We start from the raw sequence: 72,089 nt of genomic DNA, 5'->3' as shown, positions 1-72,089 counted from the left end.
CACTCTCCCTCTGATATGAGATTTGTTTTGTTTTCAACTTTGTGCATTAGCATCATCGCAACATGTGCGGTCATCATTAGCTTCTTCCCGGCATTAGTATTATATCAAGTTCATGAATTGATGCATCCTTAGCTTCATCAGCAACATAAAACCTTATCAGCTTCATGAGTCCAAGTTTCCAAGAGTTACAAATTTGGTACGCCTGCTAAGATGTCCGTACCTCTTTATTCGTAACTTTCCAAATGCTATTGGCTTGGTTGGAGAGTTCTCCTTTCTGCAGGCTGTCTTCATTCTCTTCTTTTTTGCCTGGAGCAAAAGATTCATCATTTTCTGGAGGTGGTGCAAAATCAACTACTACAACTTTGTATGTGTTAGGAGGTTTTATTACACTTTTGAGCTTATGATATCCCATCGTGTAGGGTTTTTACCGATATCTCATGCATGATTCCTATAATATGTATAATTACACTATATCACATGTATAAAATAGCACAGCGGAAACAGAAGATCGTACCTTGGTCACAGCTTTCAATTTGAAGTTCCAAGCTTTGATCTACAGGAGAACATGATGTTCTTGGCACACTCAAGATCTTCTTCTCAACTTAGCTGGAGTCAAGTTCCAACCACGAACGGGAAGCAACCTTTGTTCACGAACCAAGAACCGACAATGGCTAGGGAGGTTACCACCTATGGAATCTCCACAAATTACTAGCTTCTTATTTAGAAAATGTTGGAGGCCACCATTAAAGGAGAGAGAGTTTTTCTTTGTTGGGATGATCAATATGTGAGGGGTGGGGGGTCTATTTATAGAGCTCTCCCACCTCCTCAATATTGGATAGGATAGAGTCCTATATTCATCTAATATCAGATATGATAGAGTCATACACTCATCCTAATACCTGGTGGTTATCCTTATCATGGTGGTTTATCCTTATCCTGGTGGGCGTTTATCCAGCCTTATTTCCAACATCTCCCACTTTCCCACAACGGCGAAGAAGGTTTCTAAGAGAAGCATTTAAGTAAAATGCTCAGCCATTTGTGTGTCTCACACGGCAAATGGTTCGTGTGACCCTAGCACACGTATCATGATATCTGTGAAGTAGTAAGTCGCAATGAAAAGCACGACACAGTGATCTACCATGAAAGTGATCTTAAAGAAGACGAATCCGGAAACCTAATATCCAGAGAGTGTGTGTATACCCCAAGATCTGTTTGTTTTATCACTTTGACAAATAGCACTCATCCCTATGAGTCCACACCATAAAATCAAAAAACGTATCATATGATTCACAATTATCATCAATTGTCGGCGGCCAGTAATCCCGTGATTGTGTGATAAACCTTCCAGTTCCTTTACCGCTTTGCAGCATGAGTCATTGTCATCGAGTTCTACCTTCCCAAGATGCATCCGGTCGACCTTTTAGTAAGAGCTTATGGGGAGCAAACCAAAGTTCTGAGTAGTCCTCTTATTTTTCTTGACAAGGTCAAAAGTTCAAGGAGGGTACCATTCGATATGCCTTAAACAAAAACATATCAATAGAGCTCACATAGCAAGAATTTTTAGGGATATTTATTTTCTTGCTCTCAGGTGGTCAACTATACACATGTTGTGTGAAAACATGTCATGGCAAGAGTATCTAATTTGTTTACTCAACAATAGATATCTGTATGTCCACTCATACCATGCAAGTGTTGTCATCCCTAATGACAATTCCAAGGATACTTTGCTCCCACTTGGCAACAACCGTTTGTAGGTTTAGGCGAATCTTCTCTATGAAGCTTGTTTCTTCTTATCCAATTATAAGAAGGGGGCATGACTTCGGACTAGGTCCACCCTTCCCATAAGGTTTAGTGACTTGTCAAGCTAAACTCCCATTTGTTTAAAATGGAAGTGATTTGTTCATGTGAGTGAACCCATCAACCCTACTGACATACATATGAGATGATAAACAGTATAATGAGAATGCAATCGATTTGGAAAGAATGCATGTTTATTCATTAAACCATCAAAGTGTTCTTAGCATAATCACATCCTCTTTAACCCAAGCATTTTTACATGTGCAAGGAAGAGTTCCTTTGGAATAGGTTTGGTTAGTGGATCTGCAACCATCTGATCAGTGGATATATGTTGTAGAACCACTTTCTTCTTCAGTATCATTTGTCGCACGTAGTGGTACTTTAACTCTATATGCTTGGTTCTTCCATGGTACTTTGGATCTTTAGCATATGCAAGAGCAACCATGCTATCAGTCCAGATGTGAACTGGTTCAGTAGCTCTTGAGAACACTGACAAGTGTTTGATGAATCGTCTGAGCCACACAATCTCCTGTGTGGCAAAGTAGCATGCAATATACTCAGCTTCCATAGTTGAAAGTGTTATGGAAGTTTGCTTCTTGCTGCTCCAAGATATAGCACTTCCATTCATTATGTAGGTATATCCTGAAGTTGACTTCCTCTCATCAAGGTCTCTCGGCCCGGTCGGCATCGGATTACCCAATCGACTTTAAGATCTTTCCCTTGGTAGACAAGTGAGTAGTCCACGTTGCCTTTAAAATACCTCATTATCTTCTTGACTGACCTTCCGATTAATGCGACCCGAGGATTTGTTTGGAACCTTGATACTAACCCAACTGCATAGCGGATGTGTCTGGCCTTGTACACAACATTGCATACATAAAAGGCTTCCGACAAGGCTTGAGTATGGTACATTTTTCATAGCCGAGTTTGATTAGGATTCTTGGGAGACATTTTAGAACTCAAAGACTCTCCTAGACTTACTGGGAGATCCACTTCCTTGCAATCAGTCATGTTGAATCTTTCCAAAATTTTCTTGATATATGTCTCCTGAGACAAAGATAACAAGCGTTTGGGCCAATCCCGAGTTATTTTAACTCCTAAGACATAACTAGCTTCACCCATGTCCTTCATTTCGAAGTTTAATGACAACCACTCCTTAGTAGAATTTATCAATGCCTTATTGTTACCTGCTAACAAAATATCATCCACATATAGAGATAGAATCACAAAACCATTTTTAGATATCTTAACATATACACAATGGTCCTCATTTACCATTTCGAATTTGTCTTGAAGCATAACTTCATGGAATCTCAGATTCCACTGTCTAGAGGCCTGTTTTAAACCATATATGGATCTGTTCAGTTTACACACTTTGTGTTCCTGACCTTTGATTGAAAAACCAGTGAGTTGATCCATATAGATTTCCTCTTGCAATTCTCCATTGAGAAAAGCAGTTTTGACATCCATCTGGTAAAGCTCTAAATCTAAGTGGGCAACCATTGACAAGAGGAGACGTATGGAGGCAAATCTCACTGCTGGTGAGAAGGTGTCCTCATAGTCTATTTTTGGGTGTAACCTTTTGCAACAAGCCTGGCTTTGAATTTGTCTATGTTCCCTTCCGCATTTTTCTTGATCTTGAGAACCCACCTGTTCCCAATAGATCTCCTGTTTGGAGGTAGATCAACTAAGTCCCATACTTTGTTTTTCTTCATCGACTCCAATTCTTCCTTCATAGCTTCCATCCACTTACTTGTATTGGACCCAGAAATAGCCTCCTTGAACGTTTTAGGTTCATCAAATATTTCTGTAAGTGCATTGGTCATATTTATCTCCCCTTCAATCTCAAACCGACGTTTGGGGATATGGCCTCTAACACTCTTACGAGGTTGGGATTGATCAATCAGTTGACCAATGCCATTATCACTGGAATCAGGGTTGATGAAAGCTTCATCTTTGCCTTGTTCATCAGCAGTTATAAGGTTGTCAACTTCGTAAAGTTGTATATCCTTATCAACTTCACCCCTCATTGGGTATTGATCCTCTAAGAATCTGACGTTACGTGCTTCTATTTCTGTGACATGCCCTTGAGTATCCTCCCCTAGGAAGACATACCCCTTAGAAGTCTCACTGTATCTTATAAAGACACACTTCTTTCCAGGAGCACTAAACTTCCCAAATTCTCGATTTTGAGAAGTGACAAAAGCTGCACACCCCCATGGTCTAAGGTAGTTCAAAACGGGTTGTCTACCAGTCTATAGTTCATAGGGTGTTTTGTCAACAGATTTTGAAGGAACTAGGTTAAGTATGTCTGGCAGATTAACAATGCATCGCCCAAAATGAGATGGGCAAGTTAGCCTGAGCCATCATAGATCTAACCATTTCCAGCAGGGTTCTATTCCTTCTCTCGGAGACACCATTCTCACGGGGTATAAGGAATAGTTAGGCATCTAGCTATACCCTTATTTTTCACGAGTTTCTTAAACTCATCGAAAAGATACTCACGTCCGCGGTCAGTTCTTAAAGCCTTTATTGTCCTATCAAGTTGATTCTCAACAAGGTTCTTGTACTTTTTAAAACAGTCCAAAGCCCTCGATTAAGTGAGACATCAAGTACACGGTCCCATAACGTGTATAGTCATCTGTGAAGGTAATGAAATACAAAGCCCCATGCCTTGCTATTACATTCATTGGTCCACAGATATCAGAGTGAATAAGTTGTAAAGGATAAGTTGTCCTTTGGGCTTTCCCAAAAGGTTTCTTGGTGGCTTTTCCAAAGAAGACAACTTTCCACAGGTTTCCATTTTAACAGAGGTTAAGTTACCTAACAACCCTCCCTTGCTAAGCGGTCTATCCTACTATGTCCAATATGTCCTAGTCTAGCATGCCACAATTGGCAACCAACCATTTTAGACATAAAAACTTCAGTTTGTGCTAAGTGTAATGTCATAAAAGAATTCATTAAATAAGCATGACCTATCAAACTGTTATTTAAAGATATCTCAAGCGAGTTCTGGGAAAAATTAAACACATAGGATTCTTGAAGTAATTTCAAAACTGATAAAAGATTTCTCCTAATTGAGGGTACAAAGAGTACTTCTTCAATAAGGATGGATCTCCCACTCGCAAAATCCAACCTACAAGTGCCTGTGCCCAAAACATCAGCTACACTTTGGTTTCCCATGTGAACTCTCCGAGTTCCTTGTGGAAGTTTCTGGAAATCTTCAAACAGGGACCTATCCCGGCTTATGTGGTCTGTCGCTGCTGAATCTACAATCCAATATTGTGATGAATCAGACAACATGACAATACTTATCACATTGACAGTACTTAAAGTAAAACTTACCTCAGGAAAAGGACATGCCCTAGCATAGTGTCCCATCTGATGACAATGGAAGCATTCAACACTAGTTATGTCTATCGACTTCCTAGGTTCCTTTTGCTGTGGGTCAGGCTTGGCCTTTTCCTTGCCTTTCCCTTTTCCACTTTTCTTGTTCCAAGGAGCCTTCCTCTTTTTGGAGTTGACAACATTTGCTTCAGTTTGAACAACATGCTTTTCATTGAGAAGCCTTTGTTCCTCAAGCTCACATTTCCTCTGCACCTGTGCAAAGTTTGTGATACTGTCGTCATGCGTTAAGATAAGATGAAATTGTTCCTAAGTTTTAGGTAAAGACCTAATGACAGCTTGAATTTGTTGTTCATTTGGCAGGACCTGTCCTGCTTGGGCTAACTCAGCAACCATGTTCCTCATCACCGTGCAATGTTGTGTCATAGAGGTATGGGGCAGCTTGATAAATTTGTCAAAGCTCATTTGTAGCCTCCTCAAATGTCGCGGTGATGATTCGCCCCCCAAGGTCCGCCTTTACTGCTTCCCATAGCTCTTTAGCGATCCAAGGCCATCATACCACATCATGAAGTCATTCCTCATGGTGCCAAGTATGGCAATTCGGCAACATTGTCTCCTTTGTATACTCATTGTACTTCCTAAGTGCAGCAGTATAAGCGGCTTGTGTTATTCCTTCGGTGTAGGTTACGCTACTATCTCGGTTATTACGTCAATGACCTTCCTATCTGCCAGAATTAGCCTAACTTTCCTAGACCAAAGTTCGTAATTCTTATCGTTTAACAAGTCCTTTTCAGGTAGCATCGTAAACGGGGATTTTCCATCGGGTGCCATTCTATCAAGTTTGAATTCCAAAAATAAGATACTACGAATAAGAATCATCTCTTAAAATAAATCTAAGCAATCCACATTTGCACATATGAGATGATCATGATAATCTACTAGCATGATTCTAGCCATTAAATAAAATCAATGCATTTGACTATCAATAGCATATAATATACAAAAAATCTACTACTTAAATTTCCATTTAATAAAATTGTTTCTACACAAAGGAGTTTTCTATCTTTCAAAAACAATGTGGAACTAAAAAGAGCCAGTCAATCATGAACATAGAAACGTCCTAGGTGCCCAGGGGAGTCATCCTCATCCTCACAGTCACTATCAGCTATTTGAAAATTAGTAGCCACTTCCTCTGTTTCCCTGTGAGGTGGGAAAATAAACCCTGATGACACATCATATGGATTTGGTTCCTCAGCATCGTCCCATAATCGATGTAGGAGAGATTTAAGTGGTCGAGCCTCATTCCTATCCTGAATAGGACTGGGGTTCTTTGGTGTATATTCTGGTGATGGTGGCTCTGTCTTTATCTTATCAGATTTCAAGACAGTACGCTGCAAAACTCTCTTATATTGCTTTGCAGTCATGCATTTCTTGGAAGCCCGTCTCCCAAGATCTGGTTCAATTTTCCTACAAGTCTCAGGTCTATGCGACTTAGGCATTGTGCCTTAGTTTTCATATGACCGTTGATAGAAAACATACAATTTTATTTACATGCAATAGTAAAAATCCAAATTTAAATAATTACTGCATGGTAAAAATAAACATCCTAATGTCAATTTTTAATCGTGGAAAAATAAAAAATTTTAAGGAAAAAAAATTTTCCTAAAAAAAAATTTCCACTAAAATAGCCAAATTATTTCCCATAAATAATTTATTTTGCAAAAAAAAAATTAAGCAATTTCTAATTAATTTTAAACAACCTAATTATTTAAAAATTAATTAAAAGATTTTGAAAAAAAAAACAGTTTTCCAAAAAAAATGTAGATCACAAGATCAAAACTACAAACAAAAGCATGCAAACCATGGAAAACCTGGCTCGATGCCAATGTAGGGTTTTTACCAATATCTCATGCATGATTCCTATGATATGTATAATTACACTATATCATATATATAAAATAGCGCAACGGAAACAGAAGATCGTACCTTGGTCACAACTTTCAATTTGAAGTTCCAAGCTTTGATCTACAGGAGAAGATGATGTTCTTGGCACACTCAAGATCTTCTTCTTCTCAACTTAGCTGGAGTCAAGTTCCAACCACGAATGGGAAGCAACCTTTGTTTACGAACCAAGAACCGACAATGGCTAAGGAGGTTACCACCTATGGAATCTCCACAAATTACTAGCTTCTTCTTTAGAAAATGTTGGAGGCCACCATTAAAGGAGAGAGAGCTTTTCTTTGTTGGGATGATCAATATGTGAGGGGTGGGGGGTCTATTTATATAGCTCTCCCACCTCCTCAATATTGGATAGGATAGAGTCCTATACTCATCTAATATCAGATAGGATAGAGTCCTATACTCATATAATATCAGATAGGATAGAGTCCTACACTCATCCTAATACATGGTGGTTATCCTTATCTTGGTGGTTTATCCTTATCCTGGTGGGCGTTTATCCAGCCTTATTTCCAACACATCGTAAGATACCCCACAATCTTGTAGTGATTGCACATCTTGAGCCGCTTTCCCACTTCTACTACCTGCCAATTTGCGCTTGCTCAGTTTTGACATTTGCAATAGATTTGGTCAGGAATAGGCTTAGATACATAAATCTCAGTAAGAGTAGTGGCAAAGTAACCAATTCTCATCACGGTGCTCAGTTTGTAACTTAGAGTAAGTATTTCCTCCAAAATAAACTACAGGAACTATTTTGTTACATTCTATTAATTAAATGAGTAGTTACATTAATGATAGGAGTACGCAGATGACTATCTGCAAATCAGCTCAGAAAACAGTCTACAGATTCGCTTTATCAATTCATTAATTCTTTTGTTGCCTAATTAATTCTAATTTGAATGCAAGCAATATGTCAACTCCATAGAAGTTCAAATAAAGAAAACAAAAAAGAAATCTTGCAAGCATATATTGACCACAAAAGTTTTCTTTGTAAGTTTCTTATTAGTTTTCTCACTTCATGTACTTTTGTCATCCGTGGAAATGTTAAATAATCACTTTTGTGAGTTACTTTTCTTTCAGTTTGCCTTTGGTGGGTCATCTTGTCGTACTATGCCTTGATTTCTTTTGCTTTACTGCTTAAAAGTATAAACATATCCGAAAGATTGATCTCCTTCGTTCTAATTAGACAGTAACTTAGCCACATTGTGATTGATCTCCTTTGTTCTAATTAGATAAGTGGCCAGTTTGGTTTGGAGAATATATGAAAATTTTATTCTTCTGTAGTACTACTCACAAATGATATCAACTGAATTTCGTGTCCTGGATGCTATCTTCAAAAAGTTAGTTAAATTAACATTGTTCTATTTGTATCTCTCTGTTCAGTAGTTTTCTTGCGCAGGATGCAAGAAACTTTGGCTGGGAGTTGAGTGAGAAAATTGACTACATTTGGAAAAAACTCTTTGGCTAGGAGTTGAGTGAGAAAATTGACTACACTGGAAAATACTCTTGCATAATAAGGTTTGTATTTATTTATTTTCTTTAGTGTATCCAATTATGATTTGAAGGGTATTTTAAATCAATTGAGGTACGATTACCGTTCAAACAGAAGTAGAAATTCATAGAGCAAGACTTCGGGAGCAATTGCACGCTCAAAATGCTGAGAATATTGGGGTATCTTTTTATACTCATAGCACACCTTCTCCAATTCTTATGTACTTTTGTTAGCATCTACAGTCTAAAAAGTAACAAACTGATTATGAGTTGTTATTTTTTATATTTTTTATCTTATTCCTTATATTGTTTGTTTAAATAAATTTTTGTCACTTTTTGGATGAATGTATTATTATTAGCATTCAGGAATGAAAAGAAATAACAACAGAAACAATTACAATGTTTCTCAGAATTCAACTTCTTCAACTCTTTCTCAACATTCCATCTCACAAGGAATAGTACATTAAACGGAAGTAGAAATTCATAGAGCAAGACTTCAGGAGCAATTCCACGTTCAAAATGTTGAGAATATTGAGGTATTTTTTTTTATTATTCATACCACTTCTCCACTTCTTCTATCCTTTTGTTAGCCTCTACAGTCGAAAAAGTAAAAAAAATGATATCTTGGTAAACTAAGCTATAAAATACATGTTTCTTTCTACTGTAGTATGAAGAATTTTTCATCTAATTCATGAAATATTAACCATCATGTAGTAATAATTGAGAGGTAATTGCTACTGGACATGTCATGCTATCAATTTTTTAAATACTACGAAGATGCATTGCGAATTCTTATTATATATATTGTGAAGCAAAGATTTGATATACTATTTTTGTTTTTGTAGTTATCTCATTTGTAAGTTGTTGGTTAAACTATTAATTATGTTTAAAGCAGTTTTTGACAATTTTCAGATGCAAGTAGTAATATTAGCATTCATGTTTTTTTTTTCTTTTTTCTAAAAGAAATATTCTTCATCTTATTCCTTATATTGTAAAGTATATGTTTCTTTAAATCAATTTTTGACACTTAATTTCTTTATTAGCATTCATGAAGGAAAAGAAATACTACTTCTTCAACTCTTTCTCAACATACTATCTCACGAGGGTTAGTACCTACTCGGCGACAATTGGCTCAATACGCTCGCCAAGAAAAGAATCGCATGCAAGATGTACCTACTCCACGGAAAGGACAACATTATCTTGGTCGAATGGATGTGCAATGTGGATTCTGTTATGCCCTACATTGGAAAGATGAACAACTATCAAAGTCAACCAAAAACAGACCTCTATTTGGGATGTGCTGTTTACAAGGAAAGATCAAATTGCCTTTGCTTTCTCTGAATCTGCTTTTTAAATCATTGTATGAAGGATCTGATGTCAATGCGAGGTCATTTCGTGAGCATATTCGGTCATACAATGTGTGTAATGCTTTTACAAGCTTTGGTGTTAATCCGGACATGTGTATTGCATGGGCGTGGTCCAATGTCATTTGTTATACATGAAGGACTCTACCATAAAGTCGGATCATCTGCGCGCGATCCGGAAGGGATCCCGGTCTATTCACGCCTTTTACTTTTATGATGGAAATGAGGCTTTGAATCACCCGCCTTAGTCGGAATCCTCATTTGTCACGGGACGTCTTAAAAATCATTCAAGATACTCTTATTCAGTACAACGACTTCTACAAGTTCTATAAGAATGCTTTTGAGATTTTAAATTCAAATGGTTCTGCAAACAACAATATTTCTGTCCGTCTTCATTACAGCTCTGGTAGTGACCGACGATGATATAACCTTCCATCTACAGAGGAAATTGTTGTGGTATTACCAAGTAATGGAAATGAGGTTGATAGCTTGCGAGATATTGTTCTTCGTTTGAGAAGGGGAGGGTTAGAGAGGATAAGTAAGTGTAATCCCACTTATTTGCCACTGCATTATGTTCTTCTATTTCCTCAAGGAGAACTCGGTTGGTCTCCTGATCTACGCCAATGGGACGTCATAAATAATCGTCCAACAGATGTGTGTTTGACCCAGACAGAGTACTATGCTTATCGTTTGTTTGATCGCCCGACAGAGTATTCAATGATCTTGTAGGCAGGGCCTCTATGCCAAGAATTTGTTGTTGACGGTTGGGCTTCAACCGAACAGAACAAGTTGCGCTATTTCAGAGATCATCAAGCTGAGATTCGTACAGAGTTGTATTCAGGATTGATAGATGTTGCAACACAGGGACTGAATCCAGATCAAGTGGGCCAGCATTTTATTCTGTCATCGTCTCATACAGAGAGTCCAAGGCATATGTATGAGATTTATCAAGATGCAATGGCAATCACACAATACAATAAACATCTGGATGTCTTTGTTACAGTCACTGCAAATCTGAATTGGCCAGAAATTCAAAATGAGCTTAAGAGTCATCAGACAGCATGTGATAAACCTGCGTTGGTCTCCCGAGTATTTGAGATGAAGTGAAAAGCGATAATGAATGAAATCATAAAAAATGACGTGTTTGGACGTGCAATGGCACATGTTTACACCATTGAATTTAAAAAATGCGGCCTCCCACACATGCACGCTCTCATATTCCTTCAACATGAGGATAAGATTTGCACCACTGAACAAGTGGATCGAATAGTTTCTACCGAGATTCCAAACCCAGACACTCAATCTGCACTCTTTAAGACCGTTATGAAGTGCATGATTCATGGCCGTGTGGTGCTGAAAACCCAGAAGCACCATGTATGCAAGATGGCAAGTGCAGGTTCCATTATCCACGAGAATTTGTTGAAAAGACAACGATGGATCGAGAAGGGTACCCTCTTTATATGCGTCGCAACACATAAAAAATGTACAAGGTCAAAAGCAAGATAAGAGGTGAGCATACCGTTGACAACCGAAATGTCGCTCCGTATAATCCGTATCTATCTGAAATGTTTGACTGCCACATTAACATTGAAGTATGTGCATCAGTTCGGGCTGTCAAATATATCACTAAATATATTTACAAGGGATTTGACAAAACAACTATGGTGCTAACTGGAGCGAATGACGAGATCCAACAGTACATCGACGGGAGGTATATCGGACCACCAGAAGCTGTGTGGCATCTATTAGAGTTTAGAATGTATGAGGAGGTACCAAATTTTGTTCGCTTGGCAGTCCACTTGCCTGGAATGCATCGGGTTATTTATAAAGCAACATAACCAATGGAAGAAATTATTGCTCGAGCTAAGCGTCAGAAATCAACTCTAAATGCATTCTTCGAATGTTGTGCTAAATATCCACATGCCAGAAAGTACACTTATCAAGAATTCCCTCAACACTTTGTTTACGACAAGTCTGAAAAAATTTGGACACCCAGGAGCAAAAGTTGTTATGCCATTGGTCGGATGTATTTTGTAAAGGGCCCGCAGTCATTTGAATCATTGAAATTTGTAGATGGTGTTCCATATAGTACATTTAGAGCTGCATGTATAGCACATGGACTGTTAGAAGATGATGAGGAGTGAAAACAGTGTTTAAAGGAGGTAGCTGTGATGCAAACTCGGTATCAACTACGAAGACTTTTCAGTGTTATACTTCTAGAGTGCACTCCAACACGTCCAGAACTATTGTGGGATAGATTTGCATTACAAATATGTGATGATCTTGCACCCAAGATGAAAACATTGTTTCTCATTTCAAATCCATCTGACGACCAACTGAAAGACTACGACTTATTTTTATTGGACCAAATCCTTTTTGAGAGTGCTAAGAAGCTTTCAGATTTCCCAGACTTGCCACTACCGAGAGAAAATTGGAATAAGGTAGTTGGCAATAGACTTATTTTGGAGCAACAACAACTTCAGCATGAGGGACTACAACAATTGGCGATAATAATGTAAGTTGTCTCAATGAAGAAACAACGCCAAGCTTTCAATGCAAAGTGGATTCCGGATACGTGCACAATGCTAAAGGAAAATTATTTTTCTTAAATGGAGTTGGGTTGGAAAAACATTTCTATACAATACAATTGCAGCATCATGTCGTAGTATCGGTAATATCGTGATTATGGTGACTTCTTCTGGAATTGCGTCTTTATTATTGTCTGGAGGCCGAACTGCCCACTCAGCATTTAGGTTACCACTAGATGTGTTAGAAGACACAATATGTGGATTTGGTAAAGAATCATTGCAAGTCGGACTTTTCAAAGAGACGAAACTTATTATTTGGGATGAAATCCCCATGCAACATAGACACTGTGTAGAAGTTGTTGATCGATCGCTCCAGGATATATGTTGCAATAAGCACCCATTTGGTGGAATCACTGTGATTCTCGGAGGGGATTTTAGGCAAACTTTGCCTGTTATACTGAAAGGTGTTCGTGAAGAATTTATCGTTGCATCATTGAGACGATCTCCGCTCTAGAGACATGTGGAAGTCTTGCATCTGGTTCAAAACATGCGGCTTGATATGACAGAGCCAGATAACATCGACTTTGCAAACTATTTGAAAGAGGTAAAATATCTACTTTAACAATTTATTTTGAATTGTATTTTTGCAAATACTCTTACATAGTAGCTCATTGTCTAAGTTTAGCTTATTTGTTTAGATTGGAACAAATCCGAAAGATATTGTAGAGCTTCCATCTGGGATACGACATTGCAGAAATCTTGAAGAACTCATTTACTCTGTGTACTCAAATTTGAATGTGGAGGGCACAACTTCAGCTGATTTTCTAAGAGAGCGTACTATTCTAGCTGCACGTAATGACGATGTCAAGGAAATCAATGACACTGCCTTAAAATTGTTTCATGGAGATGTTATTGAATATTTAGCAGCAGATAAATCAGTTGAAAAAGATGGCAACTCTCCCGCGAATGGAGGTGATTATCCAAGTGAGTTTTTGAAATTCACTTGATCCCTCAAGTTTACCTCCTTTCAACTAAAGCTAAAACATGGGAGCCCGATTATGCTGCTAAGAAATATAGCACCAAGAAATGGACTTTGCAATGGAACACGACTAATAGTTCTTCAATGTGCTCCTAAAGTGATTCAGGCTAAGATTTTAATTGGAGACAAAGCAAGTGAGCCGGTACTTCTCCCGAGAATTTCTTTGATGCCTTCATCTAATGACATGGCAGTTCCAATGACACGGCGTCAATTCCCTGTAAGACTTGCGTATGGAATGACGATAAATAAATCACAAGGACAATCAGTCAAGTACGTTGGGATAGATCTACAGACACCTGTTTTCAGTCATGGACAATTGTATGTGGCCCTCTCAAGATGCACATCATCAAAAAGAATTAGTGTCATCCTTCCACCAGATGCTTCTAATTGCACTACAAATATCGTGCATTAAGAAGTTTTGTTGGAATAAACCTATATGTCATCCTTATTTGTGGAAGTTGTTGTCTTTTGGTTATTTTACTTCGTAATTTTGCAACTTAAATAATTCATTTTCTTGGTGATTCTGCAAAATATGTTGTACAAAAGTTAAATGTACAAACAGAAAACAATTAGGAGAACAATTATTTTTAAAAGCTTCGTGACAAAGTCACGAGCAATTTCTAGTATTTATACATAACACAAATTACTTCTAAAACTATAAGACAACGTACTCATTAAACATTAAAGAAGACTCTGCATAATTTTTCACTTGGGACTAATTCTACTAATTTCGTTGCACTCATATGAAACCTGACAACAAAAGCCAGAGGTCAGAGGGTGGTCTTCATGTTGCACAAACTCCAGCTTCATTTCATGTTCTGACATACTCAATGCATTCATACACGAATTTAGGGAGCATATAGGGAATGACTTTGTTGGACTACTGAATAGATCTGCAGAGGATAACTAGAGTTCTGCATCACCAAGACTTTCACGTCCAAATATAGGTTCGTCATTTATGCAAAATCATCACTTAAAAATGATATAACAAACAATTTGCTTGATAAGCCCAGAAGATCCAATCCAATGTCCATAGGTCTTGAGAATTAGTAATTAAATCACGTGTCAAGAAACCAAGATATATGTCGTATAACCTAAACATGTTGTCAAGATCATCAAAGATTCCAATGTTTTCTCAACTATATTCAAGAAATCCACCATTCTCTTTCTCGTCACACTCATCTCCAAACGACCCAAGCATGTTATAATTGAGCAGCATCCTCTGTCGATAAAAAATGGATATTTGAAGATGAAGTAATCTTAAGGAGTAGTATCAACACAGTAATAAGGTATGAACAAACTATTACCTCTTCCCGAATCAAATTAGGGCATTTGAGTTCCAATAACTTGTATATTGGTATAATTTTTGGAATTTATTCCATCCTCCCCATGACATTAACCTGTCCAGGAGTCAATTTCCAATCCTGGAGCTGGTATTTGTATCGCATTAAGTGATGCTTTCCACTTTAAGTCCAGAGATGTAACTTTTAGGTCATTTTCGGTCTGCAAGCTTAACATGCCTATGTCCTGAAATAAATTGCTTCTTACTATAATCGCCAGATGTAACCCATGGTTTCCCTTCATTTCCCTTGGGATAAGGTACAATGTGGTAATCAACTTCTCTGGCCTCACTCCCTCACCCCATGATGTCCCCAAGCTAAAATCAAGAAAAAAAAACACGTAACAAAAAACAAAAAACAAAAAACAAAAAACAAAGGTAACTTATATTTTACACAATATAATACGTTAAAAATCATAACATCTTGCAAATAAAACATGAGAACTAAAGAATCGTATATGTTGTCTATGGTTCTTTGCTTGTGTTTACTCAATTTATAATGTGGGCTTCCACATAAATGTTTGAATACGAAGTGTAGGATAGTTCACTATATTCTCCACCAATTTTTTCCTCCTTAATTTAGTTTTCAATATGAAATCGGTAGACTGGTTTCCAACCTCATCAATCCAAGAGCATTCTTGCAAACAACTGATTGGCAATTTCTATAATCTCACTCTAACTATTTCATCACACCATCCACCAATCTCACATAAGAAAAAATCCCACATAACGAATAAAGGCAACAAAGCAGTCAGTATATACGTTCAATAAAGGGATTCCTTTTCAATTCCAATCCTCTACCCCCACACAGCTCACTCGACCAACCAAGCCAGTATATGCCATTGCTAGCCAACCAAACACGCTCAAGAAAATCGGTGGTTTCTAGTCTTAACTAAATAATTTTGTTACTAAGTTTCATAAAAAAAACTTGCTAATGGCATTAATAACAGGAAGTAGATTATCAAGATGAACACTTTGATGTAAATAGAATGTAAAAAGATTAAAAAAAAAAAAAAGAAACCAACCAGCAATGCCCGTAGACTTTAGCAACAAAAGTAAGACCACCAGTGGACCGAAGTAAGAAATTGCCTTCACTTACTTCTGAACGGTCTATTTAAATAAAATCACTTCCAATTAAATAAAATCTCTGCACACACGATAAATTCATATTAGATATTGAAATTATAACAAATTGGCAAGAGTTTGAGTTGTTGAGTTTTTTCTTACCGCTCTAAATTTGTAGATGTTGAATTTGTTGAGAGATGATGAGATTTCACTATTAAAAATGGGTTTTTGCCTAACTGCTACTTTCACTCCTCTTTAGCTCTCTAGCGTGTATGCTATGTGAGGATTTACTTCGCTCAACAGCTTAGCCTTCACAACTTTATTTGTTTGGTATTTTCCAACTTAAAGCGAAAACTTTGACTGTTTGTGCTTTTGGCTTTACTTTCGTTTGTGTTGCTTCTTGAGCGAATTTTAATAAGACTTAACCAAAAAAAACCCAAACTCATTTTTCTCTGGGCTCGAACCCGCAACTTGGTGTGAGAAAAGCCATTAAAAACCAAGTGGGATCCGTTCCGTTAGTGTCCCATTCAAAATTTTAATCGGAACTCTTATCTAGATCGTTAGATCATGCTCAAACTGATCCGGACCGTCCTTTGTGTGTTATTTTGTCATGTAGTGGAAAAAGAAACCTTATCTTATTAGATAGACTAGAATTTAACCCGTGGCTACGCCATTCAAGTCATTAGGGGTGAATGTAACGCCCGTATTTAAAATATGTAATTAATTATTAATTAATTAATTTAAATTATTTATATAAAATTCGTTGGATTGGATTTGGGATATGTGGGCCTGGTTTCTGGGCCCGAGTCTGTGTTGGGCTCGGGTTTCAAACCCAAGTATATAATCACATTGTTCTAGAGAATAGGGTTTTTTTAGAGAATAAAATATAATAAAAATGGAGGCGGCTTGTTTGCTCGAGCGTTGGAGTGCGACGATTCAGACAATGAGGGATTCGTCGAGTTGAGTTTTAATACAGGTGAGTAGTTAGTTTTTCTACTTCACCGGTATACAGAAATCGTTTTATTGTTCATTCTTCTTCGTCATGTTTCGTTATTATTAAACTAGTTAAATATTGGTATATTGTTTTTGGGTTATTATTGAAACTGTTTGAATTGTTGAAGCTCGAAAGAATGTCAATGGAGGCGCGAACCTCTTCCTCTTTCCTGTAAATATTTGTATTGAAATACTGTGATACTTGTGGGGGTGTCGATACATTTTATAGAACTGTTGGAGCTTTGTAGAGGTCGTTAATGGCAGATAAATCCCAGGAGACAGAAATCGTCCTGCATAGTTTTTAACTCTTGGTTTTGTTGTGGTTTTAAACTCCTATTGTTATGAAGTGTTGGGTATAGAGTATTGAATGTAAATTGTTGATTTGATGAGTGAGTGGGCTGTTGGAGCCTGTAAGGGTGTTAATGGCGGCGACCAGAAATCGCCCAGCCATGAACGAAATCCTATTGAATTGTTTAAGGTATTGTTGTGATGTTGGTTATGGGGTGGTTATGGGTTGTTGAGGGTTGAGTGGGGGCTTGACAGTAGGGCTGTTGAAGCTTGGGTGTTTTGTTAATGGCGGACGACCAGATCCCATTCAAAGGGGGGAGGGTTAGCAATATAGGAAATCGAGTTGGGCTTTTGTTAAAGTTGGTTGGTTTTTGATTTGGGTCAAAACCACTTGGTTAAAAAGGGGTGGTGTGTGGAGATTGTGGTGGCCAAAAATTTGGGCTGGTGGTGGTGGTAGCTGGTGAGGAAGAAGAACTGTTAGTCGGCTTGGGCTTGGGCTTTGGGCCAAAGCCTTTTGGTTTTTGTTACTTGGGCCGAAATGGTTAAGTTTTGGTTGGGCCAAAACTTTATTAGTTGTGCTGGGGCCGGACCTTAGTTTAGTTTTGTTTGGGGCCCAATAATCTATTTTAGTTTTGGGCCGGTTTTGGTATTAGTTGTTGGGCGGATCAGTTTAATTAAGTTTTGAACCAGTTTTAGTTTTAAGTTCTATGGGCCAGTTTCATTTGTTTTGTTTGGGCCTGGTTTTGTTTTAGTTTTCGGGCCAATTTCTAATATTGCTTGGGGCCAGTCCATAGGACTTAATAGAGATCCAAATGGGTCTTTCAACATTTTAGACTTTTGGGTTATAAGGTTTGGGTTTGGGCTCGGCTAGTGGGTCCGAACGATGACCTTAACCATGACCTTAGCCATGATCCCATGAGCCATGCACCTTTGACCTTAGCCATGAACCATGACCATGACTATGAACCTGTTGAACATGGAAACGACAGTTTGACTTTGACAATGACGTGTTGACTTTGACTTTTTCCAAAATATTATAGATTGAATTTTATGGACCAATCCGACGATAGGATGTTGGTGACACTTATATAACCTTGTTTGTCAGTATCTAATATAGATTTGGCGTTGAGGTTGTGTATTTTTGACACGTGACAAGATAGAAACTTTAGGAGATATAATATTCCTAAAACGCTATAAAAATGTTATGCGATATGTTTGAAGCAATTGTGACATTATATAATATCTTGGGATATATATATATATATATATATATATATATATTCTTTCACGTGCCAATATATTATTGCACTACGCCACAATCCCGTGGGAAATATCCACAAATACTCTAGTAGCATCTCACAGATAAAATAATGGAGTGTCTATACATTTATTTCTCCAAAACTATTGCATTTAATATATATATATATATATATATATATATATATATATATATATTGGCACGTGAAAGAATAAAAGTTTTTATGAGATGTATTGAGATAATTCTAAATATATTTGGCTTAGTGCAATAATGTATTTGACATGCACGTGATATAGTGAAATGATTATGAGATATTTATGTATGACACCTGAATAAATTACGTAACGAAAATCCTAGAACCTAACTACCACAACTCAGAGGATTTGGCCCTTGTGATGGGCGTATGTGATATGATTGGCCCTTGTATAGGGTGTATATATAAGATGTTGATTGACCCATTGATAGGAAATTAACCAGCCTAAATAAACAGGCTAATTAATTCTTATTTTACTTATACTAATACTCGTAAGCGCACGAGGTCTATCGTAATAGGTGCGCAAGAACGAGGTCGATCCCACAGGGATTGCTGTTTAGGGACAATTGAATACTAAAATATTACTTATCCTAATTCGACAATGTTGTTTTATAGAAATTTGGAATTAATTACTACTAAATCTATTTTATTTAACTACGATCTAAGAAATGAATAAACTAAATGTTAGGGGTCTGCTAAGTGGAGAGAATTCTAGGACTATCGAATCCACCTTAAAACTTTATAGACACTATCAACTTAACCTTTGGTATTCCAGTTATATATTTCTGAGAAGCAATCGATGATAATCAATTGCTTTCTCGATGATATTATCGTTACAATTCTTGTTGTACTTTCTTCGCAAAATTATCTTCTTACTCAATTTAAAGATCAAACCCAAAGCATTATTTGTCTTCTTACAAAGACAAAACAATCAAACGATTTAATACTAACAATTATTCCAAGCTTGATTAATAATCTCCTATTCAAACTACCAAAATGCATCACGAAACGGTGAAAGAAATAATAGTAATATTAATCACGAAGTTCAAAGAAGAATTAAATCATTAAAAACAATTCAGAATACCAAATATCAAACATCCATATCGATCTAAGGTTTCATCTACGCCTAGAAATAATTTAGTTACACATGAGAAATAATGCAGCGAGAAAAACAAATATATCAAAAGAAAATAAAGGCATTAACAAAACCGACATTTATTGCGATGTCCGGGTTCGGTGTTCGTTTTTCCTCGATTTTTCCTTTATGCGTTCGATTCTCCACCCCTTCACCTTTGTCTCTCCCCACTTTCAGCCAAGAGACGACGCGCTATTCTCTGCTTCCGCGTTTTTTAGACTGAGCCAAGAGCCTCTTCACCATCTGTGTTTCTGCGCTTTTCCAAAATAACCGACGACCTCCACTTGTTTCCCTGTTCGCCACGCTTCCAAGAAGAGACGCCCTCCACTTGTTTCATGTTCTGCCACGCTTCCAGCCAAGAGACGCCCTCCACTTGTTTCCTGTTCTGCCACGCTTCCACTTTATACGCGAGAATCCCCTTTGAAAGGAAACTCCTTTTTTTCTTTCGGTATGGGATCGGCAGTTCCCTTTTTGTCTTTGGGAAGGTTCTCTTTTGGTCGGGATAAAAAGGTGGGGTTTTCGGGATGTTCAGTTTGTTCGTATGGAATGAATTTTGAAGAAGGAACTAAGGGCTGTTACGGTACATCAAGCCGGATGGGAAATGGTGTGGCCCTTAGTTAGTGGGTATGGGCTGGTCTCTTGAGTTGCACATGGTCCGGTCTTCAGCACCTCCTTTAGTCATGGGATTTTAGATTTTAGATATTGGCCCATAGCTCACAAGCTTGTACTATTACTAAGGCCCAACTAAGGGTGGCCCATCCTTCTATCACAGCAACACATGTATTCAATTGAACAATTTACGCTTTTACCACACTTTCATACATTATTTCGATTTCCTGCAAAATCACCGAAAATGCACTAATTTAATCAAACAAATAAAATAAATGGACTAAATAATATAAAATTGGGCGTAAATATGTAACATTTACGTACTTATCAAATACCCCCAAACTTATATTTTGCTAGTCCTCGAGCAAAACTAAAACTAAACTAATAACAAAAATTAAAAAATCCTAACTCATTTTCGTAGGAATCACGATTACACTTAGCATGTGCAACAAGCCTTTTAAACCCCTAGGTTTACCCTAGTGGACGAGTCTAGTCTCGTGAGAGTTTTCAAAGAAGTTACTCACAAACTTCATCTACACTATAACGACTAAGAAATAACAGTAATGTTTCTTTAATTTAATCTCAGGTATTCATGCATCTCACTAGTAAGGAATAAAGAATACTCATTTTAAAACCTAAGTTAATACATGCATAATAATCAAATCATCTAAAAATAAATATATATGCAATGAACAAAACTATGAAATGCAAAGTGACAGTCCGTTTAAAAACTTCGAATAAGCGCCCCTAAGTAGGTCCTCACAAATATGTCAAGACAAAAATACTCGATTTTTCCGCCGTGTTTTCACTCACACTCCGGTGTCGCGGTGAGCACACTTTTTTTCCTCTCAATCTCAATGACATCCAAAGGAGCCGAGGTCGATCAAACACATCTGTCACTTACTATCACACCAACCTATTCCTAATTGAGCTAAAGGTCTTTATTAGGTGTTATGTATGGCTTAGGTGATAGTTTAAAAATAACTGGAATGGATAAACAAAATAGACAAGTCTGAGAAAATATGGTCTTCAAATTCCGTAACTAGAGAAAGTCTTGTTCTTACTTTGCTTCTACACTTTGTTTCCATCCTTAGCCCTTTTGTTTTGGCTTTTTGACTCCTTTGATTCTATTTTTGGAGTTTTAAATTTTTTTATTTTATTTTATTTTATTTCTATTCATTTTTCTTTTCTTTGGATGGAAACTTTCTTTTCTTTATTCTTCTTTTGAAGCAACTAACAAATTCTTGATTTTCCACAGGTCTTTCTCATTTCTTTTCTTCATTTCATCCTATTTCTCAAACTTATCAAATGGGTAGACTATTTTTATTTATTTGTTTATTTTTTTTTTATAGGGTAAGGAATTTGTGGTTTATGAAAAAAGCTAATGAAAGGCTCGATTAAGAATTAATGAAAAAATATTCTTTAGGTTTGAATTTCTGGCTATATCGATCCAAAGATGGCCTAAATTCTCTTTTAGGATATGGTATGGTGATCAAGCAAGTGGACGTGTGTTTTCTCTACTCGGAATTAACTTCTCCCTTGTGTCATCACTCAGATATCAACTCATATGAGGCTTTTAGGCTAGATTCTCACCGGATATGTAAAATTAAGCACTCTAACCTAGGTCTCAGAAAAGTACTGCCAAGTACAAATATAACGTTCATGCAAGACATTTATGAAAAGATGCAGAGACTATTACCTATATCTTAACCTAAGTTTCTTAATAACTACTCTTAATTCTAATGCTAACTGAGATTTCTAGACTATAATCATCATAGAAAAGGAAACAATACCACTACCCCTAAGTGCATAGTATACATAAGTTTTATTTTTCGCTAAACAAAACATTTTGTTCCCACCCCCAAACTTAGTATAGACATTGTCCTCAATGTCGACAGATATGCTTAATTCCAAAAATTAATAACATGGACAAGTAAAAGAATAAGGAAAGAAATTACCAATAGCTCCATGAACGAAAAAATAAAACTCGAGTCACCTGTAGAAATTAGTACCTCACTAAAGATATAATATCGATAAAATAGAAAAGGAACCAATTTACTATGACGACTAACCTGTGGCACATATCTCATTCCATAGAGTTACACGTCTCCAAAAACACGGAGAAAAGGTGCTAAAGTGGAATGCATGAGATATGCGAAAGGTACACATGACTCAAAAATAAAAACATGGGTTGCCTCCCACAAGCGCTACAGTTAACGTCTCTAGCAGACGAATGCTTCACACAACTGTTGGGCTTAGTGTCGCAACCATCAACAAATAAAACATGCATATAGAATGAGCAAATGTGAACAATAAAATGGAAAATAAATTCCCAACTGTTATGGCCATATTCATTGCTCCATCCCGCTTCACCGAACTTTTTTGGTTGTCTTCGCTTAGTTCAATAAGTTCGACCACCAAAAGGGTCTGAAAAAACGAAAATTTCGCGGTCCACGGAGGTCGGGCGGGTGCGCTTCCACCTCTGAAAAGCGCCGAGTTTTTTGGATTTACAAGAGTTTTACGCGAAGTCGCTTCAACTTGGATTCTCGACAAATAAAGGGCGCGAAGTCACGCTTCCACATGGGCGCGCTGCGCCAAAAGTAAAAAATTCGCACAATGGCTAGGGCCGAAGTCGCCTTCCACATGAAGCTGGGTGCTCGCCGAGTTGATGATTTGTGAAAATGGTTAAGACAAACGGGAAACGTGGGAGTGAAAGGTGAGCGATGGAAGTTAGGTGTAGTGTAGGTTGTGAGTGTAGAATGAATGAAGTTTTTAGAGGTTTTAAGTTGCTAAAACGAATCGAAGTTGCCAAAAATCTTTTACGGCAATTTCCGAAATCTAAAAACATGGGTTGCCTCCCACAAGCGCTTACGCTTAACGCCTCTAGCGCATCGATGCTTCATACAACCGACAAGGCTATGTGGGCTTATCAACAAGCCGGATACTCAATCAACCATGATAAATAGGATCAAGGCACTTACCTCTTCCACATCCTGCCTGCCAAACCGGCCAAGGTATGGTTTCAAACGCTGACCATTTACCTTAAACACACGCACCATCCGTAGGATCTTCTATCTCAACAAAGACCATAAGGAAAAATAGTTTTAACAATGAAAGGACCAAATCCACCTAGAGCGTAAATCTTACCGGAAAAAAAGACGCGAACGAAATTATATAGCAAGACTTTTTATTAGGTTCAAAAAGACTTTCAAGAATAGATTTATCATGAAAAATCTTAGTCCGCTTTTTGTAAATCTTGGCATTCTCGTATGCCTCATTCCTTAACTCAAATAACTCATTCAACTCAAGTTTACGCCAGTGACCCAGCCTTTACGATATCGGGTTAAACGCTTTTAATGGCCCAAAAAGCACGATGTTCCAATTCTACAGGCAAATGACATGCCTTTCCAAACACAAGCCTATAAGGGGACATACCAATAGGAGTCTTATAAGCAGTTCTATAAGCCCAAAGAGAATCATTAAAACGTTGAGACCAATCCTTACGATCGGGTCGTACAGTCTTTTCTAAAATCCGCTTAATCTCCCTATTAGATACTTCAACTTGGCCACTAGTTTGAGGATGATATGGGGTAGCAAGTTTATGAGTAATAGAGTACTTTTTCATTAAAGATTCAAATGCTCGGTGTGTAAAATGAGTACCATTATCACTTATAATTGCACGAGGAGTACCAAAACGAGAAAATATATTATATTTTAAAAAGTTAACTACGACTTTATGATCATTCGCTTTTTACATGGCAATCGCCTCAACCCACTTAGAAACATAGTCTACGGCAACAAGGATGTAAAGATAACCAAAGGAAGGAGGAAAGGACCCATGAAGTCTATACCCCATACATCAAAAAGCTCCACAACTAAAATAGGGAAAAGAGGTATCATGTTCCTATGGGAAATATTACCAGACACCGGCATCTATCACAATTCAAACAAAACTCATGTGCATCCCTAAATAGATTAGGCCAATAAAACCACAATCGCAAAAACCTTCGCGACCGCCTTTTTTAGGACCAAAGTGACCACCACATGCATGGTCATGGCAAAAAGAGAGAATACTATGAGACTCCACTCTCGAGACACATCTCCTAACAATCTAGTCGAGAGCATGACTTAAACAAGTATGGATCATCCTAGAAAAAATCCTAACCTCAAAGAAGAAACTTAGATTTATCCCGTTTTCTCCAATGAGAGGGAAACTGCTTTCGTTACAAGATAATTAACAATATCCGCATACCAAGGCGATTGTGATATAACAAAAAGTTGCTCATCGTGAAAAGATTCATTTACAGGCAAAATATCGGTAGAGAAGATTCTACTATAAGTCTAGACAAGTGGTCACGACCACGCTCTCTTCGCACCCTTCTTATCCCTAATCTCTATATCAAACTCTTGCAACAAGAGTACCCAAATTAATCACACGCTTTTAGCCCCCTTCTTAGTAAGGAGATATTTCAAAGCCGAATGATCAAGAAACACGCGACAACTTTAGATCCCATGAGGTAAGACCTAAATTTGTCTAAAGCAAACACAAATGCCTAACAACTCTTTCTCAGTTGTAGTGTAGTTCATTTGTGCATCATTAAGGGTTCGACTAGCATAATAAATAACATGGGGCAACTTGTCAAACCGTTGACCTAAAACAGCCCCAACTACATAGTCAGACGCATCACACATTAACTCAAAAGGCTCACTCCAATCAGGTGGTTGTATGATAGGAGCGGTAGTCAATAAATGCTTAAGCTTCTCAAAAGCTTTCAAACAATCGTCATCAAAGACAAAAGCGACGTCCTTACCAAGTAAATTGCGTAAGGGATGAGAAATCTTGCTAAAGTCTTTAATGAAACGCCTATAAAAACCAGCATGACCTAAGAAGGACCTAATATCTTTTACAGTCTTAGGTGGTGGAAGACCAGAAATGACATCAACCTTGGCCTTATCGACCTCAATTTCTTTACTAGAAACAATATGACCAAGAACAATACCCTGTTGAACCATAAAATGACACTTCTCCCAATTCAACACAAGATTCTTCTCCTCGCACCTAATTAACACTAATTCTAAACGGTGCAAACCCTCATCAAAAGAATCCCCAAACACGGAGAAGTCATCCATAAACACCTCAAGAAACCTTTCTACCATATCAGAAAAAATACTAAGCATGCATCGCTGGAAGGTACCAGGTGCATTACATAATCCAAAAGGCATACGACGATAGGCAAAAGTTCCAAAAGGACAAGTAAAAGTAGTCTTTTCTTGATCCTCAGGGATAATACATATTTGGTAATAACCGGAATAACCATCAAGAAAACAATAGTATTTATGACCGGCTAACCTCTCGAGCATCTGGTCAATAAACGGAAGAGGAAAGTGATCTTTCCTAGTGGCCAAATTCAACTTACGATAGTCAATGCAAAAACGCCATCCGGTAGTCATACGGGTGGAAACTAACTCGCCCTTCGCATTCTTAACTACTGTGAGCCCAGACTTTTTGGGGACAACCTCGCAGACTCACCCATTTACTATCGAAATGGGATAGATGATACCAAGATCTAACAACTTGAGAACCTCGGCTCTCACTACCTCTTTTTCATGTTAGGATTAAGCCGCCTCTCAAACTCACGGGTTGGTTTAGCATCCTTCTCAAGATGAATATGATGCATACAATCACTTGGGCTTATACCATTAATATCGCCAATATTCCACCCTAAAGTCGCTCTATGCTCTTTAAGAACCCTAATCAATTTACCTTCTTGTTCATTATCTAGATTAGAAGCAATAATAACGGGCAAAGAATCATCAGTCCCAGAAAAACATACTTAAGAGTATCGTAATGGTTTCAACTCTAGCTTAGGAGGACTTTCTATAGAAGAGGTCAGGGTAGACTTCGGATGGAGTCGCTGCTCTATTGTGGCTCTCCACGTATCGGTTTCTAAAATTGGGGTTGCATCCAAAGATCGCATTAACTTCACAAATTACATCATCCACATCACAACCACTACCAATTAGTTAAACAAGACTCAAGAGGGTCATTAGAATAACTCTCCAAGAAAGTCTCGTGAACTATACTATCAATAAGATTAACGTCCCAAAAATCATCAGGTTCAGGAGGTTCTTGACCCACATTAAACACATTAAGTTATGTAGTCATATTACCAAAAGAAAGTTTTAACACTCCATTCACGGCGCTTAATGATAGCATTAGAAGTGGCTAAAAAGGACGACCTAAAATGACCGGAATATGGTGTTTAGGATCTTGAAATGTGTTGTGTATCCAGAACAACAAAGTCAACAGGGAAATAAAATTTATCAACCTGAATCAAAACATCCTCAACAACACCACGTGGAATCCTAATAGACCTATCTACCAATTGAAGAGTAATTGATGTAGGTTTCAACTTACCAAGAGCAAGCTTTAAATAAACTGAATAAGGCAACAAATTAATGCTAGCTCCTAAATCAAGTAATGCTTTCTCAATCATATGATCACCAATAACATAAGAAATAGTAGGGCATCCTGGATCTCTAAACTTAGGTGGAGTTTGGTTTTGGATAATAGAACTCACTTGCTCAGTTAGGAAAGCTTTCTTGTGCACATTCAACTTACGTATTTGTGTACACAAATCTTTAAGAAACTTGGCATAGGAAGGAACTTGTTTTATAGCATCAAGTAACGGAATATTTATTTGAACCTGTTTAAACATTTCCATTATTTCATTAAGATTAGAACCTTTCTTAGCCGGAATCAAACATTGGGGAAAAGGAGCTTTAGGTATATAAGATGGCATAGGGTTAGTCTCCACAGCAGTAGGAGGTTCTACACCCTTCCTAGAACTATTATGACTATTAGATTCACTCACCTCACCTTCCTCCTTCTCACACTCTATAGGATCATATCTGACCTTAGCGTCCTTAGACATCTCAACCCTATTATCAACACGTTTTCCACTCCTAAGAACAGTGATAGCCTTGGCTTGCTCCTGGTGAGCCTGGTTTAAGTTAGAACTTATTTCCAACTGACTCCTCGGATTAGCTACTGGTTGACTAGGAAACCTGCCCTTGTCCCTCCTCCATTCAAAGTATTAGCAATTTGACCTATGGTGATTTCAATCTTCCTAATGGCTCGAAAGCATTATCCCGAAAGTAGCCGTTTGACCGGCTTGCATAAACTTTGCGTTGTGTCCCGGAATTTCATGGTGTTTTGTGTTAATTGAGCAATGGCCTCTTCTATAGGTGAAAGTTTAGGTGGTTGAGGTGCATAATGTGGTAATTGGGTTTGAGTTAACCACGGGGCCTCCCTAATGTATACCTTTAGACCAAGACAAATTGGGATGGTTACGCCATCCGTGGTTATCGCAGTTAGAAAAAAAAAGGATTATTGCCCCGCTTTTGGTATGAATTAAAAGCATTGACTTGTGCATTTACACCAGGGGCAATTATCTATAACGGATCAAGACTCTCACACAAATGAGACACCCGGGACTTCAACATTGGCATCGAGCTAGAGACTTTGTCTCTTTTTCTAGCCTCGAGCTTCAACTCTCCTAATTAAAGCGGCCATCCTAGCGTTAGGTGGTCGCCGATTCCTTTGTCAACACCTTAACAAACCCTTCAGATAAGAGTACTACTAGCCACCTTCTTAGGCTCACGACTAGTTTCCCATTCTTTCGGACCTTCCTTCGCAGACTTCTTCTAAAAGGTCCACGCTTCTTCTATCTTATCACGTAAATCCCCAAGTACTCATGGTCTCAATCATAGCCTTAGAATTAAAATCGAGACCCTCATAGAGAATCTGCACTAGCCTATCGTTCTCTAGGCCGTGGTTAGGACACTCGCAAGAGCATGTCCTTAAACCTCTCCATACACTTCCATAATGACTCTCCATCAGTTTGGCAAAAAGATGACAAGTCTTTTCTAAAAGCAAATCGCCTTTATGATTAGGGAAAAAGTTCTTTAAAAACACAATGCATAACTTTTCCCATCCCGTTATGGAATTCGATGGGAGAGTGTGAAACCAACTCTTGGCTTTTTCTTTAAGAAAAAATGGGAACAATTTTAATTTTATAGCTTCATCACTAAATTGTTGAAGCTTAATAGTCCCACAAATATCCTCAAATTCCCTCACATGAAGATATGGGTCTTCCTCTTCCGTTCCCCTAAACTTAGGAAGGAGCCCCAGCAGATTAGGCTTCAACTCAAAGTGATTAGCATTGGTTGCAGGGGGAACGATACAAGATGGTCGGGTTGTCCTAGTAGGATATATATATTCCTTAATAGATCTAGGTACTTGGGCAACCACGTTATTGTTATTACCCTCCATGTCAGCAAAAATTGGTGTATTGCCAACAAAAGTTTCGGGTACCTCTAATTCGGGATGCCTACTTCTCCTAAGGAGAGTGCGCGCGTTCAATCTCAGGATCAAACGGTGCAACAGGTGTGTTATCAGACCGAGTTACTACCATAAACTACTTCTAAAACCTAAGACTCTAATAAAAGATGTAGACGATTCACAAAAATAATACTAAACAAAAATTCCAACCCAGATTGAATTTTAAAACTTGTTTAATATATATTTGCTCCTAAACCCAAATCACACGATTCCCAGTTCTTGTGCAAAAAGCATTGTCACTCAATCCACGCGTAAAAAAGGTTTTCCTAGTGAGCGGGCTAAAACCTGTCCTAATGCAAGATGCTTAAGGCTGGTCAATGTGATTTAACCTTCCTAAATGCAAGAAACAATAAAACAAGCACGACCCACGAAACAACCAAAATTCAACCCCACAAAGGAAAAAGACGTACCTCCGACGTGAGCCTTCGAGAGCTACTTGCGACGCCGGGTGACGACAACAAACAACTTCACAACATCCACAACAAAGTCACGACTATCCCTTGTAAGAAGAAATATATGCTTAATTATCTGCAAAAATAACTAAAATTAGACACGTAAACTATTAAATAATATATCTACGACTAAACTTAAACTACGAATCACGATAAATAAAACTTTAAAACTCAATTGTATAACTACAATCCACGGCAAGAAATTTTTAAAACTTGATAGGAAATTAACCCCTAAATAAAATAAAGCTAATTAATTCTTATTTTACTTATACTAATACTCGCAAGCGAGGTCTATCGTAATAGGTGCTCAAGAACGAGGTCGATCCCACAGGGATTGCTGTTTAGGGACAATTGAATACTAAAATATTACTTATCCTAATTCGACAATGTTGTTTTATAGAAATTTGGAATTAATTACTACTAAATCTATTTTATTTAACTACGATCTAAGAAATGAATAAACTAAATGTTAGGGGTCTGCTAAGTGGAGAGAATTCTAGGACTATCGAATCCACCTTAAAACTTTATAGACACTATCAACTTAACCTTTCAGATTCCAAGGCGAGATATATTTTAGAAGCAATCGATGATAATCAATTGCTTTCTCGATGATATTATCGTTACAATTCTTGTTGTACTTTCTTCGCAAAAATTATCTTCTTTACTCATAAAGATCAAACCCAAAGCATTATTTGTCTTCTTACAAAGACAAACAATCAAACGATTTAATACTAACAATTATTCCAAGCTTGATTAATAATCTCCTATTCAAACTACCGAAAATGCATCACAAAACGGGTGAAAGAAATAATAGTAATATTAATCACGAGTTCAAAGAAGAATTAAATCATTAAAAACAATTCAGGAATACCAAATATCAAATATCAAACATCCATATCGATCTAAGGTTTCATCTACGCCCTAGAAATAATTTAGTTACACATGGGAAATAATGCGCAGAAACAAACAAATGATATCAAAAGAAAATAAAGCCATTAACAAAACCGAGCATCGCTTCGCGTGCCGGTTCGGTGTTCCGTTTTTTCTGATTTTTCCTTTTATGCTCCGATTCTCCGACCCCTTCATTCATTGTCTCTCCCCACTTTCAGCCAAGAGACGCACGCTATTCTCTGCTTCCCTTGCGTTCCAGCACCAGCCAAGAGCCTCTCTTCACTGCTGTGTTCTGCATTTTTCCAGCCAACCGACGACCTCCACTTGTTTCCTGTTCTGCCACGCTTCCAAAAAGAGACGCCCCACTTGTTTCCTCGTTCTGCGCCACGCTTCCAGCCAAGAGACCTCCACTCCACTTATTTCCCCTCGCGCTTCCACAGCCAAGAAGAGACGCCCTCCACTTGTTTCATGTTCTGCCACGCTTCCAGCCAAGAGACGCCCTCCACTTGTTTCCTGTTCTGCCACGCTTCCACTTTATACGCGAGAATCCCCTTTGAAAGGAAACTCCTTTTTCTTTCGGTATGGGATCGATGGTTCCCTTTTTGTCTTTGGGAAGGTTCTCTTTGGTCGGGATAAAAGGCGGGGTTTTCGGGATGTTCAGTTTGTTCGTATGGAATGAATTTTGAAGAAGGAACTAAGGGCTGTTACGGTACATCAAGCCGGATGGGAAATGGTGTGGCCCTTAGTTAGTGGGTATGGGCTGGTCTCTTGAGTTGCACATGGTCCGGTCTTCAGCACCTCCTTTAGTCATGCGATTTTAGATTTTAGATATTGGCCCATAGCTCACAAGCTTGTACTATTACTAAGGCCCAACTAAGGGTGGCCCATCCTTCTACTGCTGCAACACATGTATTCAGTGAACAATTTACGCTTTTACCACACTTTCATACATTATTTCGATTTCCTGCAAAATCACCGAAAATGCACTAATTTAATCAAACAAATAAAATAAATGGACTAACTAATATAAAATTGGGCGTAAATATGTAACATTTACGTACTTATCACCCATGTGTTGGGCAATTGTAGCCGAATGGTGGCTTGATTATTCCGTTCGCAAAATTAGAACGAGACGCGCGATATTTTATGCCGAATAATGGCAGTACTTACATAATGGCTTTCGTGTGAGGGTTACGGTGTCGCGCATCCCGCCGGGATAGTTACGCCGGAGTGGTTCATTATGTAAGGGAAGACATGTGGATGTACATGTTCGGCGTTGGGAAGCGATTGTGGTAGCCAGGGAAACTAAATAAGACATAGATACGACGTGATTTTAGGGACACGCAAAGAAAGCCTTAATTAATATAATTATGGTAATATGTTGGTTAATGATATATCTTTAGATAGATGATTGTATATGGTTTTGTTTGAAGGGTGGGTCAAACTAATTACTTGGGCAGAGACGACCCACACTCAGAATTGAGTATGAAATGCGTGCATTATATAATATGCTTGGTTGGTTATTTGTTTAGTTCGAACCTAAGGCGCCTCGATGGAGGAACTACATGCCTTATTTATTATGCGTATAGTTTGTTGTGTGGTTAGTGGGAAGTTAAGGCGCCTTAGTGGAGGAACTACCTGCCTTAATTATTGTACTTAAGGATGTTGTATTATTCGTTGGATGTTAAGGCGCCTCGGTGGAGGAACTACCTGCCTTATTTAGTGTGTAAATATATATATAAGTATATATTATATTTTAGAGCTACTCATACCAGCATTTTTATAATGCTGACCCGATTTGCATGTTTGCTTATCGGGTGTCTTCATTAAATGAACATAGTTGATAAGTCTTGACAGGTTTCATGTTGAAGAAGGTTGGTTGCTGCTTGTGGTTGCATTAGCGTCGCATTCAGGATATGTTTTGTTTTCCCTTAAGGTGTAATAGATTTTTAGTTGAGACAAATGTTGTTTTATATTTTTCAGTTGTATTTAAATAAAGAGTTATTGAAAAGAGATTTGTAACCTAATATTATTTGTAAATTTTTGTAATGAAGAGGACTTTGGTTTAAGTTAAAAAATTTATTGGTTTTTAATTATCCGCATATTTAAACTGTTTATGGGTTTTTGGGAGTTGAGAGTGCGTCACACCTCGAAGATCGAAGAGTTGGGAACAAATATTGTTTTTTCCAAATTCTGTCGAAATTCGGGGTGTGACAGTGAATCTAGCAAAATAAAACCGTGTTAATTTATTATTTTAACCCCAATTTTATTGGGAAAAAATCAAGAGTGTTTCCACTACTTTTTGACATTTAATTAAATTGAACTATTGTGCATCATACATACTCAATTTCACACGGCAATATGCCCATAAGTGATGCACCCACAAGTGCTTCAAATCTCATGTTATTGCAACAGACTAATGTGTTTCACACAGTTGCGAAACCTCAACCCAAGAATAAACAACATGCCTCACACGATCCAAGAATAAACATGATGCATGATCATTCTAATAAAACCAATGACTCAACAGTTAGCAAGCTATATCTTTGAGGTCATGCAATCATTTTTTTAAGTTTAACGGCGGCAGAGCATATACAAACCTTCAGTTTCAATATTGATAATGTGGATTTTCACTTGCAACAATTAGTCTCATGGATCCCATAAATCCCATAAATAACTAAAACATATCCACTTAATTTAATAGAAAAAACTTGGAAAAATAGAGTTAACATTTTGATTAAAACATGAGCACATATTCTGACACATACAACACTTTTAGAAAATGTAAGAACGAAATATATGAGAAAGAAAATAAAAGAAAAAATACATTCAACAGGAGTATCTTCTAGGTTTCATAATATCTATTATAACAAAATATAGTTATTGTCTCAATATATGACTAAAAAATCAGGTTGTCATCATTGGCAGAATTGGCATGATGTGTGCATTTGGTTTTCTTTCATAAAAATCTGTCACTTAAGTGCCTGTAACAAAAATGAACTATATATTAGAAATCAATGATACAACACTCAAAACCTCCAAACTATATTGAAAATGAACCTTTTGACCAAAAATACATGTATGTATTAAGAAAGTTATAGCTATGATTCCATAAAATATTCTAGCTATAATTTTAACTATAACAAACCAAAAACTAAACGATACATAATTTCAAAGGGTGTAATGGAGCAACAGATGGACTTGCTAGCAATGCTATATGTACTCATCATTGATCACACATGGTAGTGCACAATGACAGACTTTATATATAGCTCGTAAGATATCTAGAGATTTGTAAGAATATAGATAGATACATAACAGATAGATTCCCATATGTAAAAGAATCTACATAATCTATAAAAAGATGTACACAAAGCAGTATCTACTGAATTTACTTGAAAGAGCAGCAGTTCTCACACATTTCATTCATCACCAAACACATTAGTTTTAATCATAACAGTATATCAAAGAGCTTGAACATGAAATACCTGAATGAACTTGAATGATTGGATTGAAGGGAGCATGATCGGAAAGAGCGATAAACAAACAAAAAAAGTTCCACAAAATTAAAGTTAGTATAAATACTTCACATCTAAATGAAAATTACTATTACTGCAATATAAACATTTGAAATATATATTATAAATATCAAACAACACATATTACTCAGGACATTAGCATTGTAGTCTTGCATTGTGGCCGCAGTGCAATGATTCAATCACCTGCACACGATAGTTAATGTTAAAGGAAAGATAGCTTAACAAAATAAGGCGACAATCCAAAATAAGAATTAAGGGTGGATGCCCAACGTTTAGAGACAAAAAATGGTATGAGTTGATGTTATACTTGAGGCCCAGAGAAATAAACAAGCGTTTTTTAGGAACATGGAATCTAAATGATATTGACAAAAAATGTGCCGAAAGGGATTTACAACTAAACAGATAATATTTACAACAAACTAATTTACAACTAATAAGAAAATCTCATATAATTGCAACTATAGTATGTAACCATTATCAAACAATTTCAAACAGTCGAAGTCAAGACTCTTAGGAAAGCAAATATCAAGTGATTGCTTGAGCACTATGGTATATCAATGTACATAGTCATATGTATGTGCTGGCTTCAAGTACTAACATGCCTAACACTATACGTTCAAAGGTCTTGAAGCGAAGACAGTGATGAGTAATAAAAATCTAAAATAATATCTTATGTCAAAATCATTAAAACCGGAAGTTCAAAATCATAGATCATCAAATATTTACCAAAACAAAAAGGAACATACGGAATTTTATAGTTGTGCATATTGCTTGCCTACAATAATTTGAATTTGAGTAGATCGATTTATGCAAGTACCAAAATCAGTAGGAATGAAGAAGAAAAATTTACGTGAAATACCAAAATAAGTAGGAAGAAGAACATATAAGTGCTTAACAATAATTCTCTAAAAAACTTCTCTAGAAAGGATACATATTAAGTAGAGAAAAGATAGTGGTAATACTCATGATGACATGGTACTTGCTGAATTTGAAAGTTGACCTTTGTTATTGTAGTTTGTGTTCGAGTTAAATGTTCGTGTTAGGCAGGCTAATACTTGGAGGAATATGCCACATTCACCTAGCTGATTTTTCAATGGAGTATATATGGGACTTCTAGAAAACTAATCCAACCAATTCAGTAGTCAACAGATTCATTAGAAAAGTAAAATACTGATAAAATTATGTCAGCTGTACCTCCAATTCGTTTTTTCGACTTTTGTAAAATTAAATATATAGAGACAGAGTTCTACTGGAACTAAACCGGCCATAAAGCTACATGATAAAATGGGTAGTAGAAATTTCAATGCAAGTTCACTCTAGAACACTAATACAAATAAATTTAGAAAATTGAACATAGTGTCACAACACTCTAGCTAAAATTGCTATTCAACTATGTGCTCTGCTCAGTCTCAGTGTGGTTGAGTTCCTTTCCTCTCTCCATCCTTACCCGTTTTTAAAAAAATAATAATAATCTTAGAATCTAGTATGCAACCGAGACAATTCCTAAACTATAATTCTTTCAATTACACAGGATTAAACAAAGAAAACTGGAAAAAAATATATATATATATATATATATATATATATATATATATATATATATATATATATATATATATATATATATTTATTTTTTTTTTTTTTTTGAAGATCAGAAAACCACAAAGAGAGTACTCGTTATATCTACCATTTGAAGAAGGTTATTGAAGAAGTATTGAAAGAGTTGAATTTGGAGTGTTTTTTTAGGAGTGCTTTTTTTTTTGGCGTGAAGAAAAGGAAATACAGGATTTTTTTTTTTACCTTAAACTAATGATTGCGTCTGGAGATCCTTGTGCTCGAATGTGAGAGGGCGAGAAAAAGGAGTGTGCCACCAAGGTGTTAGCTTACTGGTTAGGAAGAAGAAAGGGTTGGCGAAAAGGGTTTTCCACTTTTCCTTTTGGCAAACTTTTTCTTTTTTATTTATAGTTTTTCTTTTGGGAATTTTTAATTAGTGGGACTCTTAAAAGAAAGTGGTTCATGGAGGTAGGATCTCCCAAAACTATTTTCTCCCTGACCGCTTGATATAGACACATAAAAAACCAAGCTGCCTTTCCCACTTTTCCTTTTGGCGAACTTTTTCTTTTTTTATTTACAGTTTTTTTTTTGGGAATTTTAAATAAGTGGGACTCTTAAAAGAAAGTGGTTCATGGCCGTAGGATCTCCCAAAACTATTTTCTTCGTAACTGCTCGATATAACAGCATAAAAGCCCAAGCTGCTTTATTATATAAATAGGCAGATGGATAATTAGAAAATTAGGCTAGAGGAGTCAGTTATAAATATTTAGTAGTCACAAGACTCCTCTTAAATTTTTTAAGAAGTTAATACCCCAATTTGACCAAAATATGGAATTGACCATTTGTTACCCAACTTTACCAGGAATAGACGAAAATATCATCACTTGGAAACAAGCATAACCGACTATCTACCCAGTAACGTAGTGGGATGCAAAACAAAATTTTGAATTTTACACAAAAAATTCACTTATAACCACCTGCCTTTACATTTAAAAATGCATATAATGAAAAAACTAAAAATATTATACCTCCAATATTTTGTGGAGGCATTTGACCCTAGTCGTTAAGTCTAAACCCCAAATCACTAGACACTAAACCCAAAATCTTTATAAACTAGACCCTAAGCCTAAACCCTAAACCTTAAGACACTAAACCCTACCCCTATAAACTAGACCCTAAGTCTAAACCCTAAACCAACCCGCTGCATTTAATAATAGTTAATCAAACCCACAAAATAAATAATCAAATGCATTTTGTATCTGCATTTTAAAATGCGTGGTGTGTATGCATTTTAAAATATATAAGTTTATAACGTGGTACATTTGCATTTTAAAATATATAAGTTTATAACATAGTGCATTTGCATTTTAAAATGTATACATTTATAACGTGGTGCATCTGCATTTTAAAATGTTTGCATTCAGTAAAACGTTTTTCATAGAATCTGCAAGTGTATCCATACAATTCAAAACCACTGATTTTAAGATTTAAGATGGGGGATTTACAAACCTATAAAATAAGGGGAGAGTCATGTGCATCAAAACTGACATGGCAAACATCAGAGATACGAGGTGTTGAGGAAGAAGTACAGTCAAGTAAAATAAAAAAAAAATACACCATTAATACCATTGATAATCACAAACCGAAACTGGTGAACATCAACCAAGTAAAAGTAAGGTGTTCTTTCCAATAGGCGTAATGAGCCATTCACCTGTTGGATTCCAAATTTTTGATGCAATTGCCCGAACTCTATCCAATGATACTTTTTGAAGATCAATTCTTCCCACCAGGCAATGCTTACAATAAAGCAATCCTTTTTCGTAGGCTTTTTCAGGTATTGTTATGGCTGGGTACTCTCCCATTTTTTCTAGAGTAGGAAGTTCTTGAAACTCAACCTGTTGTCTCACATTATGTTTTGCAACCTCCACATAAGAGATTTTCGTGATACCTTTTTGTGATTCAAAGACATTTTTTTTCCCGTGAGTCAAGAATGATTTTTTCGAGTCATCAGCACCTTTGTCATTTATTGTTGATTGCTCAGCTTGGTGCGGTGTTTCCTTGCTATGATTACTTGGATTCTCAAACTCATAGAGATCCATGTTAAACCCTTTTTGGAACTTACACTGTAGATCAATAAAGGATTTTACCCAACAAAGGCATGAAACATGAGAGTTGAGAGGAGAGATATCCAATGCCTAAAATCCCAAACTTCCTAGAACTAACACCGTGAATCAGTGTAGGATTTTACCCTAGAAGCAGGATAAGGCTCCCCAAGTTTCAGAACTTGCACTGTTGCCCAGTGAAGGATTTTATCTGAAAGTTGGAACTTGAGAGAAACGAGAATGGCGAAGGAAGACTTTAGAGGTCACTCTGTAAGGCAGCTGAGAACACACTCAAGAGAAGGAAATAGTCACCCCAATTTCGGAACTCTTACTGTGAACAGTGGAGGGTTTTACCCAAAATGGAGTGAAAGATGAAGATGAGAAGATAAGTTTATTTCGTCAAACCAAATTTTTTCCTAAAGCGGCAAATTTTTGACTAAATTTTTTGAATCAATTACCTTTTAGCGAAAAAAAAAGTAAGGTGTTCTCCTACACCTTCCATAAAAAATTACACACTCCCACAACTTTGTCAAAGTAAATTTACATTTTATAACTCTGTATAATTCTATGCCCAAACAAAGGATAATGCAAAGGAATTTAATAAACTCACACACACAAATGTAGTTTTTCAAACAATTCTTTCCCATTCATGATTCTTGATCGCTCCTACAAACCATTAAATCTGTATTAGCAAGCCCGAACTTGCTGATGTGAACCCAAAGAAAAATTTGGATCTGAGATATCATTGTGGGTTTCACTGCTGCCTCTACTGCAAGCGATTTGTTCATTGCTCTCCAAACAGTGCCTTGCTCATTAGATGATCAGGAATTGTTTTGGCTCATGGATTAGCATCATGCGCTTTTAAGAAGAGATTAAATTGAGAGGAGATTAAAAGAATGATGATTGCATAAACTAAAAAAAATTATGTAAAGAAGAAGAACAAAAAATAAATTAAGGGCGGTTATTTATCTGTTAAGTAGTTATTTTGCAAGGGCGAAAAAGTAAAGAAATTATCTAAAAAAATCACAGGTGGTGGGCTGGTCTCGAGTCAAAAGTCCAAATTCTAATAATTTTCTATAAAACAATACTTATGCCGATAAAAATAAATTAGGGGGTATTAAAACCCAAAAAAATTATTGGTCTGGCTTTTAAGTTGTTTTTTCAGTTTTCAAGCTTTACCCCCCTAGAACTTAGGCCAATTAGTTTTATCCCCCCCAAGATCACACCACATCCAAGTCAACTCATCCATTTTTTTTGTTAATACATGTAAAAAAAGACTTCATTGCCCTTTACCATTTTAATAGTTTTCTAACTTTACCCTACCCCCCAAGAACTTAGGCCAATTAGTTTTACCCCCCCCAGGTTCTTTCATCTAGAGGTTTACCCCACTTAGCTTTACCCCAAGACCATAACACACATCCAAGTCAACTGAGTTTGACCGTAATGTTTTTGTTAAGACAAATGAAAAGACTCTAATGCCCTTTTCTAGGTATAATTACATAAATACCCTATGACTTTGGCGAAGACAAAATTGGAATTCAAATCATCTAGGACACATGTCATGATCTTGTGAACTCTATCCGACGGCCATACACCATCACTACCATCACTGTAACATTATCTTCTCCAAGCCATACACCACTACCACATAAAAAGACTTCATTGCCCTTTCACGGTTGGTTTTCTCCTAGCATACATATAGCTTTTAACAATTGTGAGGTTAATTATGTAATTTCATAATGTTAAGGCATGTGGATGTCATTTGATAAAAATTAGTGGTAGTGGTCGGATAGAGTTCACAAGATCATGACATATGTCCTAGATGATTTGAATTCCAATTTTGTATTTGACCAAGTCACAGAGTATTTATGTAATTATACTTAGAAAAGAGCATTAGAGTCTTTTTATTTGTCTTGACCAAAAACATCACGGTCAAACTCAGTTGACTTTGAATCTTGGATGTGTTGTGGTCTTGGGGGGGGTAAACCTCTAGATGAAAGAACTAGGGGGGTAAACCTCTAGATGAAAGAACTAGGAGGATAAAGCTAATTGGCCTAAGTTCCGGGGGGGGGGGGTAAAACTAGAAAACTATTAAAATGGAAAAGGGCAATGAAGTCTTTTTACATGCATTGATCAAAAGATAACAGTTGATTTGGATGTGGTGTGATCTTGGAGGGTAAACCTCTTAGATGAAAAAACTGGGGGATAAAGCTAATTGGCCTAAGTTCTGAAGTAAAGCTAGAAAATTGTTGTTTTTTTCTTAAACCAGGCTCTCTAGCCCAATTTCTTGGATGGATAATCCACCGCTTCTTCCCCATCTCATCTATGTTCTTTCTGTGTGATTTGAGATTATTAAAAGCATTTGAAGCAAGGACTAAAATATCGATATCGGTGAATATATCGGTGTACCCAAAAACCGATATATATCGGATATATCTATTTTTTTGGTGACCAGTCCAAACTATTTAAAATATCGGAAATATAAAAAATATATCGGAAATATATTGGAAATATCGGATTTATATTAAAAAATGGTCAAAAAGTCAAACGATATATATCGTAAATATCATATATATCGATTATATCGGCGATATAAAGTTTTATATAAAAAATTACGATATATATCGGAAAAAAAAGGGTTCAATATTCGGTAGATATATGTCAAAAATATCGATGTCGGTGTACCAAAAAAACGATATATATCGGCAATATTTTGGTCCTTGATTTGAAGCGTGTCAAGACTGCATTAATTACTTACCTTATTAAAAACAATTCTCATCCTTGAAGTTTAAATAGTAGAACGTAAATTGTTTCTACAAAGAGATTATGCTATTTGTTAATGCATAATTATGGCACCATATTGCTGATAACTTCATAATGTATTCCTCAGAGAGCTGTGTCAGGATTTGTGTATTCATCATTATAATCAAAGGCTCCATATTGAATACTTAATTGTTGAACTCAAAAGGAGATACACACCTGCATAAAAAAGTATCTCACATCGGTTATTTCTTAGACGCTCGCAAAGTTTCGTGTGTAAAACATACATAATCGACAAGGAAATTATGGAACAGTGGAACTTCCTCACAGCACTGCGCATATGATTGACAAATATGGATAGGGCTGGGAATTGTACGGGATTAACCTGAATCCGACCCATATCCGAATTCATTTTTATCCGAATAGACCATATCCGAATCTAAATTATCCGACCCGAATATCTGAAAACCGAACTATTTTAACAAGATTCATATTTTAATGCCTAAAAATAATTTATATCTTACATTTATATATGAAAATCATTAAAATAATATATTTTTTTGTGTGTTTTTAGTAGATATGGATATCCGAAATCTGACCCGAATCCGGATAGATCAGGATATGGTAATGAGTTTTGAGTGAAAATCCAACCCGAACCCGCTCCATTTCCTGCCCTAAATATGGTTGCGTAAGAAATAAAAGTGAACACGAAATTAGGTTTAAAACCCAATTCCGTAATACGATAAATAGCTATTAACCTCAAAAATATTACATACTTCCATTCCATCAGTTTGAAAATATATACAGTATAGAATAAATAAATACAAATGGCTGCTGGCGCAACTGGGAACCGTCTGAATTCTGATAACTCTACGCTGCGGCTACTTTCCTCGCAAACGATTAATGCGTCAAATTTCTAGAGGCGAATTTCTAGATTATATATAGTAATAACTTAACAACATTTGAAACAAAGTAACTTGGCTTGGCCGCAAAACTTTAATACACAACAAAAATTAAAATGGACAGCTTGTCCAAAAATTATTTTTAAAGAATGAAAAAAACAAATTGACAGAAAGAATGGTTTAAATATTTTTAGAAAAAAAATATGTAACCATTAGCTAGCCATCTACTCAGGAGCCGCTCAGACGAGATATATTGCATGCTATCTGCGTTCTTTCAATACAATTGTGACTTCCTCTGGCACGTATTTGATGATATGGGTTGAAGGAAATTGTGAAACAAAGAGACCAAGTGTTCTCCATAATGAATGCATGAAGAATATTTAAACATTCTCCGCATGCCTGCTTATGGCTGTGTTGACAAAACCTAGAGGAAACGAAGCACAGCCTCCAATGACAGACTAGATGAGCGCCGTCACACCTTGTTGATGCATTTCTCTTAACCTCCATATAGGGTTGAGAGCACCTTCACCTTGCTCTTCCACATCCAATAACTGCATAGCCCATGCATAGATTACACACTGGATTGTATCCTGAAACAATAGAATAAGAATTCAGACCATCAGGACCTACAGTCAAACAGAAAAATACAAGAAAGACTGGCACCTGGGCTCACTAAAGGATTATGGCAATGTCATCCACCGCTTTGGGATGACTTTGATTGCGTGGAATCCTAGTGAACTTTCATATCAAAACAACCACATAAGGGCATCTCCAATGGGACGTGTAAACTGTATAAGGTGTAAAGTTTACACCCCCATGCATGCACAAAAAAGCCCTACCAATGGGAGTTGTAAACCGTAGATAATAGCTAATAACTAATAGAGGGAATAGGGAATCCCAAACCGGATACAACTTGGTAAAAGGCTTGGGCGTTATTTGGAGTGACATGCAAGTTCAAAATGTCTGGACTTCATTCAAGTTATGTCCTTCTTTAGTCCTAAAAGGGGCCATTTGTAATTTTGAGACTCAGGCGTCACTCCAAGTGACGTCCCTCTTTAATTCACTCGACGCCAGAGTTCTAAAATCTAAATTTTTTACATTTATCCTTTGGGAACTATCAAGTGTAGATATTTATAGTCTATATTAGTGTGTAATGAGAGCTGTAAACTCCTAATGGCACCTATGTGGAGGTGCAATTTTACACCCTCCATTGGAGATGCCCTAAGAAAAAAACCAAAACAATGGTTAACTTTTACCCCCTTGCATGGAATATCCAGGTATTACAGTCTGGCTCATTGAACTTTGCATGAAGAGTTTGTTGTTTTGTACAGATGTGCTAAAGTTGAAAATATGTGATAAAGCTGAAAATATGTTACAATGAAAAAAAAAAATACCTCTCCACCTTCTTTTATCGATCCCTCTTTATCGCGCACACAGAAGATCTGTTGTGTCTGGAACTGTGAGAGTACATAAAAGTGGACTCGTTATAATTTGCTTTTTCTCCACACTAATGTTTTAATGTTTTCCAGAAATCAAAAAGGATAAATGCTTACAAGTACAATAATCATAGGAGTGTTTCCCATAAGCTTGGTCTCTTTGACTTCTACTTCTGAAATATGTAAAATCTGCACCAAGGAATAACTGAGAAAAAGATACATACCGGAAACTAATCATATATATACAGCGAGAAATAAGAAAGTAAAGGGATACATTTTGAAGCGGCGCAATAACAAATTTGGATGCAGGACGAGTTTGAGCTAATCTAAAATTTTCACAACAGCATTTGTGCATGTAACAAGGACAAAGCTACCAAATGTTTTTTCTTGGTTAACAGTTTTTTTTGGTGCATCTCCAACATCAAAATCATTTGAAAGAATGTAAATATTATAAATGGGGATGGTTATATGAACTCCACTTAAAGTGACTCCAAAGTTACTCCACCACTAAATACAATGAATTAGAAGCTGATTTTTTGTGGAGACGTTCTCCACATAATAGAGATCATCCTCACAAAAAAATCAGTTCATTTGAAGATGTACAACCTTGTCAAAAATCGTTTAGAATGTTATAAAATTATCCAATGGCCCAGATTTTTTTAATTTCATAACAACTTTTGACAAGGTTAAACATATTCAATTGCGCTGATTTTTTGTGGGGGTGTTCTCCATCATGTGATATATATCTCCAGAAAAAATTAGCCCTCTATTCATCTTGTAAGTCCACTTTTAGGAGTGGAGTAACTTTGGAGTCACTATAAAGTGGAGTTCATATAACCATTCCCATTATAAATACAGCATATATCAAAGGTTTGACTAGCACTTATTTGAGTAGACACAAGTTATGAGCTGAGGATTGAATGGGCAATATAAAAACCAAAGATACCTAGAATAAAAATCTGGCTAAATCAAACAGAAGTTTGTAATACAACAAAAAGATCATCCATGAATAATAGAGCTTAAAGAGGGAAAATCATAGAGTTCAATTAATATAGATTTAAGAGTTAAACACAATCAAAAAGAGTGTATCGGAAAGATTATTAATCAGTTTCCATAAAAGTACGGAAGAGAGAGTAAATTGAGATTTTTTGTATATGAGCAACAAAGACCAAGAAAGCACCAATGATGAGTATGTTCAAGCAAGCTAAGACCATAACATGAATGAATGTGGTTGAAATGTTTGCCTGTACGGCCATCCCTAACAAAGACCAGTGGAAGAATGAAGTAAAAGTATCTCATGCAAGTTAAAACTTAAAAGGCCAACTTGGTAACAAAGACCAGAAAGATTCAGTGACTACACACTGCTTAATGAGTGCGTTAACATCAGGATTTCCTTAATAAAAAAGATGTATATGCAAGTAATCAAAAAGCAATTATATCGAAGAAAAGCTTGATTTGGAAATAATGTTCTACTTAGCAACAGACCTGAAGGAAACTATCAGAAACACCATGTGCATTCCATGAAAGTTGAAGGGTAAACTAGAAAAAAAAAAAAAAAAAAAAAGGTACTGGAAATGACAAAATCAGGACATACATACTATGATGTACAGATACGGGTACCGGTACCGATACGGCAACACCGGTACGGGGTATGATACGGCTTTTTTAAAATATTAGGATATGGTACGAACTATGGGTACGGCTAATTAATATGAATATTTTAAAATATATATGTATTCTGAAAATTATGTTAGTAGTTCTTTGAGTAAAATTGGTCAGGAATATGTGAAAAACTGTTATAAAACGTGTCAAAGTCAATACAGCTTGAAGCCTCAAGAACAATTTACATTTCAATGGAGTAGAATTATCGGATCAGATCTATTTCAGGGATTCCAATACCCTAGAAGGCTAGAAGTATCCATCACTGACAAGATCGCATTACCCGGCGATCTGAGGTGCAATGGTATTTTAGGAGTATCCGTGGATCATAGCATGCATATATTTCTAGCGGGTGTGGATTTGACCTTGCAATAGTTTAACATACCAAGCCAATTCTAGATTAGATCTATGGGATGGTCCTTTATTAGAGTTTTTCAATCACTTTATGAAGGGGTTTTTTACCAAGAAGCTGATTACTAGTCACTATGAGAGGTTAGATGGTCGAGTACAATATAAGTTAATACAATAAGAAATTTCAAAATACAATGATAAGATACAAGACTTAGAATGTTACCTTGTTATCAAAGAAAATGCCCTGATTCTCATAGGCCCTACGCTCAGCTAAATATCGCTCAATCACTTCAGGGCTGCAGTTTTTTTTCAATACTTCGACATCGCCCTACAAAAGAAAACAAACTTCTGAAGACTTTAATTGAGTAATTGCACTGTTACTGTCAACCAATAGTGACCATATATATGCCCAAGGGACCAAGAGATACAAAAATTCACCACTAGTAATTAAGTTCAATTTTGCGATGTTTTCTTTTGATCAGTATAAGATTTCGTTTGCGAATTAAAGAAAAGGGTATTTTTGGGTTTTGGTCCTACTATTAGTTGGTTTATTAGGCATTGGTCCAGAAAAACTTAAATATTAGTCTTTAGGCCTACTTTTGGTACTTGACCATCAGTCCACTTAGTTGATTGTTGTCAATCTGTTTTTTTTCTATATGGGCTGACGGTCAAGTACCAGACGTTGGACTAAATACTAATATTTAAGCTTTTCTGGACCAAAGCCAAATTACCATACTAATAGCAGGACCAAAACTTAAAAAACCCTAAAGAAAATAAAGCAAATGAAATATAATTGTATTGCTATAATCAATTCAATACTACCTTTATGAAAGCATTGAGGGTCGGCCTAACCATTTCTTCCACTTCAGCTACAAAGTCTGGTAGAGAAAAATATCTTTGCCATGCAACATTTAGAAAGAAAAATAAATAAATAAATAAAATAAAATAAATCAAGACATAATTAAGAAAGAAGACCAGGAGGGGAAAAAAAAGAGAGGGAGATTCTCTTACGGGTCTATTCGACGTATTTCCTTGAAAGTTAGTCCAGATTGTGTTTCTCCAAAAACGGTTTCGTTTAGACTGTCAACGGCAGAGACCAAGTTCGTACTCAGCACACAAAACTTGGATTGATTTTGGTCAGACATGCAAAGGTAAATATTAAGGAGTTAGACTTAGATTACATACTCTTGAATTTTGTGAATAACACGGTTGTCACTTGTCTCCCATTGTTCACGCACGTCCTCTGCAAACTGCAAAGATTCAATGCAACCCGTAAACACAGGAATGTACAAGTAATAAGTGAAGCAAAAGGAACAATACTTTATCAAATAAACACACTGCCCCCAACATTGCCTTCTCAGTAACAAGGGGAGCATATTGTCTGAAAAAAAAATTCAAAAAAGGCATGCCACGAAAGGCATAATGGTTGTACAGGCAGCCAAAAGTTTAAGTAAATCTAAAGATCAACTGGAAAAGTCAAAATAAATAGAAAAGACTAAGTTGCCCATACCTCTTGACTTTTTGTTACAACAGGTTCACTAATTCCTCTTAAACGCTTGACCACAGGATGACCATTCAGCTAAAAACATAGAAAGATTAAATTCATAGAACTGTCTACCAGAAAATAAGGAAAACGCTCTGTCTTACTCCGCAGATGGACTTTGGACCAAGGACCACTTACTTTTTCTTTAAGTGCCTCCCACTTCTTGTTCAAGCGTGATTGCTTTATGGGTACAACAACAATATCAGTGCTTGTACTTCTTTCTTCTGTTGATGAAGATGATGCTTCATAACGCAAGCGCCTTTTCTTACTTGGGTTACTGCTCAACTCATCCTTTACCATGTCATAACCCTTCTTAGCATAGTCAATGACTTTAATATCTTTCAGTTTCTGAAATGAAAAAGATATCTTGGGGGAACCAAAAGAAAGACTCGACTTGAACCATTCAAATAGTGAATCTTTACTATCGCTGGAGAATGATGTCTCAGACTTTGCCTCTTCAGACGTGGGGTCTCCAACTTTTGCATCAGTACCAGATTTAGCAGTGGAAGCGGTAGATCCTGAAGATCCTTGCTTTCCAAGTCCAAGTGTCTCTTTGACCTGAATCACAAGGCTCTCGGTCAGTTTATAGAACATACCGCGAGTAAACCTTTAGATCCCCCCTCCTCCCCAAGAAAAAAAAATATTAATAACAATAATAAAATAAATAAATAAATAAAAATAACAATACATACCTCTTCAGTGGCAGCTGAGATTTTCTCCTTCACATTGGCAGAAACCTATAAGAAGTTAATATAAATTAGCACAGTCATTCACGTAAGAACCGTTTTTGAGCAATTAGAAAGAAGAATTTTGCAGCACGAGAGAAATATGTAATTCAATGACCCTATGAAGATTGGAGCCTTGACCTTCTTTGCTGTAGCTTCAGCCTCTGTCCATGCCCCCGGCCACACGCTTGTACAGATCCTCCGTTCTCTGCTTTGTTCTGCACTCATCAAGTCAGAAACAAACTTAGATCTCCTTAGAAGTGTCTGTTATCCTTGACAGCTGACATAAAATGGTAAGTCCCATCCTGTTGTCAAGAAACTAATACAATAAATAATGCAACATATCATCACATTACCTCACTTCTATTTTTTCTTTGACACCTTTAAGCTCACCTGCCTTTTCCTTCAGATCCTTAATTGATTTCTGAAATTCTGGATTACTGCCATCAAAACAAATCAAAAGGAGTAGAACTTTAATTATTCAATACTATTGGGGACATACATACAAAATCAAGTAAATCTAGAGATGCATGAGATTAAACAAAATGAGGATCACACCAAAGGGTAAATTCTGAAAGATGATAATAGAAGGTAAAGACTGGAAATGGGATAGAAGAAGTAAAATCACCTGTATCAAGAAGTGGAGGTGGGAGATATTTAAGACCAAAAGGTATCCCAATAGAAGTACCATTTTGATCAGTATCCCAACAGAAGTATGGAAAGACATGGGCTATACATTGGCCTGTGTGGGGTAATGACCAAATCTTACTTCAACGACTAAAAAGATGCTAGAATTCTGGTGCATAGATATTGCATTAGAACCAATTAAGCAAGAGCATGACATTATGGAACTGGCCGATGAGCACAAGAAAAATGAAGAATGAAATAAAAATTTGGTACGAGATAAGGCAAATGACGGAGGCGTGAACCTATTAGGCCAATCTCATGGGTCTTGAGAAAGATACAAGAGCTTAAAAGCATAGCACAATATGTTTTATCACAATATAACTAGCTGAACCAATAAGATTGATCATTGACTAAGCCTAGATAGACTGATACTAACAACGAAATTCAATTATGTAAAAGTATTGCATACCTCTCAACCTCTCCTTTAACCTTCTTGGAGAACTCATCTAATACACTAAATCTTCGACAATTTTGTACCCGACTTGCCAAAAGCAGCGGCAATCTCGGTCTCACAACCTAAAACAAAGAACCACCATTTGCACAGGTAAATATACTAGTACACCAACTGTTAAAATGAAAGATTGAATCTTTAATGCAATAAAAATTGGTCTATTAAAGTAGAAACAATAAGATATGTGAGAAATTAATAAAAGTTGGAGTTTGAAGAAGAAAAAAAAAAAAAAAAACCTGTTGTTGGGGTTGAAGATGATGAAGAAGTTGCTTTGAGAGAATGAAATCTCTCACAAGCTTTCTGCTTCCCATGAACAGAGAGACAAGATTATTTTCAGCAGCTAATTTTTCTTTCTTTGGAGCAAAAAAATATTGCGTCCAAGGTTTTCGCAGGGTTAACAAAATATCGGCGGGGGTTTTAGAAAGTGATACCACGGTTTCTTATGTTCCAAGGCATTCAACTAAATATGCCGTGAAATATCGAAAGTGTCGCGATATTAGTCGTTGCACAATTGCACTGACCATGTGGGTAAAGAATTTCCCACTCGCTCTATTTCGAATGGGGGATATTTGGTTATTTGGCGATTAGTCCTATTTATTTAGGGGTATTTAGGTTTTAGTCTTAAAATTATTGATTATTAAGTTTTAGTCCTACTTCTATGGATTGACTTTGAGTCGTCTTAGTTGACCGTGGTCAACCTATTTTATAATAATATAATTTTAGTTTTTTATGAAAATGGCCAAACTACCCTTTCAAAAAGCCAGGCTGCATGTGACTTTAGAGAGTCGTTGAAAATAGCCACGTGTCAAAAATCTGAAGCATTTTATTCAATGGCCAAAATTAAAGAGTCGTTGGAAGTTGTCTCTTTGTCTTTATACTATAAGAGAAAGCGTTCAACACTCACACTCTTCACTTAACAACCTGAACACTGAAGCAAAAACATGGGTGAAGCTCATGTTAGAACTTTCATTGTACCAAAGATATGAAATCAACTTAAATGGTAAATTCACCAAAGGTATTTCACGAACTTAAATTCAAACTCTTTAATGGCGAAAAGTAGGGCCTAAAACCTAATTAACTCAAATATAGGAGGGGTTAAATCCTAAAAGACTAATTCTATGTTGTATCAAATTATAACTTTTTTTTAACTTGGTTTATTGACAGATCTGTCAGCTATGTGAGCAAGAAAGCCACACTGCTCCAACTTGTCCCTACCTTAATAGGAGATGTAGGGAAGATAATTGCAAAGGGATCATGTATTTGTTCAAGAGTTGGGATAAAACAATAGGCAAAGTCATTGGAATGTGGCTGCAATGCAACTGGGTTGGATGTTTTAGTAGGGAGATGCAATACATTGACTGCAACCAACCTATGATGCCTACTGAAAACAAGACTACACTTGTCCTAGATTGTAATGCGTGTGGCAATGAGTGTTGTTGTGCTATTGAATAAGGTATCCCAAGTGAGGTTGATGTAAGGCCTCATTTAAAAGAATTCAAATAAAGGTTCTTGGTTCTGAAATATAGATTTACCTACAACAATTCAAATTTTAAACTTAGCAATGTCACTCAGACAATATTCATAAGGGTACCAAAACAATGTCAACATCTGATAACAATCAAAAGAAATGGCCACATACATAACCTGACCTAAAATGAACAACATCATATAGATCATTTCTCAAGTATATGTAACACAAAACAACAAAATATTCACTGACAAGCCCCAAAAGGATTCAAATTTACGAACCAACTATTGTGTAAGTGGCTCTCTTGCTCTCTGATTTGCATTCACTAGAGGAGTTGATGGAGTTTCTACATTGTCATCACCAAACAGCAAGCCATAGAAATCCCTACCCCTTCCCCTTCCATTCCCTCTTCTTCCTGTTCTGCCTCCTCTTGGCCTTCCTCTCCCTCCCCTGCCTGGAGCTTGTGGTTCTTGCATTGGAGCTACCTCTTGCACTGGGGCTCCTATTCCTCTCCCTCCCCTGCCTGGGGGTTGTTCTGCTTGTGGTTCTTGCACCGAGAGTTGCCTCTTGCACCGGGCTCCTCCTCCCCTCCCTCCCGGGTTGTTTCCTTGTGGTTCTTGCCCTTTGGGGCTCCTCTTCCTTTCCCTCCCTCCCTCCCTTCCCCTGTTGTTGCCTCTTGTTGTTGTTGCACTTGGGGTGGTGCCTGTTGCTGACTTACTTCTTGCTCTGTTTGGGCACATACTCACTTATTGAATTAGTATTTGCATAAGGTAAGGTTTATGCAGTTATGCACTAACCATACTCATGCATTTTGCTTTCAATATTCAACTAACATACATTTAATTTTCTTCCATTTCCTTTGCTGCATTGGAGGTGCATCTTCTTGCATTGGAGGAGCTTGTTCTTGCATCTGAGGTCCATCTTGCACTTGGGCTGCTGTGACATTATGAGTATCATTAGACATTGAAGGATACATCACATTAGAACCAACTATTATATACCTTTTCTTTTCTTCTTCTTGCCAAATTCCCCTTTTTTCCTTGCATCACAAGATCTGGAATTGTGACCTTCTTCTTGACATTTTGCACATTTCTTTTTGGACTTGGGCATTTCATCATCTGCCCTAATTCTCTGCTTCCTTGGTCTCCCTGGTTGTGTGGTGACTTCAGGAGCCAGTACCAATTCTTTGTCCAAGGTCTGTTAAGAAAAATACATTACAAATTACATACAAATAAAATAAATAAATTGCTAAATAACAAAAGTATTAGGAAAGGGGCATCACTCACTCTTTTTTGCCAATCCTCTGTATTATCAAGTGTATACAAATAACCTGAGTAAGTTGCTTTGAAGGCCTTAGCACTAAAATAAGGAATACAATACCTGCCATGCATATAATGAAAAAAATATAAAGTAAGTACCCAAGAGAATGCACATATAGACACAAGTGATTTACCTAGACCATGGTTCCCTCCTTGATTTGAGTACTACAACTGCATGCACATAGGGCACTCCTGACATTTGCCACTCAATGCAAGAGCATTCTTGCTTTTGGATTTCCACACTATACTTCTTCCCATTTAGGTGGCTTATTGCTAAATACTAAGTCTCAGTTATACCTCTGATCTCATAATTCTTATACCTCTCCTCTCTCTTCTTAATTATGTACAAAACATTTGGAACAACACCATGTACAAAAGACTTCATTGACAACATTCTCCTATCATAAATGGACTTCAACAAAAGCAGGTTATACAGATTTATCTCTTATTTTCAAAATTCATGAGTTGAAAGACTCACTGAAATTGTTAGTCAACTCATCACACTTTGATGTCCAATCAAAGTGTGCTCTAGCCCAACACTCCCTAGGCTCATTATCTAACCAATCCAATGTTGCAATATCACTTCTGTTTTTAGTTCCTAAAATCCTAGTCAATTCTAGTAGTTTGTATGTCATTGCAGCTTCCCAAGCAAGACTCTTCCATAGTTCACCAGGAAACTTAGCTTTAAATTTTTTATACATATGTCTGAAACAAAATCTGCAACAAGAAATACATGTACAACATTAGATATGACTTGATGAGATGTATAACAAAATACATGTATAAGTTAAAACAACAACCTGTGATTAGAATTTGGAAAGTATTCTGCAACAGCTGGTACCAATCCCTTCTGCCTGTCACTAATGAATGTCAACTTTTCCTTGTGCTTGATGAGATGTGGCTTCAATTCAGACAAAAAAAGCATCCATGTATCCTTGTTCTCACCTTTGCACACATAAAAACCAATAGGGAAAAACCCATTCATGGCATCTAGTCTTATAACAGTCAAACAACACCCACCATACTTATCTTTGAGAAAACAGCCATCAAGCCCAATCACTGGTCTACACCCATTCACTTTCATTATCCAGTGAACCCTTAAATGCAATGACTACACCAACAAATGTATGATTGCTATCTTTCACAAACCATTTAACAAGGCTACCAGGATTGGACTTCTCTATCTGTCTACACATCTCTAGGACAACTGCATACCCAACTTCATAATTTCCATTAATTTTTTCTAGCATCAAAACTCTACTAGACCAGGTAGTCCAATAAGATATACTAACTCCAAACTCACAAAAAATCTCTTTTTGTATATCCCTTGGTTTGTAATCAGGATGATCTCTCACTTTGTCAACAAGTGTTTTAGCTACCCATGGTGATGTAGCATGTGCATACTTGTTTTCATCATCAGCCTCACATGTATGCTGGTCCAAAAACTTCCTAAGAATGTTCCTAAGAATGAATGTGTGATTGTCTCTTTTGGTAACAGAGGCACTTACTTTCCACTGACAATTGAAATCTTTACATTCTAAAATGAGCCTCTCCTTGTCATTCTTCATATGTCTATAGCTAAACTTCTTTCTAATTGCCAAATTTCTGAAAAAATCCCTACAAGTCTCAACTGTTGGCCAAGACATTTTAGGCTTCAAGTCATACACAAAAACATTCTCAACTATTGGTCTTGCAAGTTTAGCCATCTCTTCTGCCTCAAATATGTTTGTACTGACCCTCACAACATTAGAGTCACTACCTTGTATCTCTTCTTCTAAATTTTGTACTTCTTCTTCCAACACCATTGGTTCCATGTCATCCAAGGCCTCATCATCAGTACCACATACTGAGTAGTCACTATCTGAAGGATTGTAGTTGTAATCTTCTACATCCTCATCTTCAGCACTCCACTCATCATTATTTGTGACAAGCATTACCAAAACTGGTCCAAAATCAGAACCATATTCATACATCTTGTCACCTTCATCATCACTTCTATCCCTGTCATCTAATGCATCACCATCACCATCACCATCACCATCACCATATGTAAATGTCTCACCTAAAGTAACCTCATCAAATATTTCTGGATCAAGTGAACCCAATACATGTTCCCAGTCATCCACAACATCATTGACAGTGTAAGCAACTTCAGGTTCCGCAACATCCACAACATGCTCAATTCAACTATTTCCTCTACTTCATCATCAGAAGAAGACACAAGGTCCAACATCAAAGTCTCTCCATTAGGGCCTACAAGTGGTTTCAACCGCACCTACCCTCGACCTTCTTAAAGGTTTTTCTTGCTTTTTGGTTGGGTGTTTCACAGTAGGAGGTTTCTCAGTAGGTTGGACATTATTTGAAGAAGTTTGGTTGTATACATGGAATCTGGGGGATCTTCTAACTCTAACTACCTCACCCATTTTTTATACTTTCGTTAGGGGTTGTGGGAAGTACAGAAGTTGTGGTAGTCTTACTTGGTGGTGGTATAGGAGTGGTGGGAGTAAATATGGGGAATTTTCTAACACTACCACTTACTTGGACAATTTTTTTTTGGGGGGTAGTGGATAATGTTGTAGGCCTTTACTGGTGTGGACTTAACTGGTTGGGCCTTTACTGGTGACTTCATAAATTGGTGGCCTGGTGGGAGACTGTTGTCAGAAGCAGTGGTGGGGATTACAGGAGCTCTAGTGGGTTTAGAAGTTGTTGGAGCTGGAAAGACATGCATCACAGGATATTTTTGTCTCTATCGGGTTTAAGCTCATACCACATATGTAATGTGTGTTCATCTTTTGTTAACCTGCAAATATACTCTTGAATGATACTTGCCATTTGAAATTCAACTCCCACACCAACCAAGTTTTGCACATCTTTTTTCAAATCAAACATACAGAATTCATCCCCATCAAATTCCATAGTACTGCTTCTCCTACCACCTTTGTAATCACTACCCTTAATCTTCCCAGGGGTAGTTGTCCCCCAAGAACCCCCATAATGTACAACAAACTATTTCACACCTAGCACCGAACTAGCCATAGTACTGGACATAACAAAGCAACAAAAAATGCTGACATCACTTATCACAATAAAATAGTCCTACTTTTAAGAACATGCAATAACAAGAGTACCCTAAGAACAAAATACATGCATATATATCCACTCAACCACCCACACAACAATTTTCCTACAAAAAATGCTTTTTAAACATAGGGTTCAATCAATACAAACAAATAATGGAATTAATGGAATAAAAACATGATTTTTATAAACAATCCTAAAGATCCATGCTTTACACTTTAAAAATGCATGCTTTGACGTGTAAACGTACAAAGTTTGAACTGACTTACAATGAGCAACTCCGAAAAAAATCCACGACCACCACAAGAGAGATCTCCACGAACAAAATTCATCGACCAACTAGCTAACACTCACAATTCCAGTTGAAATTTTTTCAAACATTTCCAATTGAAGTTTTTTCAAAGCAAACAATTCCAGGTTGAAGTTTTTTCAAAGATTAGGTGAGTGAAGGTTAAGTATTTGGTAGCAATCTTCAAGTTATCATTTTTAATGGAAAAGATTAAGTGTTTGGTTTGATTAAGAGAAGACGAACTGTCGTAGTGTAAGTGAACAAAATGGGGGGGGGGGGGTGCGAAGATTTTTCCCTCCCTATCTCACCTATTTCCTCGAGATGTGAATACGAAATGATCGAAAGGCTTACCTAATTTCATCCCTCACTGTTCGACACGTGGTGTTAAAAAACAATTCAATATAACATAGCGTGTCAAGCACGCTGAAGGATAGTTTAGCCATTTTCATAAAAAACGGAAATTACATTATTATAAAATGGGTTGACCACGGTCAATTGAGACGACTCAAGGTCAATCGATAGAAGTAGGACTAAAGCATAATAATCGATGATTTTAGAACCAATCCCTAAATAACCCAATTGTGTTTCTATAATTTTTGGGAGAGTAATGTCCAAGTTATTTATTAGTTTGTTGAGTTGATGTTAAGTTTTACTCGCACCTCAACGTGGATGTTGGATTGTTACTTTTGCTACATAATATATTTCATGTTGACTTGAAATTTTATTTTACTAAATCTTCATGTTGCTGAAAGCCTGAAATGCATTCATACGTCGTCATTTCAATTTGAAAAGTTGAGACACCTTCATTTTTGTTGAGTGTCTTCTACTTATTTGTGGTTTCATATGACAAGTCAATAACATTTGAAGTTTCGTTGTGGTTACTTTCATCTTAATAGAGTAAAATCTTAGTTCATATGTGATCATTTTTCTAATTGCTAGGACATGAATTTTGTCCAGATTTTTTACTGCAACATGAAGTTGCGTTGGTAACTGAGAGCGCAACATAGATGCTGTAGTCGGTATTTTAGTTCAAAAATTACAACATGCATTTGTATGTTGTGTTGGTATTCTAGCAGTGCAACATAAATATTGCAGTGGGTTTTTTCGGTTCAAAAGAATTTAGGCAGACTGAATATCGGTGCGACAGTGCAACATGAATGTTGCATTGAGATTTCATGTGAAGTCTTTGTAAAATGAAGTTTCTTATCAACTTTCGTACTTAATCACAGTACAAAATATGTTTAACACAAGAGCGGCGTTATTACCATTTACTAACATCAATCTAGAATGATATGAAAACTAATTCTCCAAACATTTTCATTCCACAAAAAGATGTAATACATCCATTTACTAGCGGTCTAGCGTTACATACATCATAAAAGACAACTTATACATACGCCATTTAAAGTTCAAATAACAAATACCTAAGGGAATTGTTAAATCCACAACATTTTCTATAAAAAGGCGAAGGACAAAACCCATACGAAATGAAGCACAGCCTCCAATGACAGACTAGAAGAGCGACGTTCCACCTTGTTGATGCATTTCTCTTAACCCCCATATTGGGTAGCGAGCACCTTCACCTTGCTCTTCCACATCCAATAATTGCATGGCCCATACAATGATTACAGACTGGATCGTATCCCGAAACAATAGAATAAGAATTCAGACCATCAGCACCTACAGTCAAACAGAACAATACAAGAAAATCTACGCTGCCTGGGCTTACATAAGAGTTATCCACCATTTTAGGATGACTTTCCTTGCTGGAATCCTAGTGAAGTTTCATTTCAAAACCATAGTAAGTGTGGATATTTATAGTCTATATTAGTGTGTAATGAGAGCTGTATGTAAACTCCTAATGACATCTATGTGGAGGTGCAATTTTACACAATCTATTGGAGATGCCCTAAGAAAAAACAAAACTATGGTTAACTTTTACCCCTTTGCATGGATTATCCAGGTATTGCGGTCTGGTTCATTGCACTTTACATGGAGAGTACAGGTGTTCTAAAGCTGAAAATATGTTACAAGGAAGAAGAATACCTTTCCTCCTCCTTTTATGGATCCCTCTCTATCGCGCACACAGAAGACCTGTTTTGTCTCGAACTGTGAGAGTACATAAAAATGGGCTCATTCTAATTAGCTTTTTCTCCACACTAATGTTTTAATGTTTTCCAATAACCAAAAAGGATAAATGCTTACATATACAATAATTGTCGGGGTGTTTCTCATAAGCTTGGTCTCTCTGACTTCTAATTCTGAAATATGTAAAATCTGCACCAAGAAAAAGATATGTAACAGAAACAAATCATATATATACTTCTCACAGAATTATATATGTAAGTCTATAGTGGGGAATTTAAAAGAAAAGGGATACTTTTGAGTAATAACAAATTTGGATGCAGGAAAAGTTTGAGCTAATCTAAAAATTTCACTAACAGCATTTGTGCATGCAACAAGGACACTGCCACAGCACATGTGTGGGAACATAGAAAAGAAGAGTTTTGTAGAGTACGAAATGTTTTTTTTTTTTTGCATCTCTAACATCAAAATCATTTAAAAGAATGTAAATATTATATATACTCCATATATCCACTGTTGAACTTTGACTAGCATTTATTTTAGTAGACACAAGACATGAGCTGAGAATTTAATGAACAACATAAAACCCTAAGATACCTAGAAGAAAACAAGAGTATGGTTACTCTGACCCGTATAACTAGAGTCCGGACTGGCTGAAGAGAAAGCTGACTCCTTGTGTCAAACAGACATTTGTAATACAACAAAATGGTCATCCATGAATCATGGAGCTCAATGAGGGAAAGTCATGAAGTTCAATTTATATAGGTTTAAGAGGTGAACATAATCAGTAAGAGCGTATCAGAAAGACTTATTAATTAGCTTCCCTAAAAGAACATAACAGAGAGTTAGTTGAGATTGGTTGTGCATGAGCAACAAAGACCAATTAAGCACCATGAAGAGTAAGTTCAAGCAAGCTAAGGCCATAACATGGATGTATGTGGTTGAACTGCTTGCCTCTCTGGCCATCCGTAACGAAGACCAGAGGAGGAACAAAGAAAGGGTATCTCATGCAAGTTAAAAGGCCTTAACTTGGTCATAGATACTGCAGAAATACCCAGAGACTAAACACTGCTTATTAAGTGTGTTAACGTCACGAATTCTATAATCAAGAACATGCATATGCAAGTAACCAAAAAGCAATTATATCAAAGAAAAGCTTGATTCGAAATAAAGTTCTACTTAACTATTAGGGATACTAATCATAAACACCATGCATTCCACGAAAGTTGATGGTTAAAGTAGAAAACAAATAAAGGTACTGGAAATGACAAAATCAGGACATCCATATATCGCTAGCATTGTGGGTTTGGCCTTGCAATAGTTTCACATACCAAACCAGGGAATGTTCCTATTCTAGATTAGATCCATGGGATGGTCCATTATAACAGTTTTTCTATCAATCTATGAGAGGGATGACCAAGAAGCTGATTACCAATTGCTGTGAGTGGTAAGACGGTTGAGTACAATGAAACAAGACTTTGTGCCTTACCTTGTGATCAAAGAAAATGCCCTGGTTCTCATTAGTCCCTACGCTCAGCCAAATATCGCTCAGCTAAATATCACTTCAGGGCTGCAATCTTTTTTCAATGTTTTGACATCACCCTGCAAAAGAAAATAAAATTAAAGACTCTAATTGCACTATTAATGTCAACCAATAGTGTCCATATGCCAAGGGTCCAAGAGATACAAAATTCAGCGTTAGTATTTCCGTTGCTTTACTTTGATCAGCGATAAATTTTATTTGCAAATTAATAAAAATAAAGCAAATTAAACAGAATTGTATTTCTATAATCAATTCAATACTACCTTAATGAAAGCATTGAGGGTCGGCTTAACCATTTTCTTCACTTCAGCTAAAAACTCTGGTAGAGAAAATGATCTTTTCCATGTAGCACGTAGAAAAATGAAAATGTTTAAATATATCAAGGCATAATTAAGAAAGAAAATCAGGAAAAATATAATTCTCTTACGGGCCTATGCGACGTATTTCCTTTAAAGATAGTGCAGCATGTGTTTCTCCAAAATGTCTGTCAAAAGCAGAGACCAAGTTCGTACTTAGCACACAAAAAATAAATTGATTCTGTTCAGACAATTACAAGGTATATATCAAAGAGTTCAACGTAACTCACATTACATACTCTTGAATTTTGTGAACAACAGGGATGTCACTTGTCTCCCATTGTTCATGCACGTCTTCTGCAAACATATGGAATATATATTTGCCTGTCTGGGCTAATGACCTAATCTTAATTTTAACGACTCAATAGATGCTAGAACTCAGGGGCAAAGATATTGCATTAGAGCCAATTAAGTAAGACCATGACATTATGGTTCTGACCCGGACAAAGACTCGGAGCACCAAGAATAATGAAGAATGAAAGGAAAACTTTGTTTTATGCCAGATATATCAAGTCGATCTATCTGGTATAATACTGATCGACCGTCCATATTAATATCTTGCTTCAAATACAACAAATAACGAAGAACAGTGGAGAAAATAAGGAACTTCACATGCTTTCATTCACAGAGAAGGAATATGATGGAGCCAACGATGTTAATCCCATGGGTCTTGAGTAAGAAATTACAGCGTCAAAGCATAGTATATGATGTTGTTCTAATTGTGATTCAGTGGCTGATTGCTCTGAGACTATTGAGAGAACAAATAGAGAGGAGTTTAATATGTTCTATCACAACTGGTTATACCATAGGCCGGCATATATTTGCTTTAGTTAATGATAAAGTGACATCCTAGAGAAAGTGCCTTAGCAATGTTATTTGCAAGTGGCATAGTATTAGTTGATTGTACTTAAAGGAATAAGTAATTGCATAATTAGACTTCATTGGAGTGCCTTAAAACCCAAAGAGTTAAAACCACAGAAAGAAACTCATTCCAGCACTGCAACTCAATATCATAAAAAAGCACACCACATTATTTTGAGTCCCAATATAATTAGCCCTGAACCAATAATTTTGATCATTGGCAAAGCTTAGATAGACTAACAAAAAGCATTGCAAACCTGCTGTAGGGGACGAAGGTGATGAAGAAGTTGCTTTGAGAGAAGGAAATCTCTCACAAGCTTTCTGCTTCCCATGACGAGAGAAGATTATTTGCAACGGCTAGTTTTGTGGTCAAGTAAAAAAAAACTGGTTTTTGTGTCCAAGGTTTTGGAAGAGTTATAAAATATCAACGGGGGTTTTAGAAAGTGAAACGATTTCTTATGTTCCAAGCTTATTTAGCTCTGAACAAAATGCCCGCGCGATATCGAAAGATTCATGAAAATATGATATCGGAATATAGGATAATCAAGTGAGCGAGAACGTTCTTGAGTTGGCTTTTTTATTTTTGGAGAGGGTGTAAAATGACTCTTGTTTCTGCCCCTATAGTTTCTTTCTTCTTCTGCCTTCTTTTTTTATCTTCCTCTTCTCATTCTCTTTGTTCTCCGCCTTTCTCTTCTTCTCATCTCCTATCCTTGCTATGCTCATTTCCGCACTCCTATGCAGTAATTCTAGTTGATAAAATGAGATCGAGCATTGCTTGAAACGTTCCGATATATTAGTATGTCAATGAAGAAAACAACATGAAGTTTGCTAACATCCTAACACAGTAGTAGATATGTTTTGTTTTAGCTTTAGAATTCAAACAATTGATCTTGATCTGGTCTCTGGTTTGGTGTGAGGACCTTATTTTGACTGCTGTTTTGGCTCACGGCTGGTTATGTGGTCTAACTGTCTAAGGGGCCATTTGTTTTTGCCTCTTATAAGACATTGATGTCTTATAACCTCTTATAAGATGTGGACCAGTGATTTTGGATATTTTTTTGTTTTTTTTCTTTTTATAAGAGGCATTCTACTGAAATGTCTTATAAGAGGCATGCTTTATAAGTACCAAAATTGGATCTACTACAATTATGTAAGTCTTGTAAGTCGGAAAAAGACATAAACGCCCCAAGCACACTACCCCTAAACCCTCGCTTCTATTCTCGCTTCTCTTTCATTTCTTTTTGCCTCCATTTTCTTCAATCGCTATCGCTGCCGCCGCTCCACTCGTGCTCGACTTTGCTATCTTCTGCCGCTATCGATCTAACCGGCTTCTTTGTCTTTGGTATGTCGATCCAACTCAAGCACGCCTTTCTTTCTTTCATCTTAATGAGGAATTTGTGAGTAGTGCCTTGTAAAATAGCATGTCCAAAAGAAGTACACTTGTTGGTTCTATTGATTTATATTGGTATTAGGGAGTCACTGGACAATGTGCTTCAGCAGTTTTGCTTGTGTTTTCATGTAGTTGTGAATCGAGGTTTTTTTCTTCTGATAATTGAAATGACTTTTATGAACTCACTTCCTTCACTTCTTCCTTCGAACTATGTTCCATTTTTCCTTCTCAAGTCTGGAGACATGCTTTACCAGGACTTTGTCCAAACTATCACAATGTGAGCCATTATTAGTATACTCATGTCTCAGTTTGTTGCTCAGATTTCCATAGCCCATTCCTAAAGCTAATGATTGCTTTTTCTCTTTCTCCAACCTGTGAACAGGTTTGACTAGAATTTTATCAAGGTTGCTTTCAGACTCGCTCCTTGCATTTCCATCTTGAAATGAAAATGCTTTCATTGTTTCCAATTTTGCTCTTTCAATTCGCGACATGGGTCTAATGGTCACGGAGCTCTTCTCTAACCAATCACTAGAATTATGTTCTATAGAGAATGTGATACTACCGTGGTTTTCTGGGTGCATCTTTTCCACCACCTCTCTAATTGTTCCACACAAAGCATCATTAACTTGTTTGTTCGGGCCTATGTTCTCCTTACCCACTTCGGATGACGAATCACCCATGTCATGGAAGTCCGCAAATAATGAGAAGATATCGCAGCCGATTATCGAGTTTGGTTTACTTTTTTCCTCGATAATTGAAATGACTTTTCATATAGAACGCCTTTTTTTTTTCTCGAGTTGTGGTTTTATAAGGTTTTGTAGGATCTTAGCAAATGGGTCAAAATCTTTCCCAAAGGTTTCTCAATTGATATGGTTTCTCTCATCTTATTGTTCTTCCGTTTTGGGTTGCCTTCTCAATTAGTGGTCCATGTTCTTTGTGACTCTGAATATTGTTGTAGTTCTTGAAGAATCTAAAGTTCTAGGTGAGTTTAACATTTGAGTTCTTGTACAATCAGTTGTTTAATATCTAAGCAAGCGAATTGCATTCTTGTGGAGGTGTAATTGTATCCTCTAGATGTATGGTGTTGGTGTTACTACTGAATAATAGGCATTTGAGTCGAACACTCTTATTGGTTGTGACTAGTTTTGGGAACACTCTTATTGAAATGTGATTAGTTTCATTTATGGCTGGAGAACATGCTGAAATAATCTATAAGTGCTGATTAGTGGACTCAATCTCTGCACGTTTGTTGGTTTTCTTGCAAACACACTACAACAGAGCATGGTTTTAGCAGCGCCATACCCCATCGCTAAAGGTGCCTTTGAGCGTGGCAAAGATCTGCCGCGAACGCACCGGATGGCGCTGCAAAGGTGGCTAAAAAGCGTCTCAAATACTTCAAATGCAACGCCAAAAGTGGCGTGGCAAATGTTCCTAGTTTGTTCGCATGACACCTATGGGGCTGTTAATACACTAATTCCGTTGCTACTTCATTTATGAAAATTAAATTAATTGCAAATTTATTTCAAACTATTTGCGCGCTTTGGCGGCGCAAAAAGAGAGCTTGTAACAACTAGGATGGCGCCAACAAAAGTGATACCTTTAGTCGCACAACTAGGCATCGCAAAAGGCAACCTTTTGCTACACTATTTCCGCTTGAAAGTTTGAATTTTTAGCTATACATTTGGTGGGCAACAGACGCCCATAAATTTAGCGACACACCAAGTGTGGCAAAAAATGTCTACACGTTACGGTAGAATCAAATCTTTTAGCTACACCAAAATTGTTAAATGATATAAATTCGAGAAAAGCACACACTTTATTTGGGGACGATTTAGCATTACAAATGGTGCAATTCATATATATACCGCACATTTTCATTTACATAATCCTCACCCAAAACAATTTTTATAGAACACAAGAACCCTATAACAATTCACCACAAATCATAACAAAATGAATTTCATTACTAAACCATTCGATCAATACAAAAGATCTTAAAGAATTCACATAACTATTTTTATAAAAACATCGCCTCACATAATCTTAACAACGCTCAACTAAATTAAACGAATTATTCAAAACTAAAATTCCACAAATAATGTCTATAACATGCTAATTTGAGCAAAGATCCACTGAGAGCTTCTTCTTAATTCTACTACTTCTGGCGACCAATCGACCAATCTGGCATAACAAATTAAAAAAAAAAATCACGTAAGTAAATTTATTAGAAACATTAATAAACCTAATACACACTCAAGTTGACAATGCATATGAAACTATGCACCTCCTATATGCGTAAATTGGTGCCCATAGCCAAAAGCTTAGAAAGAACTTATCAAAGTTATAACTTGATCACATTCATGAAGGTACAGATCAAATAAGAAGACAAAAATAGCAAAAAACTAATAGATTTTGAACTAAATTGTACATGTAAATGCCAAACCATTAAAAAACCTCGTGTCATAAAGTTATCACCAATGAAACAATAAAATAAGGCTAAACATCAAGTAAATCAAGCAGCGTTGCCGGTGTCGCAAAAGGAATGAAGAGCTAGAGACTACGAAAATATCAAAACCAGAGTAGAGCTACCAAGAAAGAGAAACAAGGTGCCAAGATGTGTAAAGGGGCCTTGTCATTAGTTTTCGAGCTTGAATGGAGATCAATACTACGTAAGAAGCAAGGGCTCAATGCAACATCGAATAAGTCCACTAGTGATGTTGTTGTTAGGATACTAACACAAGAGGGCAGGATGAATGGTTGTATTGTCACCCCATGTTCTCGTAAAAAGACCAAGTACTTTGCTGATCGGCCGTCGAGAATTGGCCCACGCGCAAGATCTTGGACTCCCCGCATCGCTAGCGTCGAAGTGTAATCGCCAAGAATCTCAGTTTGACCACCATGTTTCATTGCTACGCCTCCTCTATGTTGTTTCGATGGCTCGATTACGCCCAACACATGCCATGGTGTTAGAAATGCCATTGGTACCCTTCAAGTGGCTCAGTTTAACTTGGTTGTGAGGACATTATTGGTAAGTGTGTTGAGTACTTAGAGGCAGTCCCTTGAGGAGGTCATGGAGGAGGAGATTCTTAAAATTACACCCGCCTAGGAGCTCAAGCTGAACCAATCCTTGCCCGCCTCCAACCAGTTAATCCTACAGCCATCACAGAATTTTTATGTCGGCCTATCCGCTTTGCCACATCTTCGCTTCTCCTTCCATGAATGATCCGAATCCTCCGCTCAAGAGCAACTTGAGTATATGCTTACGTAAGATGATGATGCCCCCACTTGTTGCAAATCCAACGAGAGATAAAAAGTGAAATGAGGGAATGCTCGAGAAGTTTACTAAACAGATTCTATGGCCCATCGGAGTCGCTTAAAATCTGAAGTCTCGTGGCCCGGTTTTGGACACGATAAGTTACAGGAACTCCAGTCCCCTTCTTCTTGATTTAGCTTGGGCATGCCAAATTTTAACTAAATTGGAAACATTGAGAGAATTTGTAATAAGTTGGGTGGAAGCATCGTAAAACATTGTGAAGGTCGCCGAGGTTCAAACTCCGTGATGCTTGACATGCTTGAGACGATGGTGAAGGTCATTGAAGTTGCAGCTAAGGTTTTGGAGGCAATTACATATGGTAATCGTGGATACTCCCAACCGTTAAAAGGCTTCACATGGTAAAGGTTTGGCTTCCATTTGTAAGAATGATGAAACCTTTAGTTGATTCTACTACAATCAATGATGACGATTCTCCGCCATTCAAGATGGATGGAGAGCTATGGCAAAGTTTGGAATCGCATTTGTCTCAATGCGCTTATGCTTCATCGAGATCATCAAGCGAGATCTTGACCGATTGGTTGAGGAATCAGTACATTAGGTATCCCGACTTGACGAGGCATTTGAGGTGTGGTGTTATAGGTCTAAAGTTGCAAAGAGAAGGCTTTGGCGATCTCCCAAGTGTTACCAACTCATCCATGACAACATCTTCATATCACCAACTTTGAGCTCCTAAACTCTAATACTTCGGGTTGGAAGATGCAAGTGCCTTGTAATCCTCATTTGCTAAATGTTGATTAGCTTCAACTACCATGAGTAATGGAGATCAAGAAACTAGATTGATGGAACACCGAATGGTTTCTCTTAGAACTTTGATATCCGGGCGGGCGGTCAAGGGTTCGATGCCATCGCTTTCCATGCCGATGACTCGACCTAGCAACTATAGATTTGGAGCCAATCGGTATGACCGCAGTCAAACCGTGGTCAGCGGAGACAGAAGGAATATTCACCGATTCCTTTCCAATGAGAATAGGACAGAGGTCTGCTGCTGCCGCCGTGCGCTTCGGATGTAGAAACCGCTATGTCAGAAGTAAGAGGGCAGCGAAAAGCCGATGCCACAGAGGCCGGTTCCCTCGAGCAAAGCCGCCGCCAAGGGATTAGACGGAATAAAGCCGAACGGAGATAATAGATTGGGGTTCCCGGCTGAGTTGTAGTAGGTGCCTTCCCCGCCCCTGTGTACACCTCATCATCCATTTTACTATGAAGAATTCAAATATTAATAAAAGGAAAACAGAGAAAAAAGGCTTCATTCGACAAAAAGCAGAGGAAAAGGACCCGCTTCGCGGATAACATGGTTCCGGCATCGAATGATTCCCACAAGGTGCCTGAAACTCTCATTTTGACAAATGGAAGTACATCCGTGATTGTAAAAGTTTCATTCTCCTGCGCCCAATTCCTACCTTTTGCTTGGTGATTTGACTTTTCGATTGAGGAACGGGCTTGTCGCCGCCGCCACGCAGCTTCGGATGCAAACCGCTCCCGGTTGGCTTAAAGATCGTAAACATATGGCAGCCTTTATTTGCTTCTCTAAACACATTAGAAAAGGAAATGGAGTTGAAGTGCCGACATCCTGAACTATAGCCGCTACCAAATTTTACAATACATACCAAGGTGGCTTTTCAATCTTGTTGATAGACCGCATGCCTTTGAATGAACCCGAATTCAACATGCCCTTCTCAAGTCTATAGCTAGACAAGTTAGTAGCCCAAGCTCAATAGCTTTCAATTCCGAACAAGATAGATCGAAGTTCGTAACATGCACTCAAGACCAAAAAAGCTGAAACAACTCTACCCTCATTGTCTCGATGATTCCCCATGGCCATTCCCTACCCCATTCACAAAACCATCAACATTTGACTTCAAACTTCCAACAACTCATGGGCGGAATCCATGAGCATAACATATATGTCCTTATCCCGAACTCCTCCAAAATCTTATTATTGAATCATACAATAATTTAGGGGAGTAGCTCTATACATACCAAGATATTGCACCAACAAAGTGTACCAAACAAAACATCTAGTGGGGTAATACTTCGTTAACCCCGAGAAGAATAAGTACATCTTGGGTGATCTTTTAATTCATTTTAAATAAAACCAAAAGCCTCATAAATACAAGAAAAGCAACCTGCAAAACTAGAAGCTTGACCTCACTTTTAGGTCGCCCTCTTATAGATTATGGATTTGTTATTGGCGCCTTTAAGCCATAGTGCATCAACGCTATATTGATTGTTTCATCTTGGGTCAATTTTTGTTTTTGCAATCACTATGAATTAGAAATTATGTAGTCGATGTGAGGTGATGTTAAACCATTGTCGATCGGGCTTCATAATCCTTTTCTTTTTAGAAGTACTTTCCAAGTATTTATTTTTTAGTTAGGCAATCGTGACCTCCAACCCATGAATTTTAGTTAGGCAATGAGTGTTGATATTTATTTGTGCATGTGACTACAAAGATGAACCAAAAAGTAAGAAGCTATGAAGCACGGACACTGATCGCGATTGATCCTAAACCAAAGCCAGACGGTTGATCGATGAAACGGAAACAGAGCTAGAAGGAGGGTCAAGAACGCATGTTTAAGCCTTTCTATCCAACACCCACACTTCGAAAGCAAGCACTCTCCTCCATTTCAGCCTTAATAATTGGATCGATAACATGAAAAGGAGCTATCCGTTCAAACAAATTTTAAAATTGAAAGTGTGTATCTTTGAAAAATGCAAAGATAGCATCCTTAATAGTTATGATCAGCCACCGAACCGCCCTCTAGATGCACTATTGGTGGACTAGAACTGCAAAACATCTTGCAAAGCTTTTTAGCTTGTGATCAATAGCGAAGTCTACATCTTATTGATCAACTATGGGTGCCTTTCATCATTATCCATCTCATTTAATAATGGCGCCTTCGAAGAAGAGCGTAAGAAAGCCACGATCATAGATGGTAAAGCAATAGCTCATACTATACGCTCAAATAGCTTCGGTTCAACAACTCTCCACTAAACATGGAAAGGTCCCCGGCTAGTCATATTATTGTGGGGAAGTAGGAAAGATTCTCAAAGCTATGTGAATATGAAGAGAAAGGCATGTGCCGGTTGAATTAAATCTTATGATATCAATCTGCCCGAAAGTACCCGGCTGAATTGATCCAAAAGGTCCAGGAGTTAAACGCCATCCCGACATCCATGGAATACCGGTTCAACTTCCTCTTCCAAAGACATATCAATGAAGAAAACGCCTTAAATGAAATCAGCATTGAAAAGGATGTAGATGGTTTTCATCCTCCAACATTGGCAAACTTGGTATGAAAGGCGAGATCCATTATTTCAGCCGTACACCAAAGGGTTGCCTTGAACTTCTATCACGCAGCCGCATAAGTGTAAAGAGCAAAAGGGCAAAGTAGTAGTTGGTCGGTAATATAGTTGGACTACCAAGCATGCTGCTTCTTCTCAAAGCAGATGCCACTGCGCATCAGAAGTTCACTCAATGCATTCACCGATTCTCAAAGCATTATTCGTGAAGCGCATATCATCATAGCTGCAGCAGACGTGCAAATATGATTAAAGGTGACCGATCAAACCCGTGCGCCAGCTTATTGATGTTGGTACAAATGCCGCATTGATGACCCAAGTAGAAAGCTCCGCCTATAGGCTCAGAGGGTGATGTGGACTTTGAACAAGCTTGCAAAGTTGCCGGATGGGTGACTCCAGTTCCGTGAGGTGTGGGCCCAATGACCGCTGCAATGCTACTCAAAAATACCTTGATGGTGCTAAGCGTAGATTGAGCAAGAACGATCTCCTATTTATTACTTCGAAGTTCGTAATCATGTTTCCCGTGATTTTGACGGAAGTTGTTCTTGATAATATGTAAAGGTTCTTCTCCGGTAATATAATTCTAATTGTGTACTCCATTTGTTGCAATAATTGCTCAAGAGAGCCCTTTTAACCGAAGGAGGGAGTTTTTCCGAGCCAAACCGTACCATAAACCCAATTTGGGGACTGCTTAAGTAGTGTGTTTGGATAATGAGAAGGCTGCTTTGTTTTTTCCTTGTTGTCACTGCCATTGCTTTGTCCGCCTAGTCTCCCTCTTTTCTTTTTAAATTTAAAGACCCCTTTTTTGGTAACCTTAAAAAAAAAAAAAACTATGGGTGCCTTTGAAATCAAAAATCTAGCGATCCACAACACTAGTTACCTAATTGGATGATTATCACCAACCACCACCTAGAAACTCTCCCCGGATAATAATAACCTTCCTCTTCGATGCCCAAATAAAAACAAAGAACCACAAAGATTCCTCGCTTTTACACCGCCACAGAAGTGCAGGGTTATCTTCAATTCTAAGATCTCTTCTAAACCATACTATACTACTACAACCTATTACCACCACCACCACTCTAACAAGTCCACTTGACATTTTTTTTTCTTAGCAACTCAAACCCAAGAAAACAATCTCTCAGATCAAATCTATGTTCCGTCATGCAAGAATAATTACTATAGACCGCGGAAAGAGAAGTTTTTAGGACTTATAACAAGATTGCTTTTTCTTTTCTAGTATGGTTTAGGCCAATAAATGTAATGGGTCATAGATTCTCGCTTTTATCCCTTGAACTTGTAATGTTTTTATCCTTATTCTAAGTAAATTATTACCGGCTGGTGGTCAAGGGAGAGTGGGATTATGGGTCAAGCCAAGAGGTCTGCAAAGGAAGCAGAGGGGCGTATTTCCGCAAGAGGCAAAGATGAAGCTTTGGTCGGCGCAAAGAATGATGACACTAAAAACGTAAATACTTAACCTTTATCCTTTGTCCTAACCTTTATCCTTCGGCTATTCCATCTATCCTTTGCTACCGCTTAATAGGGGGCTCGGGAAAGAACCTAAGCTCAAAACAAGCACTACCGCTGAAAGGAACAAGGGGCGAGATGGATAGGCTAGATCGGGAAGGTTGGAAGCTCAACCATCAACAAAAATGCTCGAGGGAAGGGTCGGGCTCTAGAATAGCGCTTTTTAGCCATGCATGTTGAACCAAATTTTTAAGGTAACATATGAGACCGATCAAGTGTAGGAATTAGTGCTGGTTATCCGACGCCTTAAAGGTTCGCACAAAACCAAGCTTTCAAGGAATTATCAATGCCTCGATGTGTACACCTAATTGTCAATCATATATCCCTAATTGTGTGAAAAAGAAAAAAAAAAACCCAATACATCATTAATGTAAGATAAGATACCAATATTTCTTACTTGCTTAAAGTTTTCAAACCACGCACCATTGAGAACCTCCACCTGAACTCCTGAGCATCCAAACCTCCATCCTAGCTTGAACGGCCAAAACCTCTTCCAATTTAGTTCTTTTTGGGATACCATTTCAGCAAAGTGAGCTCGCATTACGCTTTTTCAGCCTTCCTCACCTCGCCCTTTGTACTTCCCTCTCAAAGATCGCCCTTTGCACTTCCTCCTCTAAGTGAATGGATCTCATCCTTCTAGCTGATGGTGGCATGACACCATGCCCAAGGCCTTTACAATATCCAGATCTTACACCCAATACCGTACTAAAAATTTCATCCTCGGCCTTTGCTCACCACCTTCCTCGCCTGCACTCAACTTTAAGTTGTCGATCCGGCCTCTCAGAAGTTTAAACTAGGGATAAATATATGAAATTAAAGTGCAATGGTAAAAGCAAGTAAGAGTCATTTAACTTACATAATTTTCCTCGAGCTACAGGACTAGTCCATCCCTTACTACTAAAGTGGGTTCGACGGTAGAATTCAATCTTTCCCACACGCTTTGTCGGGTTTCAGAGTCGCTACCAAAAAATATTTGAAAACGATAATTTATTTTAAATAATAGTACACAACTCCAAAGCAACATAAATTATGTAAATAAAAAATATACCGATTCCTCAAGAAATGTAGAAATGACTTTGAACCAAAGACAATGGTTTGTTGAGAGCTTTTTGCCGACATTTGAATTCTCGCCGCTAATTTTCTCAAGTAAAATGAATATTGTATTACAAGTTGTATTTGAATAATATAATCATATAATCAGTGGCTCATTGACTCAACTTTGAACTAAGATGGGATAAATGTAAAGAGTCTGCATTATTGCCTAATCTCAAGTCAAGAGGAAAACAAAGGGTCTCAAACCTTTAAAAAAAAAATTAGAACAATCCTTTCCTTGAACATAGCCGCACTACCACTTCAACCTCAAAAATATAATTATATCCTCTTCTAGATTTCCTTAATTTCCTCAAAACACATGAAACCAATCACAACAATAACCAGCCAACAATAACCATTTAAAGGAGACTAATAAGTAAACTATCATACCTTGAAATCTTCCCTTCAAAACCAATCACGCTAGCATCCCATTTATCTTATACCACGCCACTATAAGGATTTCGCCGTACACGCATCATTTCCAAAAAACGCTTATAGTGCAAGTGAAGAAGACACCTATATCCTCTTAAGCCCCCTAATATCTTGTCCACGACGCACTTCACATGGGAAGTTGCATATCCACATCAAACTTGTCCTACAAGAAATGCATTACAAAGTTACAAGGAATCATTCCGATATGCCATGCAACTAGAATAAAAACTTTATTACCTTTTAATGCGATCAATGAATGGTCCTCTCACATCCTCTTCCACTTTATCCCAATCACGCCTCAGAAGAGGTCCATGTTGTCGCTTACTACTCCAATCTCCCTCACCTAATTGAGTACTCCACCTTCCCACAGTCTTGCATGATCTTTTGTGGATCTCTATCCTAGGTTTTGACCAAGAGCAGCTTTGTAATCAATGAGTTTTTATTCATAGCCTTACCTTTTTTTTTCTAGTTGAGCCGTTAACAAAAACATTCATAAAAAGAAGAAAAAAGATGCCTAGTCTTTTATTATTGAACTATCCAATGCATTAAACAAACCAAAATATAATCTTATTACCAATACTTGATGTGTTCACTTCGCTAACCACCGACATTGGTTGTGCTCTCACTGCCGAAGTTACACCTCAAGGCCATAGCTATACACGCAAAACTTAAATTTGATAAAAAACAATTGATATCAAATGGCACATAATCTAAATACAATAATAAAGCACATTAAAAGTCATATATAAAAAAATTAATATAGCATTAAAATGGAGAGTTTCAATTCTTAATATATAAGCATGTACCGACTTAGCACCTAAATAGATCCAACAACAAAACTATCACTTAATGTAATGCAATCCAAACAACCTGTCCTAGCTAGAATATGCTTTAACGCTTAATGTGAATGCATGACATATATATATATATATAGATTACCAACATACAAAATGGATAATGAAGTTTTTCATTAACATTTAGTCAATGTCCAGATTATCATCACCGGATACTTACATGCTCCTCTTCGAACAACAATACTATTAATGTGTCATCTATTTCATCATCTTCCTCGCCAATAATGAAATTGTTATCGGTTTGATGACTTTCCATAGCAGCCACGACCACATTAGCATCAACTTCGCTTTGGGTCCAAATCCTCCCTATCTAGACGCATGGGTGTGAATGGTGCATTTTGAACCCCGTCCGCTTGTTTCATGAGTTTGATCAAGTTGACATTGTCGATATTCACCCCAACTTGCTCTTCCCGCTGATATGCTACATCACTACCGCTTCTTCTTTCTCGAACATCAAACACGCTTCGAGGCTTTGTCTTTTGCACAACTTTCCAACCGACACCTAATTTGGTATCATCGACGAAAAGACTTGACATGCTTGCATATAAGACAAACCGGTCTTCTTTATACCACATCTTGGAGCCATTAATACTAGTAAAGTGACCATCCGCTTGAATCCCCCGCCCTTCTATTACCAACATCATACCAATCACATTTGAAAAGATAAACTCGATTCCCAAATAGATAACTAACCTCAAAAACATCGGTTAACACACCATAAAAGTCAATCTCTTCTCCTTGGTGTTCCCTTTTACTTCAACACCACTATTTTGGGTTCGAGATTTTTTTTCTCGATCCTTGGTGTGAAACCTAATCCCATTAACAATGCATCCGCTATACCGCTTTCACACGCTTATCGTGCCCACATGCCAATGAATATAATTCATCCTGTCGCTTCGTGAGGAGTTCTCATCAAGTAATACTTGCATCTATTCATAAAATTAGTGCACCAAGTTAGGAAAACATAATTAGCATATTATCCAAGTTCATAACCATTGTATAAAAAGTAGCAATACGAAGCTTACACGCTTTTGAAACCAACTAGGAAACAACATTTCTTGTTTCTCATGTAAGTTGTGTGAGCTTTGCATTTCAAGCTCATCATGTGTTGACTGCATGCATATCAAATATATATAAACTTAATAACTCGTGAGTAGTTGATGATGATAAAAAAGACTCCGGTAAGCTAAATGCAATAAAACTTACTCTAAATATGTTGAAATTTCTTCGTAATTATTCAACACATAGTAATGAGCCTTGGCATAGTCTTTGATCAAGAATGGAACTTGTATAGGCTCCTAAAGGCCAACATTTTGTGCGAAAACACGAAATCCAACCTCGCTGATTCTCATTACCACCATCATAGTTTCGTTTCTTCACGATTGAACCGAAGTTTCAACTCCTTTGAAGATACATGGAGCAAAATGTGAGATATCTCGTGTCTACATACGCCTTCAAAGA

The 72,089-nt window shown here is 37.2% G+C and overlaps 1 protein-coding gene, 1 long non-coding RNA gene and 1 pseudogene across 2 annotated transcripts; 1 reads left to right on the top strand and 2 right to left on the bottom strand.

Moving 5' to 3' along the window:
- Positions 1-40,859: 40,859 nt before the first annotated feature.
- Positions 40,860-48,123, bottom strand: LOC147491273 (mitochondrial import inner membrane translocase subunit TIM44-2-like). Its single transcript, XM_086565395.1, is given in 15 exon segments — positions 40,860-41,438; positions 42,243-42,305; positions 42,402-42,473; positions 44,518-44,622; positions 45,117-45,189; positions 45,306-45,374; positions 45,480-45,544; positions 45,805-45,873; positions 45,976-46,395; positions 46,530-46,574; positions 46,704-46,745; positions 46,747-46,780; positions 46,919-47,002; positions 47,659-47,765; positions 47,937-48,123. Coding segments are annotated over 15 exon segments (1,455 nt in total). The 5' UTR covers positions 48,012-48,123; the 3' UTR covers positions 40,860-41,306.
- Positions 48,124-55,164: 7,041 nt separating this feature from the next.
- LOC147491272 (uncharacterized) lies at positions 55,165-56,941 on the bottom strand. Its single transcript, XR_015199773.1, has 3 exons — positions 56,060-56,941; positions 55,901-55,963; positions 55,165-55,486 (listed from the first exon to the last, which is right to left on the bottom strand). It is a non-coding gene; the product is annotated as an uncharacterized LOC147491272 (long non-coding RNA).
- A 6,728-nt stretch (positions 56,942-63,669) lies between these two features.
- LOC147491271 (bifunctional protein FolD 2 pseudogene) lies at positions 63,670-67,282 on the top strand (annotated as a pseudogene).
- The last annotated feature ends 4,807 nt before the right edge of the window (positions 67,283-72,089 follow it).

Source organism: Coptis chinensis, chromosome 6 (assembly GCF_015680905.1).
Source record: "Coptis chinensis isolate HL-2020 chromosome 6, ASM1568090v1, whole genome shotgun sequence".
In the NCBI taxonomy this organism is placed as follows: domain Eukaryota; kingdom Viridiplantae; phylum Streptophyta; class Magnoliopsida; order Ranunculales; family Ranunculaceae; genus Coptis; species Coptis chinensis.
The sequence above is the reverse complement of the archived record's forward strand: the minus strand, read 5'-3'. Positions and strand labels throughout refer to the sequence as shown.